Here is a 63,339-nt window from a genome sequence, read left to right on the forward strand (position 1 = left end):
CTGCCAAATTAAGTCATTATTAACTGCTAAACTACATCATTACATAACTGCCAAACCACTGAGAATTATGGCCCAGCCAAGGTGACACATAACCTTAACCATCACAGTTATATCACTTGATATCGTTCTACATATTACTGAAACTGTTCACTTTTTTTCCACAATTTTTTTTTTCTGTTCTTCGTATTGGATTATTTCTTTCAGTGTACCTTCAAGTTCATTGACACTTTTTTCTTCTACCCTTTCCAATTTTCTGTTAATTCCATTATTGTTTTCATTTTGGATATTGTTCTTTTTCTATGTTAGAATACCCATTATGTATATATATATTTTAATACTTCTAGTTGTCTGTGGAGAGTCTTCCTCTTTTCATTCATTATGACTACATTTTAAAGTCTTTGGATGTATTTTCATAGCTATTAATTCCAACATCTATGTCATCTTAAGTTTTTATTTTTCTTTCTACTTATTGTCCTCTGGATCATGGACCACATTTTTTTGTTTCTTTGCATTCTAATTTTTTTTATGTTGCACATTAAGTACAGTATATTATATGGCATCTGCATTATGTTTTCTTCATTTGTTTTAAATAACATTTTTATTTGGGAATAATTTAGATTTACAGAAAAGCTTTAAAGATAGCACAGAGCATTCTGTATATCCTACATTCCATTTTCCCTAATGTTAACACCTTCCATGATCACAGTATGTTTGTCAAAATGAAAAAATTAACATCACTGCATTTTTATTAACTACACTCCAAACTTGATTCAGATTTTACCAATTTTCCAGTAATATTCTTTTTCCCCCCAAAATTCATTCCAGGATACCACATCGCATTTAGTTGCCATGTTTCTTTTATCATCCCTGTTCTCTGATAGTTTCTCCGAGTTTTCTTTTTTCCATGATCTTGATAATTTTGAAGCGTAATAGTCAGATATTTTATAGAATACACTTCAATTTAGAATTTCTCATGTTTAGACTGGGACTATGGGTTTTGTAGGTCCATACGGCTTGCAGATTCATCTGCCTACAAGGAAGGCCAGTTAATATGACAATTGTTAAAATTTATATACCAACCACTAATTCCAAAGAGAAAATTGAAGATTTTTACTAACTTCTGCAGCTTGAAATTGATCAGACGTGCAATCAAGATGCATTGATAATTAATGGTGATTGGAACGCGAAAGTTGGAAACAAAGAAGGATTGGTAGTTGAAAAATAAGGTCTTGGTGATATAAATGATGCTGCAGATCACGTGATAGAGTTTTGCAATACAAACGATCTTTTTTCAACAACATAAATGGTGACTATACATGTGGGCCTCACTAGATGGAAAACAGGGGATCAAATTTACTACATATGTGGAAAGAGATGATGGAAAAGCTCAATACCATCAGTCAGAACAAGACCAGAGGTGAACTGCAGAACAGACCATCAATTGCTCATATGCAACTTTAAGTTGAAAAAAATTTTTTTTTTTTTTAAGTTGAAGCTGAACAAAATTAAAACAAGTCCATGAGAACCAAAATACAACCTTGAGTATACCCCCCTGAATTTGGAGACCATCTCAAGAATAGATTTGATACATTGAGCACTAATGACTGAAGACCAGATAAGTTGTGGGATGACATCAAGGACATCATACATGAAGAAAGCAAAAGATCATTAAAAAGACAGAAAAGAAAGAAAAGACCAAAATGGATGTTAGAAGAGACTCTGAAAGTTGCTCTTGAATGTAGAATAGCTAAAGTGAGTGGAAGAAATGAAATAAAAGAGCTGAACAGCAGATTGCAAAGGAAGGCTCAAGAAGACAAAGTAAAGTATTATAATGACATGTGCAAAGACCTGGAGTTAGAAAACCAAAAGGGAAAACACATGCTTGGCATTTCTTAAGCTGAAAGAACTGAAGAAAAATTCAAGCCTCGAGTTGCCGTATTGAAGGATACTATGGGCAGCATATTGAATGATGCAGGAACCATCAAAAGAAGATGGAAAGGATACACAGAGTCATTGTACCAGAAATAATTGGTTGATATTCAACTGTTTCAGGAGGTAGCACATATTCAAGAACCAATGGTAGTAAAGGAAGAAGTTCAAGCTGCACCGAAAGCGTTGGCAAAAAACAAGGAAATGACGGAATATCAATAGAGATATTTGAACAAATAGTTGCAGCACTGGAGGTGCTCTCTTCTCTATGCCAAGAAATTTGAAGACACCTACTTGGCCAGTTGACTGAAAGAGATTATTTGTGCCTATTCCAAAGAAAGGTTTTTTTATTCCCAAGAAAGGTGATCCAACAGAATGTGGAAATTATTGAACGGTACCATTAATATCACACTCAAATAAAATTTTGCTGAAGATAATTAAAAAATGGTTGTAGCAGTACATCTACAGGGAACTTCCAGAAATTCAAGCCAGATTCAGAAGAGGAGGTGGATTGAGGGATATCATTGTTGATGTCAGACGGATCTTGGCTGAAAGCACAGAATACAAGAAAGGTGTTTACCTGTTTTATTGGCTTTGCAAAGGCATTCAGTTGTATAGATCATAACAAATTATGGATAACATTGTAATGACTTGGAATGGAATTCCAGAACACTTACTTGTGCTCATGAGGAATCTGTACATAGATCAAGAGGCAGTCATTTGAACAGACCCGAGAGGATACCATGTGGTTTAAAACAAGGAAAGGTGTGCATGAGGGTTGTATCCTTTTACCAACAAGTAACATTATGATAAATGGAGAAAAGATTGAAATTGTCAAAGATTTCATTTTCCTTGGATTCACAATCAACGCCCATGGAAGCAGCAGTCAAGAAATCAAACGACGTATTGCATTGGGCAAATCTGCTGCAAAAGACCTCTTTAAAGTGTTCAAAAGCAAAGATGCCACTTTGAGGATTAAGGTGTGCCTGACCCAAACCGTGATATGTTCAATCACCTCATGTTCATGAGAAAGCAGGACAATGCATAAAGGAGACTAAAGAAGAATTGTTGCCTTTGAATTATGGTGTTGGCAAAAAATGTTGAATATACCATGGATTACCATAAGAACGAACAAGTCTGTCTTGAAAAAAGTATAACCAGATTGCTCCTTGCAAGTGAGGACGGTGAAACTTCATCTAATGTAATTTGCACATGTTATCAGGAGGGGCTGGTCCCTGGAGAAGGAAATCATGCTTAGTATAGGGTCGGTGAAAAAGAGGAAGACTCCCGATGAGATGGATTGACACAGTGGCTGAAATAATAGGCTCAAACATAGCAAGGATTGTGAAGATTGATGCAGGACGGGGCAGTGACTCATTCTGTTGTGCATAGGGTTGCTATGAATCCGAACCTACTCAACGGCACCTAACAACAACAATGTGAGTTTTGGGGAAAAATACCTTCACATTGCACCTAACTAATATGGTATTTTCTTCCAAAACCCACAATCCCAGTTTAAACATGAGAAAATTAGGGGGTACATGATATCAAGAATTCTTATCGTTGGTGACATTAGCCTTGTTCACTCGAAGTAGTGTTTGCTAGGTTCCTCCAGTTTCATGTTCCTATTGCCTTCTGCCCATGCTCTTTTCTTTGGAAGTGAGTTGCTAAATCCTGCCTGCACTAAAGGAAAGGGGAATTAATCTCTACGTCCTGTGGGGGGAAACCCTGGTGGCATAGTGGTTAAGTACTACGGCTGCTAACCAAGAGGTCAGCAGTTGAAATCCGCCAGACGCTCCTTGGAAATTCTATGGGGCAGTTCTACTCTGTCCTATAGGGTTGCTATGAGTCGGAATCAACTCGACAGCAGTGGGTTTTTGGGTCCTATGGGGGAAGTATCTACGTCTATTATTTGGAATCATTCATAAGGATACTTGGAAACCCTGGTGGCATAGTGGTTAAGTGCTATGACTGCTAACCAAAAAGGTCAGCAGTTCAAATCCATCAGGCGCTCCTTGGAAACTCTATGGGATGGTTCTATTCTGTCCTATAGGGTCACTAACAGTTGGACCCGATGGCAACAGGTTTAGTTTTTTTTTTTTTTTTTCTTGGTAAGGATAATCTGTCCCTTCTCCCCCAATTACTTATTTAATCATTTATTTATATCAGTATAGACTTGTGGATTTTATTTCAATTCTTTGGGTTATAATTCAATACTGTTGTTACTTACTTTGTTGTTCAAATTGTTCCAGCTTTGAACCCTGGAGGCTCTTTTAGGTTGTTTCCTGTGCCCCTATCCTGTGGTTTCACAATTTGTGTGTGTGTGTGTGTACTTCCTTATTTTCTGGCATTGCAAAATGCTCCAGGGCCATTCTTTATTTTACCTACCCTGGCCTAGTGTTAGGTATTTCTTCAAGGAGCCCTGGTTCCTATGTTGTCTTCCTTATAAGGGTATCAAAATTTGTTCTTATAGACAGCTAAATTACTAATGGATCTGTTTGGTTCTGTCAGGATTTGTTTTGTTCTTCGTTTGGGTAGGTCAGCACTGCACCACCTCTGGTATCACTATTTAGTTCTTAACCCTGTGGGAGGCCATCTCAGCTAAGAGTCATAGAGTCTTATCCTAGCCTGTGCAGCTTAGCCAGTGCAGCTTAGCCAGGGACCTGTGGAAATTCCCATACAGTCTTCTGGGCAGCTCTCTGTGTAGCTCTCTCTTGTCAGTCACCATCTTGCAAATTGCAGCCACTTGCACAGCTCAAAACTCTGATCTCTGCCTCCTGCGCTCTGTGCTACTTGCTGCTGTGCTTGGAATTTATTTTTCTGCTTTGTGCCAGAAAGCGGCCCCAGGTAGAAAGCTAGGGTGATCATAGGACTCACCTTTGTGTGTTTCTCTTCTCTCGAGGATCATGGTGCTGCCTATTGTTATATGTCCCCAAACACTTGCCTTCTGTATTTCTCATGTATAGCTTTTTGCAGGAGGGCAACAGTACTGCCCTGTCATGGCTGAAAGCAGAAATGGGTGTTTTTATCAATATGTGCTCCTTGCTTCTCTCCTCAGTCCTCTCTTCTATCTCTATCTACCTCTATACACTCTGTCTTGGTGACCTTCTCTCTTCTCAGAGTTTCAGTTCCCTCTCTGTTCTCCCTTACTTTAAAGTTCATTAACAATTTTACCTACTAGAAAGAAATTATTAACACTTTACATGTATTTGTCTAATTTGTTCCCCTTTGTGGTTATCCTTGCATGTACAAATAAGACATGAGGAGAGAAAATTTAATAGAAGTTCTGACACCGTGAAGGGTAAAGATCACTGAACAATTGGTAGAATGTTTGGGTTACACAGGGGCATGTCATATTCACACATCTGGGTTATCGTCCACATCTCCAGCGAATCCAGGCACACGCAGCTAACAGCCCATTTCTCTATCCCTTATCGACTCAGAAGGTCCAAGAAACAATGAAATCAGTCCCATTTGTCATGTGTCTGTTTTCTCAGAAGAAAACAAACCAGAGACAAAATCTGCGATGAATTCATAGCTAGAAATGACTCTTCTTTTTATTCCATTTTCCATAATCAAGATTGCTGGACTTAGGAGACATTTTCTTTGCTCAATAGAATTAAACGAGATGGAAAATCAATTCAATATATATTTAATGAACATCTACAGAGTAGTAGGAGTAAAAATATTACAACTTAGAATATGAATTCCTATAGGTAGCCCAGCAGTTGAATCATTTCCTGAAAAATTACTGCTGCTTTTGTCTTGCTGGATTGGAGAGTTGTTGACTTTTTTTTTTTCTAAACAAATCTTCAAGTTTCCTGCTAGCAGTTTAGAGGTTGAGCTGTTTCTTCACTGATGCACGTCTCTCCAGACTTTTATGATTTTTCTCTCTCAACTGGACGTGAAAGATAATCAATGGAGCTAAGTGACAGTGCCCTTTATTCCCTATTAGAGTTGCCTACTATACCCCAAGTTCACAAAGACCACAGACAGCAGCCAAAAGGTGAGTTAACCAAGTGAGTATGGAAAATTGTGCACAGTGGTCATAGGCTAAGGGTGAATGGGGGTGGAATAAGTTCGGGGTAGAGGGTGCAGAAAAATCCAGGATAATTTGATGAAGTTCTCTTCGTTCAGTTTGAAGTTCATTCAGAAGAGTAATATGAAAACTGGTATGTAGTTCAGGATCTGATCTCAGGACTCAGGTAAATTCTTTTCTAACCATTCACTTCTTTGATCCCATCTGTGGAAACAAATCTAGGGCAATGCTCTTATTCTTCATTACTCCCTCCTGAACTAAGGAGCCCTGCTGGTGTGGTGATTAAGAGCTCAGGTTGCAAACCAAAAGGTTGGCAGTTAAAATCCACCAGCTGCTCCTTGGAAACCCTATGCGGCAGTTGTACTCTGTTCTATACGGTTGCTATACTAAAGCAAGAGCTTTGTTGGGAGAAGTTTATCATTTTCGTTATGTTTGGAGTGACCGTGGACCTACTGTTTAAATTTTAGGCATCTGTTTTTCTGACTATGAAACAAGGATAAAGACACCAATATTTTTGCTAATGGGTAATAGTAAGAGTTTGTCAGGAAAGTGAATGACTCACGTATCTATATTCTCCCCTTTCCCTCAGTATTGGTGACAGGGGGAGGAAAAAGGCATCAAGAATACTGCAGAGAAATAAGCCCTGTGACTCTCTGGGGATTTTAGGATGGAAAACAAACTTTCTTACATAGAGCCCTGGGAGAACACTACCTGAGACAGGCAGATAATAGTGTAAATGCCAAAATTAATATCTGATTTTATACCTTAGGCAGTAGACTCCCAGGGGGTATGTTCTTTAGTGTAGCTCCAGGTTCAAATTGACATTTTCTATGTGGAAATTCTATAATTTCCTTTCCTAGAGCCCTTTAAAGAACAGGATTGATTATAGATTATGGAAAAGCAGGAGAGTAGATGAAATATATTAGCAGATCCCTTTCGACCCCAAGATAATTGTATTGTTAGTTGTAAAAATTACCAACAACAACAACAGCAACAAAAAGCCAGCTACTAAAGTAGGACAGCACTGAAGGTTGTGAAATTTGTGGTTGGTTTTCTTTCATTCTTGCCTAGCGGATCTTTCCTTACTTATTGACTGACTTTCCTGAAAGCATTTTTAGGTGCTAGTACAGAAAACTCTATCTTGGGAGGTGGATTGAGGGCCTTCCCAGATGAAATCTCACAATAGGTGTTCATATACTCCTATAAAGTAGATCTTGAGCACAGCAGAGTGTAAGCCAATTGGCTGTGCCAAGGCTACCGCTTAGATCTTTTGACTCTTCAAAATATGTGAAATAGTCAAAGGCTTGCTTTTTTCATATTGCTTGGCTACTACATTGAAACTGAGGACATTGCCTTTTTCAAAGCAAATGAAGATTTTGATAAATATTTCACATTTTAAGAACAATTAAAGAAATGAAAATTACTGCTCAGACTTCTGCCACCAATTGTTAAATTATTTTAATTTTTGCATGTTACCATTTCCTTTGAGTTTATATGCCTACATGATTTTATATAATTATTGTATATAATTTTAAAAATCATATGTACTTTGTGATCTTTTTCATTTGTATAAGCTTTCTTGTTGCTACATAGTCTTAATATTGCAGTTTTTAATGCTGTCCTTTGAAAACTTTACCATAATTTACTAAATCATTTCAGTGTTCTTGGGCATTTAGGTTTATTTCTGTTACTATAAATAGTAAATATTTAAAAAAAAAAACAACATAATGGAGCCCAGGTGGCACAGTGGTTATGAGCTTCGCTGCAAACCGAAAGTTTGGCAGTTCAAATCCACCCGCCTCTCCTTGGAAACCCTGTGGGGCAGTTCGACGGCAATGAGCTTACTATAAATAATATAGCATTGGACATCTTTATTTGTATAATATTTTCCTTTTTGTATTATATCTTAGCTAGTTTATAAAGAGTGGAAATATTAAGTCAAAAGAAATATACATTTTAAAGTGTAAGTTCAAAGTTGCAAAACTGGTGATAAGTTGGAACTTAAACATAATTATTTTGATTTCTAGACCCATGGTTTTTTATTTATACACAGCCTACATTGCACATTTTTTTTTTTTTTTTATTGCCAGAATGTTCACCCCTACCCCAACTTTCCAGGGTGCTCTACTTGGGAATGGGAAAATAGATCAGGAGCTTTAAAAAAGACATTTAAAAAAAATGATTTTTTTTTTAAACGAAGTATTACATGTTCATTGCAGAAAATATGAGAAAGCAAAAATAAGAAAATAAAAATCACTAAAGATTCTATGACATGAAACTTTATCACTTTTTTGATGTATTTTTGCTTTTTTTTCTATGCTGATGGCACTATATGTCCTCTATTAAGAGGGTTTTAATACATATTTTATCAAAATATATTTAAGAAGTATTTTTCATTTTACTAATATTCTTGAATTGGATGATGGTTATTACACAAATGCAATTGTGTTATGTTTTGATTAACATTTTAATTTTATTTAATTAATATTTGTCTATTTCCTTAAATATTCTTCTATGGTGTAAATGGTTTAGTTTTTGCATTCACTAGAAATCTAGGGGTTTTGGATTCATCAGTCTAAATATTTATCATGCTGAATTCACTCTTTTTATTTATTTATTTATTTTACAGGTAAGTGATCAGAGTTTTATAAATGCATCTCCCCCTGTGAATTTCTTTCTTTTAAGAAGTTCAGAATGCTTCATAGATGCACAGACACATTAAATTTTTCTAAAATTTAAATAGGAAAATACGGCCCAAATGTTGTTAGCTGTCATCGAGTTGGCCCCTGACTCGTTGTAACCCCATGTACAATGGAGTGAAATGCTGCCTGGTCCTGTGCTAGCCCCATTTTGATCCAGAGGGTTCTCACTGGCTGATTTTCAGAAGTAGATGACCAGGCCTTTCTTCCTAGTCCATCTTAGTCTGGAAGCTCTGCTCAAACCTGTTCAGCATCGTAGTAACACACGAGCCTCCACTGATAGGTGATGGCTGTGCATAAGGTGCGTTGGCTGGGAATTGAGCCTGGGTCTCCCACACGGAAAGGGAATATTCTACCACTGACCCACCATTGCCCTCATCGAAGCCCAATTAGGGAAACTTAATTTCTTCATTTTCTAATGAAATGTTCCTAAATAGTCAAAACCAGAACTTAAATATCCTACTTTATAGATTTTTGCTCTTCACACGTAACTCCTACACTATCATACTATGAGACACCTATGAATTTGAAGTTAAACTTTGGGAAAATATTTCCATTTTCCAGGTGAAAAAAGTAACATTCCTAGATGTAGGTTATATGCCACACAAGTTAACATGAAGTAGTGTCCCATCCTTAAACATGACGTTAACCTAAAGTCATTGCTTTCCCAATGACAACAGCTTACAAAAGCACTTCTGAGATGTACGTCACTGTTTAAAAAAAAAAAAAAAAGGTATCAAATGTAAAAATGGTGTGGTGGCAGGGTGAGACCTCCTTGTCTAATTTCACAAGTGGGGAGGGGAATCCCTATCAGCATCAAAAGCCCGAGGCTGACAGTTATGAGGTGGAGGTCAAAGATACCCCCATGCTCCAATAGTTTTACCAATTCTGACACCAGCTGTCCCGCCCATGGCACTCTCTACTTCTCTGTTGGGCTTGATAATTTATTGCAATGCCCACACAGAACCCACAGACCATACTCACAGTTATGGGATTTGTTAGGGAAGTAACAGGTTGCAATTTCAGGCTCGGGAACGCTCAGAATACAGTTCTTCAATTAGGGCAGCCTCTTCTCAGCTGTGCCATCAGGCAGGCCTTTGGCCCTCAACCCCTTGGCCCGTCGGTCCAGCCTCTGCCCTGCTCAGGCAAGTGTTACAAAGCTTTTTAGCTGCACTGATAAATGCCCTGGGGCACCTCACTCTGCCAATAAGCCCTGGCCCAAAAGCACTCAGCTCTCTCGCTCTGTGGGTTGGCAAGCCTAGCTCTGCCAACAAGTGCCTGGAGGAACTTCACTTCACCAGCAAGTCTCCAGCCCAGAGGCGTTCAGCTTTTTGTTCCATAGGTCAGCATACCCACTGTAACTGACTTACTCCATGGGCCAGAAAGCCCACTGCACCGTCTGGTGCCGGTCTTCTGGTTCTGCTGCCGCCATTTCTCTGCTGCTGCTTCTCACTGTCTTGGGCCATCTCTGGTGTTACAGCTCTCTCTCTCTGTCTCCTGGGTCTAGGAGGTTCTCAGCACAGAGACCCCAGGTCCAAAAGGGTGTGCTCCACTCCTGTCTCTTCTTGATTATAGTGAGCACCTTCCCTCCCCTTTCCGCCTCTGGGATGGCCTAGTGGGATGGCAAAACTAACCAATCCCTAGTAAAGGTTCCGTACACATTATTTGCATGGTCTCACCATCACAAAGTGTGCCATGCACATTATTTGTGTTATTGGCAAGCTGTCCAATCCCCTTGGTGGGCCGCAAGCACTGTCTTAGTCATCTAGTGCTGCTATAACAGAAATACCACAAGTGGATAGCTTTAACAAAGAGAAATTATTTCTTCACAGTAAAGTAGGCTAAAAGTACAAATTCAGGGTGTCAGCTCCAGGGGAAGGCTGACCTTCTCATCAGTCTTCGCCTGGACTACGAGGTTCTCTGCATAGGGACCCCAGGTTCAAAGGACAAGCTATACTCCTGGTGCTTCTTTCTTGGTGGTATAAGGCCCCCACTCTCTGCTTGCTTCCCTTTCCTTTTTATCTCTTTAGAGATAAAACGTGGTACAGGCCACACCCCAGGAAAACTCCCTTTACATTGGATCAGGGATGTGACCTGGGTAGGGGTGGTGTTACAGTCCCACCCTAATCCTCTTTAACATAAAATTACAATCACAAAATGGAGGACAAACACACAGTACTGGCAATCATGATGCATTTTGGGGGGACATAATTCAATCCATGACGAGCACCTTATTTGCATAGCCCCACCCAATTATTTGTTGGGAGTTATAAGACCATGGCTAGAAAGGCCATCGCACCACGGTCATTTTCTTTTCATTTAAATTTTATTTATTTAAATCTTAAATAGGTAATACATTTATACGGTTCAAAATTCAAAAGGTACAAAAGAAAATAAGGTAAAAATTCCCCCTCTATCTCTGTCACCGGTGAACCAATACTCTCCCCAGAGGCAAACAATGTTATCAGAATCTTGTATTTGCTTCTAGAAATATTAACATATTTTTCTCCGTTAATCAAATAGCTTAAGAAATCATTCCATATTAGTAAAAAAGTACATCTTTATTAGAGAAAACAAAACACCTACCATCAAATAGATTCCAAGTAGAACTGTGCTCCATAGGGTTCTCAAAGGCTGATTTTTCAGACGGAAATCACCAGGCCTTTCTTCTGAGTTGCCGCTGAGTGGACTCAAGCCTCCAACCTTTCAGTTAGCAGCCAGGTATGCTAACCATTTGCACGCCCAGGGACTCCTTCCTTTGTTAGATGCTGCATATTATTCTGCTTTATGGTTGTATCAGAATGTATTTGGTTGTAGGTGGTATTCAGTCTTTTCCTTCTACAAATGTTGCTGCCATGAATAGCCTTTACATATGGTATTTTGCACATGTGTGAGTATCTGCAGGAAAAATTTCTCAAGGAGAAATTTCTGGGGTAAAGGCTTTTACAATTTTGGCAGACTGCCAAATTGTCCTCCAAAGAGATTATACCAATTTATTTTCCCGAAAGCACAGTATGAGGCTGTGTAGCCACGATTACAAAGGGAAAAAAGCATACTTTAACATCATATAAAAGCATGTTCTTTGAGAAAGGTGTAGGTGGTTACACTAGACTTTAGAGCAAGTCCCCGACAGATCCAGGAAAGGACCTAGATCTCATTTCTGGCTAGGTCAGATTGTTCCCAGATCTCAGATTATCCTTCCCTGACCTGCTCTTTTCCCTCCACTTCTCTTCTGACTCAGGATTTTGCTTTGGTTTCTGTTCTTGTAGAGTCTTCTTCCAGGCCCTCTCTTTCTTGTTATGTGGCAACAGCTTTGGGGCTTCTGACCGTAATTCTTGTGAGTTTGCTGCTATATCAGTGGATTCTGTACAAGGGTAAGTGCTAATTTAAACCAAACTTATCTTGTTACTTCCTCCATCTTGTATTACAAAAGCAATGTAACAGAAAATTTGAAAAATGAAAATTAATCCAAAGAAAATAAATCTACCACTAGGGTTGCTATGAGTTGGAATTGATTTGATGGTAATGGGTGGGTTCTTATACAACTATTTCCTGTTTTGGGGTATAGCTTCCTGGTCTTTGACGATTTGCACAAGTGTTTGTTTTCTTAATAGAATTGCAATCCTCTAAAATCCCGCCCTCTACTTTTTTTTCCTTAAGATTAGGTATAATTCTGATCAAAGTATGCTTATAATATTATATATTGCTTTTTAATTTTATATTGTATCATCAATATTTTCTTACTACCATGTTTATCATGATAATAAAATTAAACATTATAATTATAATGTTAATGGTGCTTAACTTTTTACATGATGGATACATCATAATTTAATAAACATATTCTGATTTTTTTTTTCCATTTAGGTAGTTTTCACATTTTCTAAGGCTAACTTTTCTAAGTTTAATTCTTCTGACTTCTTAAACCTGATAATCCAGAGAACCCTCAGTTTATTGTTTCATAATCCAGAGTCCTAACTTGGGTTTGTGTTATCTGGGGATTATTGTTAGGTTACACAGAGTCCTGGTTTAGCCCTTGAACCTCTGCTTCAGACCCCAGTTCTAGCTTTGACAGAAAGACTCTGAGGGATGTGGGAAATTTCTGACACAGGCTGGGTAATGGGTAAGGTAATGATTGTATGGGAAAGGCACAGATCTATAAGGTGCCACTTTATAGTTAAATCCCGGGGACTCTGTATTGGTTCCATGCCAAGCCTTCTCACAGAAAAGTTGTCCAACTTTTACATAAAAAGAACTATTTTTCCCACTTTTGAACTCTCAAATCTATAATAAATACATAATTTATCCTGCAATTCCGTATCTACACATGTGCTTACATTGTACAGTAAAAAAAATTGCAAAAGCTAGAACCTGTGTAAGGTGAAAACTCGTAGGAGAAGGCAAACTCCCTGAGTGTTTATGAGGTAGAAAAGTGGTAAGACTGCACCCTATCAAAGGTAGAAACCTTTCGTGACCCGGAAAAACAAGGCAGTCCCATCGAGCTCCGGCTCTCACACGTTTCCCTGTGTAATGGCTCATACATGTCTGCCAAGAAATTGTGCTTATGGTTGAGTTTATGCAGGTTGGTTTCATGAAAATGGAAAGTCAATAGAATTTGGAGTCTTGGTTGAAATTACCTTGAATGCTTATTCCTTTTCATTTTGACAGAACTGTAATCAAACCATTTTAATGAAATGAGAATCTGTATTTAAAAGAGCTCTGTAAGAATTCTGTCAGAAAGACTTTTTTAAAAAAAATATCTGAAGTAAATTATTTTGGTCAAGTGTTAAGTCTTTTATCCAATCTCCAATGGTAATGGTGCATCTGTGATAATAAAAAGATAAAATCTTTCATTCTACTTAAACTAGTCCTTTCTAGTCTCTTATGCACCTTCGTGTAGTATCATGTTGAGGATGAGCATTCTGGAAGATTTTAATGTATCTTATGCAGTTAAGCAGATTATGCAGTGAGCGTACACAGAAAATACACTAACACGTACCATGCAACCACACAGTTATTTTATCTGATATGCATATATCACATGTACATAAAGATCTCTAGCACAAGTAACGTACTCTTTCCACAACCTCAGCCAAATTCCATTCCCTGTCTCTTTAGTCATAATCCGTCCTTGTTTTGTGCAATTATAGGAGTAGTGATGCAGCTGGACATTGTGAACTGTTCAATTCGAGACTATACATTGCTGCATATTTCTCTAAACTTTAATCCAAGAGGTGGTGGAGCAGGGAAGACACTGGAACTGCCATATTGCATTTTATCTCCCATTTAATTCCCAAGACTGAGTGGTTCAGAAAGATGTGAACCAGCATGAACCAAGTCTTCTTCCTTTCTAGGCTCCAGCTACTCCACCTGTGCCAGTTGTCCTAGCTGCCCAGACCTCTGGATGAGATATGGTGACTATTGTTATTACTTTTCGGTGGAAAAAAATGACTGGAATTCTAGTCTGGAATTCTGCTTAGCCAAAGACTCACATCTTCTTATGCTTACGGATAATCAGGAAATGGTAAGTAAAAATATTTAGAACACGTGGATTGGTTTGTTAGTGAATGATTTGCGAAACATATCATGCATCCTGTTTTGAGGAATGAAAGGAATCTCTGATTTATTGGGGGAGGCTATATATTTGCTTTTCCTTGCCCTTTCTCTCCTCTCTCTTTCCATTCTTTCCTCCTCATGCTACACCTGCCTTCTTCCGTCTCCTCTCTCACTGCTTACCTGTTTCCTATCTGCCCTAACCACTCACCAGGTATAGAAACTCAGATGTTTGAGTAGGTGTGTGTATGTGCGTGTGTTGGAGGTGGGAGGATAGTGAGTATTACAGAGAGGAATCAGACCTGAAATACTGATTTAAAGAAAAGAAACATCAGGCCCAGAAACACACAAGGAAGTCCAACAACAAGGAGGCAGCAAATCTATCCACAAGAACCAGTGGGACTTGGGAGAGCAGAAGAGAGATATGGGACAAAGAAACTATGGCAAGGGCTTAAATGCTTTATTTTAAAAAAGTTTTTGGTTTGTTTTTCCTTCATTGGAATCCAATAAATTCCAGGCTGAGAGACAATGTAGGGGCAGAGAGGTGTGATGACAGGCAGTTATAGAAAACTGGGAAAGAAGAAGGAAGGAAATTGTGTGTATGTTTCTGTGTGTGTGTGTTTATAAGAGAGAGAGAGATTGTAGTCTCCATGCAAAGCTCCACTGGTGGGGCTTCCTACAGACCTCTCAGATCCTTTCTGTCCACCCAGCATTCTCTTGAAGGAGGACTCTCTACTAGTCCTAGAGCATCTCAAAGTAACATAAGACATTGACATCCTGAGGTAACCTGTTACAAAAATCGATCAAAATCTAACTCTACCATAAATCACTTACACAAATAAAATAAGAATTCCTAGTTTGGTTTTTAATGCCATACTGATTTTTGTGATTTGACATTGCTTTTTGTTTTCTGTGTTGGATAGAATCAAGTCATGGAGAACAGTTTATTAGAAATTCAGCAATATTAACATCCCTTGGGGAATTTCAGAAAGATTATACTCCAAAGCAGTTGGGTAGAACATAAAGTCCCTAAATTTTATAACTTCATAATTTAAGAAAAGATGAAAGCATCTAGATTCTTGCTTTATGTCCAAGAAATACTCATTCCTTTGAAATTCTGGATAGAATTTAAACTCCAATTTGGCCCACCTTTGTAACTGACTTTTCCTTTAGGCCTTCCCTAAGCTAGAGGACAAAATGCATTGAGGTCTTTTCCATAGACATGAAAACAGACTTTTATGGCCTCTGATAATAGTAACTTTGCTTTCTGGGCCTTGTTGCAGCAACTCCTGTTCTCACTATGACATAGCTGCTTCTGGGGATTAGAGCTGACTGAAGTCAGTAGCAGAAGTAAGGGCAGAGCTGGAAACATTGTTGTGCAGATACTGATAAACAGTAGCAGTGAGTCAAAACATCACTACAGGAAATTTTGGTGTAGCAGCTACTGTAAATTGCACAGTGTGGTAATGAGAGATATGGTGGTGTAGAAGAGAAAGAACTGAAGCATAGAATACCTTGGAGTTGTTTCTCTAAGGTACCCAGAGGAAGGGATGGGTGTTGGGGGATTTTTGTCCTTCCTTTTTTTTTTGGTTTTTCTTTCTTTCCTTACCTTTTCTGGCTTCTGTCTCTACTGTTGACTAAGCTGAACAGAGTTAGAGTGGCTGCATTTCCACAACTGGTTTTATTTTCTCTTAAAACCCCTTGGCTCAATTCTGTACTGGAGAGGATAGAATATCCCTGTTAGCTTTAATAGCAACCACAGATAACTTTTGTCTCTGATGTTCCTAAGGAACATTGCTTGATTCTCTAGCCTAATTCTTTTTCTTGCCTCAGCTTTTGTCAGGCTCCATAGAACCAGCTTGACTTATATCAGATCTGCTGAGTCTCTTGTGTTAGTGTTGTTATTTGTTTGTTCTCAAGGCAAGATTTATATACTATTTTGAGGTGTGTTTAATATTGTGTATCACAGTTAGGTCTGAACAGCTACTAAAAGAGCATATGGGCCTATTAAAACTGAAGTTTTTCAAACTAGCGTTCCACTGATAGTGAACACTTCTGCTAGAGAATTAGGCTGCTCCATATTAAAGGCTACAAGGTCAAAAGAAGCACCTTTTCATGATATTAGGTAGCCATCTTTCAATATGATACACAAATATAGTCTACCTCCTATCTTAGATTGGTTACAGCAAAGTATACAAAGACAATAGAATTTACCATATATTGAGTGCCTACTATGTGCCAGGTGTTTTATGTATATTATTCTTTTGTGTGTGTGTGTGTGTGTGTGTGTGTGTGTGTGTTATATCCTATAGGGTTGCTATGAGTCAGAATCGGCTTGACGGCAATGGGTTTGGTTTTTGGCTGTTAGAGTCTTTGACCTTTAGGATTGTCTTAATTTTCTCCCTGAACTTTTTGATACTGGCTTTTCTTGTATTTGGGGTTTACATCTAATTATAGCCAAGGTTTCCTTCTTTGGATACTGAACTGTAAATACCATGGTAATATGGTCACTTCTCCCTACATTTTCCAGTAGAATTAGGTAGTGGAAAGAGATTGGTTTCTGTCAGTCGTGAGTCTATTTTTATTACACCACTTACGAGCTATGTGACCTTCAACAATTTTCTTGACGTCTTTGAATCTCATTTTCCTCATATGTAAAGTAGAGGTAAAACTTTTCAGAACTGTTCTGAATATTAAATGAGAAAATCTGTATGAATGCTTCTTTCACATAGTAGGTGTCACTTAATTTTACTTTTCCTTCTTTCCCACTTCAACTAGTTCTTCTTGCTCAAAATAAAGCCCAAAGTCAAAATAACTTGTTTAGCTCTTCTGTCTCCCAAGGGAGGAAATTTCAGTAAATATGTATCTCAGAGTAAATTATGATTTCTTGAGATGAGTGTTCTCCTGCTGAGGAAATCTGAGAGAATGTGCCATAAAATTGAAAGAAATGATTGGAATGCAGTGTAGATAGAATTGCTTTACTCTAGGGGTCTTTATAGGCTGGTAACATGTGTGCCTTTGTTACCTACCCTTCATAATTAGGCCAAGTAGCCGGAGTGAACTTCACACCAAGGCGTGGTAAACTAGAATCTCTCTATCTTTTAAAGAGAGAAGCAAATGGTGGTTTCCTGAGCAAGTGGGTGGTTTTAACAAACAAATCTATTTTCTCACAGGAGGCTAGAAGTCGAATTCGGTATTTTGCACTTACTCAAAACTATAAAGAACATTTTTAACAGTATTAAACTCTAGTAATTTGTAGCCTGCCAAATGTTTCTTTGGAATCTCTTAATGTATCCGCATGTTTTTATGTGATAGTAGGCTTCGGTGGAGTCAATGTGTACATACCACAGGATATCTAACAGTCTGGAAACATAGGCTAAACTTATTTTAGAGCAGTCTATCAGTTACATTTCCAAGTAAAATGCTCAATGGGTTTCTCTTCAACCTCCAGACATCTTTTCAGGAGAAATATCTCTAAATTTAAAGCAATGGATTCAATTATTAATCCAAAAAAGCAAATTTTTAAAAAACTTTAACCCCCAAGTTTTCTCATGACTTCCCCCAAGTTTTTAAGCTTTATGAGTAGCCTATATTGTTCTTTTTTACAGATTAATAATTACACTCATTGTTTTAAATACCTCATCTGAAAAGGAGTCTGGAGAATGAAGATCGACATATTAATGGTATTATTTGGAAACAAAACACATATACTCCTCCCCCCCCCCACATGGATTACTTTATTTATTTACTTTTTGTTGTGCTTTAGGTGAAAGTTTACAGTTCAGGTTAATTTATCACACAAAAATCTATAGACATATTGTTATGTGAGCCTAGTTGCAATTCCTCTAATGTAAAGCACACTCCCCCTTTCCACTCCAGGGGTTTCCCATGTCCGTTCAACTAGCTCCTATCCCTTTCTGCCTTCTCATCCCGCCTCCAGACAGGAGCTGCCCATTTAGTCTTGTGTACCCACCCGAATTTTTTTTTTTTTTATCCACTTGAACTAAGAAGCACACACTTCACGAGTACTATTTTATGTTTTATTGTCCAGTCTAATCTTTGCCTTAAGAGTTGGCTTTGGAAATGGTTTTAGTTCTGGGTTAACAGACAGCTGGAGAGCCATGTCTTCTGGGGTTCCTCTAGTCTCAGTCAGACCAGTAAGTCTAGTCTTTTTAAGCGAATTTGAGTTCTGCATCACACTTTATTCCTGCCCTGTTAGGGTCTTTCTGTTGTGTTCTCTTGTCAGGGCAGTCATTGGTGGTAGCCAGCACCATCTATTTCTTCTGGTCTCAGGCTGATTGAGTCTCTGTATTATGTGACTGGTTTGTCTCTTGGGCTAATATTTTCTTGTGTCTTTGGTGCTCTTCATTCTCCTTTGCTCCACGTGGGTTAGGACCAATAAATGGATCTTAGATGGCTGCTTGCAAGCTTGTAAGACCCCAGATGCCGCTCACCAAAGTGGGATGCAGAACATTTTCTTTAATAAAATTTGTTATGACAGTTGACCTAGATGTCCCCCAAAACCATGGTCCCCAGACTCCTGACCCTGTTACTCTGTCCTTCAAAGCATTTGGTTGTGTTCAGTAAACTTCTCAGCTTTTGGTTTAGTCCAGTTGTGCTGATTTCCCCTGTGTTGTGTGTTGTACTTCCTTTCACCTAAGATAATTCTTCTCTACTATCTAGTTAGTGAATTTCCCTCTCCCTCCCTCCTGATGCTTGTAACCATCAAAGAAGGTTATCTTCTGTGTTTAAACGTTTTCTTGAGTTCTTGTGATAGTGGTCTCATATAATATTTGTCCTTTTGTGACTGGCTAATTTCACTCAGCATAATGCTGTTCAGATTCATCCATGTTGTGAGAAGTTTCATGAATTCATCATTGTTTTATATAGTTGGATAGTCTGTTGATGGGTACCTAGGTTGTTTCCATTTTTTGCTATTGTGAACAGTGCTGCAATGAACATGGGTGTGCATATATCTATTCATGTGACAGCTCTTATTTCTCTAAGATATATTCCAAGGAGTGAGATTTCTAGATTGTATGGTACTTCTATTTCTAGCTTTTCAAGGAAATGGCAAATTGATTTCCAAAGTGGTGGTACCATTTTACATTCCTATCAGCAGTGTATAAGTGTTCCAGTCTCTCCACAACCTCTCCAACATTTATTATTTTGTGTTTTTTGGACTAATGCTAGCTTTATTGGTGTGAGATAGAATCTCATTTCAGTTTTGATTTGCATTTCTCTAATGCCTAATGATGCTGAGCATCTCCTCATGTATCTGTTAGCCACCTGAATGTCTTCTTTGGTGAAGTGCCTGTTCGTTTCCCTTGCCCATTTTTTTACTGCGTTATTTGTCTTTTTGTTGTTGAGGTTTTGCAATACCTGTAGATTTTAGAGATTTGATCCTTATCGGATATGTTGTAGCCAAATTTTTTTTCCCAGTCTGTAGTTTGTCTTCCTACTCTTTTGGTGAAGTCTTTTGATGAGCATAAGTGTTTGATTTCTAGGAGCTCCCAGTTATCTAGTTTCTCTTCTGGGCGTCTGTGCATTTTTAGTTATGCTTTGTATTCTGTTTATGCCATGTATTAGGGTTCCTAGTGTTGTCCCTATTTTTTCTTCCATGATCTTTATCATTTTAGATTTTATATTTAGGTCTTTAATCCTTTTTAAGTTAGTTTTTTTGTTTTTTTTTGTACACGGTGTGAGGTATGGGTCTTTTTTCATTTTTTGCAAATGGATATCCAGTTAGGCCAGCACCATTTGTTAAAAAGACTGTCTTTTCCCCAATTAATGAACTTTGGGCCTTTGTCAAATATCAGCTATTCATAGGTGGATAAATTTACGTCTGGGTTCTCAATTCTGTTCCATTGGTCTATGTATCTGTTGTTGCACCGGTACCAGGCTGTTTTGACTACTGTGGCAGTGTAATAGGTTCTAAAATCAGGTAGTGTGAGGCCTCCCACCTTGTTCTTCTTCAATAATGCTTTACTTCTCTGGGGCCTCTTCTCTTTCCATATGAAGTTGGTGATTTGTTTCTCCATCTCATTAAAAATGTTATTGGAATTTGGATCAGGATTACATTGTATCTGTAGATACAATGCTTTGGGTAGAAATGACATTTTCACAATGTTGAGTTTTCCCATCCGTGAGCAAGGTATGCTTTTCTACTTATGTAGGTCTCTTTCGGTTTCTTGCAGTAGTGTCTTGTAGTTTTCTTTGTATAGGTCTTTTATGTCTCTGGTTAGATTTATTCCTAAATCTAACCAGAGATTAGATTTCTTGGGAGCTATTGTAAATAGTATTTGTTTGGTGATTTCCTCTTCAAAGTTCGTTTTGTTGGCGTAGAGGAATCCAACTGATTTTTGTACGTTTATCTTGTATCCTGCCTGGTACTTTGCTGAAGTCTTCTATTAGTTCCAGCAGTTTTCTTGTGGATTCTTTGGAATTTTCTGTGTATGAGATCATATTATCTGCAAATAGGGGTACTTTCACTTCTTCCTTACCAATTTGGTTGCCCTGTATTTCTTTTTCTTGCCTTATTGCTCTGGCTAGGACCTCCAGCACAATGTTGAATAAGAGCGATGATAAAGGTCATCTTATCTGGTTCCCACTCTCAAGGGGAATGGTTTCAGACTCTCTCCATTTAGGATGATGTTGGCTGTTGGCTTTGTATAAATGCTCTTTTTTGATGTTGAGGAATTTTTCTTCTATTCCTATTTTGCTGAGAGTTTCTAATCGTGAATGGGATATTGAACTTTGTCAAATGCCTTTCTGCATCAGTTGATAAGATCATATGGTTCTTGTCTTTTATTTGTGTGATGGATTACATCGATTGTTTTTCCAGTGTATCATCCCTGCATACCTGGTATGAATCCTACTAGTCATGGAGAATTATTTTTTTGTTATGTTGTCGAATTCTATTGGCTGGAATTATGTTGAGGATTTTTGTGTCCATGTTCATGAGGGATATTAGTCTGTAATTTTCCTTTTTTGTTGCATCTTTACCTGGTTTTGGTATCAAGGTTATGCTGGCTTCTTAGAATGAGTTCAGGAGTGTACTGTCCTTTTCTATACTCTGAAATACCTTTAGTAGTAGTGGTGTTAACTCTTCTCTGAAAGTTTGGTAGAATTCTCCAGTGATGCTGTCAGGGCCAGGGCTTTTTTGTTGTTGTTGTTGTCGGAAGTTTTTAATTACCTCTTCAATCTCTTCTTTTGTTATAGGTTTTTTTAGTTGTTCTACCTCTGTTAATTTAGGTAGGTATTGTATTTCTAGGAATTTATCCATTTCCTCTAGGTTTTCAAATTTGTTGGAGTACACTTTTTCATAGTATTCTGATACAATTCTTTTAATTTCATTTGGGTCTGTTGTGATACACCCATCTCATTTCTTATTTGGTTTATTTGCTTCCTATCCTGTTTTTCTTTTGTCGGTTTGGCCAGTGGTTTATCGATTTTGTTGATCTTTTCAAAGAACCAGCTTTTGATCTTGTTTATCAAGTGCTTTTCTATTTCATTTAATTATGGTGAAATTTTTATTATTTCCTTTCTTTTGGTGTCTGTGGGCTTCTTTTGTTGCTCTCTTTCTATTTGTTTGAGCTGTAGGGTTAATGTTTTGATTTTGGCTCTTTCTTCTTTTTGGATGTGTGTATTTATGGCTGTAAATTGACCTCCAAGTACTGCTTTTGCTGTGTCCCAGAGGTTCTGGTAGGATGGGTTTTCATTCTCATTTGATTCTGTGAATTTCTTTACTCTGTCCTTGATTTCTTCTATTACCCAGTAGTTTTTGAGCACAGTATTGTTCAGTTTCCATGTGTTTGATTTTTTTTCCTTGCTTTTTCTGTTACTGATTTCTACTTTTATGGCTTTATGCTCTGAAAAGATGGGCTGAAATATTTTGATGTTTTGGATTCAATTGAAGCTTGCTTTATGGCCTAATATGTGGTCTATTCTGGAGAATGTTCCATGTATGTTGGAAAAAAAAAAGTATACTTGGCTGCTGTTTGGTGGAGTGTTCTATATACATCTATGAGATCAAGTTGATTGTGGCACTTAGATCTTCTGTGTCTTTTTTGAGCTTCTTTCTGGATATCTTGTCCACTGAAAGCAGTGTGCTGAAGTCTCCTACAATTATTGTGGAGTTGTCTGTTTCTCTTTTCAGTGCTATTAGAGTTTGTTTTATGTGTTTTGGAGCCCTGTCATTCGGTAAGTAAATATTTATTATGGTTATATCCTGGTGTATTGATCAAAAATCATTATAGAAAGTCCTTCCTTATCTTTTGTGGTGGATTTTGCTGTTATGTCAGAGATTAATATCGCCATTCTGCTGTTTTTTGATTGTTATTTGCTCAATATATATGTTTTTCATCCTTTGAGTTTTAGTTTGTGTCTCTTGTAGACAGCATGTAGCTGGATTGTGTTTTTTTATTCATCTGCCACTCTGTCTTTACTGGAGCATTTAGTCCATTTACATTTGGTGTAATTATTGGTAGGCATGAGTTCAGTGCTGTCATTTTGGTATTTTTTTTGTATGTGTGTGTATTATTGACAGTTTCTTTGTTCCACTTAATTTTCTGTGCTGAGTCATTTTCTTTTCATCTTTTTCATTTTTGTTGATTTTGTATTTGCTGAGTCTATGTTTTTCCTCTTTTTATTTTGACATGTAGGATTGTTAGTTTCCTTTGTTGTTACCTAGTAGGTTATTTACCTCTATTTTTCTAAGTTTAAATCAATCTTGTATTTCTTGGTATTGCCTTGACTTCCTCTCCATATGAAAGTTCTATGACTACATTATTTAATCCCTCTTTTTTGTTTTAATGTTATCACCTTTTACATATTGATGTCTCTGTTTCCCTATTTTCAGTGTTTTCTCTGTTTCCCTATTTTCAATGTTTTAGCTTTGATTTATTTTTGTGACTTCCCTATCTGGGTTGATATCTGGTTGTTCTGTCCTGTGTTCTAGTCTTGGGTTGTTATCTGATGTTACTGATTTTCTAACTGGAGTACTCCCCTTAGTATTTCTTGTAATTTTGGTTTGGCTTTTACAAATTCCCTTAACTTTTGTTTATCTGGAGATGCCCTAATTTCGCCATCATATTTGAGAGACAGTTTTGCTGGATATATAGTTCTTGGCTGGCAAATTTTTTCCTTGAAGGCTTTATATATGTCATGCTATTGCTGTCTTGCCTGCATGGTTTTTGCTGAGTAGTCCGAGCTTAGTCTTATTGGCTCTCCTTTGTAGATGACTTTTTGTTTATACCTAGTCACCCTTAAAATTCTCTCTTTATCTTTGATTTTGGCAAGTTAGATTTTAATATGTCTTGGTGACTTTCTTTTGGGATCTTGGATAGATATCTTCTCATCATTCATGATATCAGGGAACTTTTCTGCCAACAAATCTTCAACAATCCTCCTTGTATTTTCTGTTATCCCTTCTGTTCTGGTACTCCAATCACTCGTAGGCTATTGCTCTTGACAGAGTCCCACATAATTATTAGGGTCTCTTCATTTTTTAAAAATTCTTCATCTGATTTGTCCTCAGATAAGTTGGTGTCAAGTCCTTTAACTTCAATCTCACTAATTCTGACTTCCATTGCCTCAATTCTGCTCCTATGACTTTCTATTGAGTTGTCTAATTCTGAAATTTTATTGTTAGTCTTTTGGATTTCTGTTTGCTGTCTCTCTGTGAATTCTCACAGCCTGTTAAATTTGTCTTTATGTTCTTGAATAACCTTCTTAAATTCCTCTGCTGCTTTGTCTGTGTGTTCCTTCGCTTGGTGTGCATTTTGCCTGATCTCCTTCCTGATGATCCTGAAGAGTTCTGTATATTAATCTTTTGAATTCTACCTCCAGTAACTCCAAGTCTTTCTTTTCCTCTGGGAGGTTTCTTGGTTGTTTGATTTGGCTGCTTGCTGAAGCCATCATGGTCTGCCTGTTTATGTGATTTGATATTGACTGTTGTCTCCAAGCTATCAGTAAGTTATTATATTTATTCATTTATGTTTGCTTACTGTGTCCTAGCTTCTTGTTTTGTTTCGATATGTCCAAATATGCTGGTCATGTGAGCTACTTAGATTATTGGTGTCTTTGAAGCTCTCACATCCTGTCACCAGGTGGTTACAGCTGTTATTAGGTATGTGAGCCCAGGAGTCTATTTACTTTTCTTGTTTGGATTCAGCTCAGATGTCCACATAGTAGGTCACTGAGTATGTGGTGCAGACTCTCACCTACAATCCTAGATGGGCAGGTCTATGTAGAGGTGATTGGAGTAGGCACAGGTATCTGGCTGTTGTAGGGGCTTATCTGCTGAGCAAGGTAGGGGGCTGACTCCTGCCTCAAGTGCCTAGGTGGAAGGCATGTCCCTGTTCCCTAGAGCACATAGATAGGTGAGTTTTGCTGTCAGACTTTAAGCACCCAATGCTGTTGGCTGTAAAGACTGGGAGGCACCGCTTATTCTTGGACTCCTGTAGCGGGTAGCTAGGTGTGGTGGGTGGAACCACCAGTCCTCAGGCCTCTGATGTTTGTAGGTGAGGACCCTGCTTAATGGGCAGAGTGGTGTCAAATGTCACAAATCTGCCACTCCCTCTGATAGCTGATGCAGTTGAAAATAGGCTTCAGGTATATACATGTTGTACTGTGCTAATAAGGGCATACATTGTTGAAACGGACTCACAGAGGTCTAGGTGTGGGTGAATGGCATTCAAAGTCTGTGGGCCACTTATACCTGTGCCTAGGCAAAGGAGCTGTGCCTGCCCTCAGTTCCTGGGTTATGGGAGCTGGTAGATTATTTTTTCCTGTTTGTTAATTTGTTCCATCTCCAAAGCTGGGAGAATGGTTTGGGGGCATACTATGTGTCCCATTTCTGGCCCAGGGGGTGTGGCAATTGCTGAATCTGGCCCGGGACTGGAGCAGAGCAGGGGAGAAGCGAGTGAATGGAAGAGAGGTACTTTCCAAAGTGGGGAGGGGTTTTTCCATCCCATGTGGTAGGTTAGATGCTCACACTTAACTTTCACAGATTCGCTGTCACTTCTTCATGGTTCTGGAGGCTTGCACAGACTCTCCACCGCTAAGTTTTCCCGGTGTGAAAAACACATTCCAAGTGCTACTGCTTGCCTCAGCCCACGGACGCTGACTGATCCAGCCTGCTGGGTGCTGGCCAGGTCAGGCCTGGCAAATCCTTGCTGCTTCTGAACTGTCTCTCCCTCTCCCTGTCACTCACTTCAGCTCCTCAACTTTGTCTTTGATGTCCAGGGCTCCTAGATTGTTATATATAATCGATTCAATTTTTGGGGGGTCTTTTTTTTTTTATCATAAGAGGGACCACAGGAAGCATCTGACTACTCTGCTATCTTGGCCGCACATTCCAACACACATACTTCTAAAAAATATGTTTATTCTATGCTTCCTAACTTTTTGGATACCCCATATTGGTGTTCTGCCTTTACCATGTAGCATTATTTTATTCCTGTTTTTTCCATTTCAACTCTTTATTTTTAAAAATTATGTATTATTTTGTTACTGCTAAACTATTTTCATATTCTTAGAAAAATTGTTGCTTATTTCTAATTTTTGTGCAGCTGTGGTTGTATTTATATGAATTATTTTGGTGGGCCATCATTTTTTAGTATATAGTCCCTAAAATCAAGTCAGCCAATCAAAACATATGACCAGTTAAATAGCTGTGATGTATTATTAGTTTTTCTCTGTATGGATTGAAATAACTTAGGTATATCCCATAAGCGAGGCTAATTTTGGAAGCTTAAGGAGTGTGTTCTGTGTCTTAATAATATTTTAATTATAATTAAAAAAAAATACTTGCAAAAGCATGTGTGTGCAGTATAAATATTGACCTAAAAAAGAAAGAAAAAAAAAAGAAAAAATGTACCTAATTTCATTTGTTTGGATTCTGTCTTTATCTTGCTTTTAGATCTTGTTTTTTTTTCCAAAAAATGCAGTCAAACATTACAAGATCTAAAGTTTGATAACACCTCAAGTGCTCTAGTGCACATCCTTTTTGGTGGATGGTAGTTCTGAGATAGCACCTTAACTTATACTTTTATTGCTATGTCTACAGTTATTTATAAATATATTACAAATATGTATGTGTATCATCTATATAGACACACACATACACAACATGGGTAATGGCAGTCTGGTTTTGAAGGCCTCTTCCATGTGGAAGGAGGAAGTCTTTAGCCAGCTCTCTTTCCCTCTTACCCAAGGAGTTAACCAAGTAAATGTGCCAAATACTCTTTTATGTGTTAGGTACGCACCAGAACAAAAAGAAGTGCATAAACACGGCAAAAGGTTTTAAGTGAAATTGATAGAGTAAAAAATTTTAATACCCAGCCTCACCAGTGAGAAGTAGTAAATTGGACTGATTAAGTGACTAAGAATAGCCTGGATCTTGAGTAAGGGCAGGATTTGGGCTTATAAGTGATCTTATCTAATACTGGGTCTTCGGACTCTAATTGAAGTTTTTGAGCAAATCTTTATCCATTTCTAAACGTTGAGCTGCCATTTTTTTCCCCTTGAAATAAAGGGAAAAAGGAAATGGAATGCTCTGCTTATAATTCCAGTGGAGAAAGGAGGAAACACTCATTTTTTCTTAATTCGAGTAATCCTTTTAAGCAAGTTAGTTAAGAAATACATGAAAAGTTTCAAGCTATCCTGAAACATTACAATGTCATTTCATGTTTTATCCTCCTTTACTCTTCAGTCTACCTCCCCACCCCCAACAAACACACTTAAGTACTCAGTGAGGGTAAAGGCAAAAATGCAGAAAGTTTCGTTTACAAAGGCAATTCCCTTAAGGTATAAGCTCCTTCGTTTGAAGCTTAGACCGTGCAAAGCAAAGTGTCTTTTATCTCTGTTCTGGTTTGTAGCATGAGACATATAAAAGGTGTGTTCAACTTAACTTAGTCTTACACTTGTCCTCTTAAGAACAATTTTTTTTTCTTGTCATATATAAAATTTCTTAGGAATTGGAAAATGGGAGTTTAGTGAAAAAAAAAAAGCAAAGTATATTGCCACAGACTCAATCATAATTTATGTATTCAGTGACGATGAGAAAATGACTTTTCCTCAGCAGTATTTAACACCTTTCTTTTGAAATTATTTGAATACCTAGCAGGTATTCCATCTAATCATGGAGGAAGTTGGGATGGAAGGTAGAGACGTAATAATATTATCTGTCAAGTTAAAAGAATGCAATAATAGACCCCAAATTCAATTCTAGGAAGCAGGTCCACTCAGCATTCAACAAACCTCTAGAATTAGAAGTTAAGAAGGGTTAGTTATTTGGAGTGGGTGGTGAAGAGGGAGGGTGTAAGGAATAGTTTTTTGACCATGACACTAGGTTTCTTCTTTGTTTTCCTTCATCATTTTTACCTTATTTTCATCATCTTCAATCTCTCCTTCAGAGCCTCCTCAAAAATTTCCTCCATAATGACTTTCACTGGGTTGGTCTGAGGAACAATTTTGGTTGGAGGTGGGAAGACGGATCAGCCCTAAACTTTTCAAGGTAAGGGTCTTCAAAAGAGTGCAAAAAAAGTGAAGAAAAGGGGAAGAAAAATCATGTGTCTAGGGAAATAGATCAAGGATAGCAGATGGGCAGAAGGGGAAAGGATGAGAAGGGTAGGGAATAGGGAGCAAGGAAGGGAATGAACAGTGGATTAGGGCAAAAAAAAAAAAAAAAAAAAGAATGACATTTTAAAGAGAGGCTAAAGAGCCATTCTTATTCTTCAGCTGTTTTGGTTACTGAGAGAAGTGTGGGAAGTGTGGGCCTGAATAGGGAGACAGAATTTGCTCATTTTTTTTTTTTTCCCTTCATGCCTTTCAGCTCCTTTACTCTGTATTTCACTTTAATTTTTCTGATTTCTTACAGGGTTTATTCCAACAGCTTTGTACAGACGTGTGGGACCATCAGCAAAGCTGGTCTCCAAGCCTCTAGCTGTGAAGTTCTTTTACAGTGGGTCTGTAAGAAGGTCAGACTTTGATGGATGGTCACTCTGTCTGGACCCTCAGATCTGTCTTACAACTCCTGAAAAAGGGGGAGCTGGCCACTTGGTATTGGGACAACCATGAGTATATATTTAGTGAATGCTGAATCTTCTAGTATATGGTATTAGAGGTAAGATTAATGTAGCCTCCCAAGGATTGAGGCTTTACTGCTGACTATCTTTGAGACTATTTTGATATTATATTAGTGATGAAGGGAAATTTGTGAAATAGATAGAGTTTGTTCTTAGTATTTCTCTAGCAACTAATGCTGACTCTCTCATGCCTACCCCTACCATCTCTGTCATGCCTACCCCTATCTTTTCTATACTGTAATTTCAGATTATCTGATAAAATTTGTGCAAATATACTATTGCTAAAGTTCTAGAGGATTTTTATGTGTTCTAAAGGGTTAACATGTTACTTCTCCCAGATAATAAATTTTTACTGTTAATAGTGGCCCTTTGCAGATAGAGCTTAACTCTAAAAATTAATGTTAATGATGAGAATATAAATTGTGGGAAGTAGGTGAGGACTGGGTGGCACTTTACAGTTCTCAGCTCTTCACACTTTCATAAACACCTTGCCTTGATTTATGAATATGTGTATATGTGCCGTGTGACCAACAGAACCAATGTGCGACTGTACCTTTTCCACACTTCGAATGTGTGATTTGCATGTTATGCAATTTCACTACATTCATCCGTATGATGAGGCATTTTCATAGAGGAAAGTTTAAAGAGGCAGTTTATATGATTGAGTCCCTAGATTATTATTTTTTTTGTATGAATCATTTTCTTTTCATAAACACAGTAAAATAGTTTTTATTGGGTTTACAGGATTGGTCTGGATACAATTACAGTGAGTCTTGGTAACATTTATTACAATGCCATTTCCTTACATACAGTAGTTTGTAAATACTTGAGTTTTATATTTTGTTAGGGGCTGGGCCCACATAGGTTTTTTTTTTTTTTAATTGTCTTTAGGTGAAAGTTTACAGCTTAAGTTAATCTCTCATACAAAAATTTATAAACTTATTGCTATGTAACATTAGTTGCAATCACTATAATGTAATAGTACACTCCCCCTTTCCACCTTGGGTTGCCTGTGTCCATTCAACCAGCTCCTGTCCCTTCCTGTGTTCTCATTCTGCCTCAGGACAGGAGCCACCCCTTTGGTCTCCTGTATCTACTTGAACTAAGAAAAACACTCTTCACGAGTATTATTTTATGTTTTATAGTCCAGTCTAATCTTTGAAGAGTGGGCTTCGGGAATGGTTTTAGTTCTGGGTTAATAGAATGTCCGGGGGCCATGGCTTTGAGGGTTCCTCCTGTCTCAGTTAGATCATTAAGCCTGGTCTTTTTCCATGAATTTGAGTTCTGCTCTGTACTTTTTTTTCTCCTGCTCCACCAAGGACTCTCTGTTGTGTTCCCTATCAGGGAGGTCATTAGTGGTAGCTGGGCCCCATCTAGTTCTTCTGGTCTCAGGCTGATGGAGTCTCTGATTTATGTGGCCCTTTTGTCTCTTGGGTTAATATTTTCCTGGTGTCTTTGGTGTTCTTCATTCTCCTTTGTTTCAACTGGGTTGGGACCAAATGATACATCTTAGATGGTGGCTCACAAGCTTTTAAGACCCCAGATGCCACTCACCAAAGTGGGATGCAGAACATTTTCTTAAACTTTGTTATACTAATTGACCGAGATGCCCCCAAGCCCTCACCCCTGCTACTCTGTCCCTTGAAGTGTTTAGGTTGTGTTCAGGAGCCCAGATTAGTTTAGGCACTATGCTTCAAAAATGAGAAGGGCTTTATTGTTTCTTCTAAATTGGGTTTGGACATAGATAAGGAAGGAAGATGATGTTTACATTCCTGGAAGGCAGTAATGGAGGGGACCATAATACTGTAGTATTGATGACACTGGATTGTGATCTTCTTATTTGTCTTTCTCTTCTGTAGTTCTTTTAGAGTGTGGACTATATCTTATTTACCACTGTATCTCAAGCATCTAAGGTAGTAAATATTAGATCAATGAATGGATGAATAAAAATATAAGAATATTTTATTTTTATTTTAGTTTTTTCAGTTAGTCCAAGTTGGTTACAGGGATTAAGGGCAAGAAAGAGTATATCCTAATCCTTTCTTATCTACCCATCCTGTTGCTGTTGAGTTGATTTTGTGACCCTATAGTACAGAGTAGAACTGCCCCATAGGGTTTCCAAGGCTGTTATCTTTATGGAGGCAGATTGCCACATCTTTCTCCCAAAGAGTGGCTGGTGAGTTAGCAGCTGAGCATTTAACCAGTCTGTCACCAGAGATATGAGCAGTCAATAGCTGATTTTGAAAAAGCGAAGAGCCAGTTAATATGAATGTAATGTTCATAGAAGGAAGTGGTGGAAACAAGCTCCCATACCCTATCATCTCTTATGTTTGGTTCTGGAGTAAAATGTTCTTGGGATTAGGGCAGGTACCTATTGGTTATGGATGTGATAGCAACTCCCACTTGGTTAAAGATGTAATGATAGTGATTCCACTAGAGCCATGGCTTGGCTGCTACAGGATATACAATCCCATTTAGTTATTTAAAGAGAAACCCAGGAGTACAGTAGGCTCTTAAATTTTCTCCTGGACAGGCAGGATGTGTGCAGTTGCGCTCTGTGAATAGGTTTGTCTTCTTGTAAGGATTTTTGCTCCTTCTCATCAGAATTGGGTCTAGCGCTTACTGCTTTGTTTCCCCTATGAGTATTACATTGGAAGCAGTAGCTTATTTCGTTGTCATTTATTTGGTCCTTTAACTTATTTGTTAGGGTCCAGGGCCAGTTATACTTCCTGGGTGGTGCAAATGGTTAAGTGCTCAACTATTAACTGAAACGTTGACAGTTTGAACCTACCCAGAAGTACCTCAGAAGAAAGGCCTGGTGATCTATTTCTAAAAAACTAGCCGTTGAAACCTTATGGAGCACAGTTCTACCCTGACATACATGGGGTCACCACAAACTGCTCCACAGGGTTTTCAAGGCTGTCTTGGTTATCGAGTGCTGTTATAACAGAAATACCACAAGTGGATGGCTTTAACAAGGAGAAATTTATTTTCTCACAGTCTAGGAGGCTGGAAGTCTGAATTCAGGGTGCCAGCTCCAGGAGAAGGCTTTCTCTCTCTTTCGCCTCTGGGGAAGGTCCTTGTCATCAATCTTCCCTGGTTGAGGAGCTTCTCAGTGCAGGGACTGGGGATCCAAAGGACACACTATTCTCCTGGCTCTTGTTTTCTGGTAGTGTGAGGTCCCCCTGTCTCTCTCTACTTGTTTCTCTCTTTTATATCTCAAAAAAGATTCACTTAAGAAACAACCTAATCTTATAGATTGAGTTCTGCCTCAATAACATAACTACCTATAATCCTGCCTCATTAACTTCATAGAGGCAGAATTTACAACACATAGGAAAATCACATCAGATGACAAAATGGTGGGCAATCACACAATCCTGGGAGTCATAGCCTAGCCAAGTTGACACACATTTTTGGGGGACACAGTTCAATCCATGACAAAGGTATGACCTTTTGAAAGCAGATCACCAGACCTGTCTTCTGAGGTGCCTCTGGGTACCTTTAATCTGTTAACTTTTTGGCCATTTGCACCACCCAGGGACTATTTGAGTTGGACTCCAGACTTCAAGCTCTCCTTTCCATCCCTAACTTGGAAAGAAATGTTCAGCACCTCTTTGTGGTGAACAGGGAAGGGGGTGATGATCTTTTTTTAAAAAAATATTTTATTGTGATTTGGAGAAAATTTACATAGCAAATTAGGTTCTCATTTAGTAATTTCTATGCATACTATTCAGTGACATTGGTTATACTTTTCACAATGTATCAGCATTCTCATTATTTTTGTTCTGGTTGTTCTGTTTCCATTAATCTAGCTTCTTTGTCCCCCCCTTAATATCTCATCTTTGGTCTGGGGTTAATGTTGACCATTAAGTCTCATTTAGATGATTGTTTAGAGGAGCACAGTACTCACAGGTGATGTCATGGATTGAATTGTGTCCCGCCAAAATATCTATCAACTTGGCTAAGTCATGATTCCCAGGATTGTGTGATTGCCCACCATTTTGTCATCTGATGTGATTTCCCTATGTGTTGTAAACCCTATCACTATGATGTAATGAGATGGATTAGTGGCAGTTATATTGATGAGATATACAAGATTAGATCGTGTCTTAAGCCAATGTTTTTTGAGATATAAAAGAGAGAAGTGAGCAGAGAGACATGCGGACCTCATACTACCAAGAAAGCAGTGCTGGGAGCAGAGTGTGTCCTTTGGAACTGAGGTTCCTACGCAGAGAAGCTACTAGACTAAGGGAAGATTAATGACACTGACTTCCTCCAGAGCCAACAGAGAAAGCCTTCACCTGAACTGATGCCCTGAATTTGGACTTGTAACCTACTAGATTGTGAGAGAATAAAATTCTCTTTGTTAAAGCCATCTACTTGTGGTATTTCTGTTACAGCAGCACTAGATGACTAAGACAGGTGATATTATTTATTTTATGAGCCACTCTGTCTTTTGGCTAATAGGTGACCTCTAGAAGTGGCTTGAGTTCCAAGTTTAAAGGGTATCCCAGGGCAGTAGTTCTGAAGGTTCTTCTAGCCTCTACTGGCCCAGTAAGTCTGGCCTTTTTTAGGAATTTGAGTTTTGTTCTACATTTTTTTCCCCACTCTATCCAGGATCATCTATTGTGTCTCTGGTCAGAAAGGTTGGTTGTAGTAGCAGGGCACCATCTAGTTCTTCTGGTCTCAAAGTAGGTGAGGCTATGGTTTGTGTAGATCGTTAGTCCTATAGATTAGTTTCTTCTTTGAGTCTTTGGTTTTCTTCTTTCTGTTTTGTTCCAGATGTGTAGAGACCAATAGTTGAAACTTAGATGGCTGCTTTCAAGCTTTTAAGACCCCAGACGCTACTCACCAAACTAGGATGTAGAACATTATCTTTATGAGCTATGTAATGCCAATTGACTGAGTTGCCGCTCGAGACTAAGGGTTCTAAACTCTCAAACCCAAGAACCCAATCCCATAAGGCGTTTGGTTATGTCTAGAAGGCATCCATAACTGTGTCCTCTATGTGCTTTATTTTATATATGAATATATATGCAGCACATGTGAACCTGTATATACATTTGCCTATAGAAATACCTATACATGTGAACCCGTATATTCATATGTATTTACCTGTATGTATACATCTACCAAACCCTGGTGGCATAGTGGTTAAGAGCTACAGCTGCTAACCAAAAGGTTGGCAGTTGGAATCCACCAGGCGCTCCTTGGAAACTCTATGGGGGCAGTTCTACTCTGTCCTATAGGGTCGTTATGCGTCGGAATCAACTCTACGGCAGTGGGCTTTGTTTTTTTTTTTGGTATGTAACCAAACACGTATTTTTTGGTTATTACGATTGTTGCAATGTCATGTGTCTTTTGACATATTTTTTTATTCAGTCAAATTTAATCTATCCTTTCATTTATGACTTTGGATCTGTGATATATTTAGAAAAACCTCCCCCCTTTAAGATTATATGAAACAGCTGTCTCTTCTTTCAGTGCTTTTATTGTTTCATTATTCATATTACTGGGAAAAAAAAAGATATTTTAGTTTTGATTTATTTTGCTGCAAGATAGAAATAAGGATCTCACTTTATTTTCTCCCACAGGCTGCTCAGTTTTCACAAATTCGGTTAATGCATAAGCTATTTTTACCCCATTGTTTTGATATTTCACCTTTAACATAAACTAAATTCCTATATGCATTTAGGAATACTTCTAGACTTTCTGTTCTGTCTTACTACTATGACTGTGTCTTTATCAGCTGGGTACCATGCTTTATATTTCCTATCTTATGAAGCCAAGCCTCCTTACTGCTCTTCTTTTTCAGAATTTTCTCAGATATTCTTATTTATTTTTTCACGTGAATTTCAGAATCAGGTTATCTAATTTCAAAAGAAAATACTGCTATTTTTGTTAGGACATCATTAAACCTCTGGGTGACTTTACAGATTAAACTCATAGATTAACTATATAATGCTGAATCTTCATACTCAAGGACAGGGTAGGTCTTTTTGTGTGTTCACGTCTTCTTTTGTGTTTTTCAGGAGCACATTAAAATTTTCTTCATGTGAATAGTTCATATTTCTTGTTAAGTTTATTTCAAATTATTTTAATTAATTTTTTTCTGTGATCACAAATGCTGTATTTCCTTTGTTATATCTTTTTACTGATTGTTTTTACATAAATGAATATTATTTGTTTCTGTACATTAATTTTGTTACCACCTTACTGAATTCTTGTGTTGTTTCTAACGGTTTTTCAGTTGATTCTAGTGCATTTTTTAGGCAAGCAATCATATAATCTGTAAAGAATTATAACTTTATATTCATAGATCTTCTTTCTCTTGGTTCATTGCATTGCTTAAAATCTTCAGAACAATGTTAAATAATAAAGATGTTAATATACACACTTGCTTACTTCCTGACTTAAGTGCGAATGCATTAAATATTATGCTCATAACTATTTATTCACATGCAACTTCTGTCAGCTTTTTTACATTTTACAAATGATCATTTCATCCCAAGAACAGTACTACTTTAATAAGTAAGGGCTACTGAATTTTTTTTTTTTATAGCAACTGAATTAATATATAAATGATGTATTTATATAAAGCAAAGGCCATGATATGTCCAAATGAAACCTAGTATACAAATGAAGATTTTTTGTATGTGTTTTGAATGGAGAAAATTTTGGGCAGTATTGAATTACCACATAGCACACAGAAGTATTATCAGGCCAACCCCCAAATATGGCTTCCTTTTTAGCTAGTGCCATATTCACTTTGTGAGTGGTGATTTAAATGCAGCAAAACCATATCATATAAAACATTATATTTAAGTTTTAATTAGAATTTTACCAGTTTTATGGTTTTGATTGATTTTAATTTAAAATTTGATTTGAATTCACTGTTAATTTTAAAGATACAAGCATATGGGATTTTATACTTAATTTTATGTTTGTACTCAGTTAAATATTTTAATACAATATTGGTGATCTGAAAATTATGAAATTATTTACCGTATTTTATGTTTTTTTGCCAACTGTGCCCTCCCCCTTCGAAGTGTTCTCACAAGTGCTACTACCATTTTTTTTAACAAGTTGCTGTAAAAAAAAAAAAATATATATATATATATGTATATACGCACATACATATATTGCAGTATTGGTGATGCCGTGGTTAGGTGTTTGGCTGCTAACCAAAAGGCCAGCAGTTCGATTCTACCAGCTGCTCCTTGGAAACCCTATGGGGTAGTTCTATTCTGCATTCTAGAGTCGCTATGAGCTGGAATCGCCTTGACAGCAATAGGACTATATATATTGGTGAGAAGTCGTGGTGGTACAGTGGTTAAGAGCTACAGCTGCTAACCAAAAAGATCAGCAGTTGGAAGCCACCAGCCACTCCTTGGAAACCCTATGGGACAGTTCTACTCTGTCCTAGAGGTTCACTGTGTGTCAGAATCGACTCGATGGACAAAGTTTTTGGTTTTTTGGTTTATATATTAATGTGGTGACACTGATGGATGGGGGGACGAACATTCTAAAATACAGAAGGCTAGTTTTATGAGACAGCCTGAAACAAATATTAAGAAAGGAATACTCATATTTACTAGAGAACTCATAAAATGATTCCTTGATGTAGACTGAAGTCAGGCTGATTAACTTCTCCTTGCCTTAGGTCTCAGAATGTTTAGAAAAAAAAAAAAAAAACTTTTTGTAAAAATGATGTTAAACATGGAGAGAATGAAGCTGGCTTGTTATAATCATCTTTTTTTTTTTTTTCTTTTTGCTCCATACTGCCACAGAGAATTTTTAACACATCATCAGAGTTAGAAAAAAAAAATTTTTTTTTTTTTAGAACTTAAACTTACAAGATTTCTTATTTGTAAATTCCACTGTGGTTTGACTGCAATTTGTTCTGTTTTTGTGCAACTGAGTTTTGAACCCGAGTTTATGATTTCACTTTATTATTATTATGTTTTATCTTATTTCCCTTTAAAGTCTAAACTATAATCTCAATTTCAGCATTTGGTACACTAGTTATTCCTTCTATACCATATTATAAGTATCTCAGCCGGGTACTTAGTCACTGATAAAATTTTGAACAAGTTACGGAGGACTAAGCACTCAGTCCGAAATACTCCACTAACACTAAAGAACTCTTTTAGTCTACCTTCGGGTGCAGTATCTCCACCAGCTTCAGATTTTCTAATTTTTCAGGCATACAACTCAACAGTCTTTATCTTGTCTATAAGGGATAATAAGAATTTGCTATTCTTTGGTGGAAACATGACACATTATTTATAGCAAACCTAAGATCTATTAACTATTCATTTTTTGTTTAATGCACTTAAATATCTACTGAGTTTGCCTCTACTAAACTGATTGTGGTTTAAGACCTTTGCATCCCCAATAAAGTACCACCCTTAGCGACATGATTCTTAGATAGCACAACATGTCAGGGAGCCAGTTTTATAGCAGACACTGGGAGAGCTCTGAGAGTTGTGTCCGGATTTTTCTTGTTCATGGTTGAATTATTTCACTCATTAATTTATTTATTCTATCGATATTTGTTGTACCTTTACTACATGCAGCACTATGTTAGGCACTGGGAGTATAAGGGTGAGCCAAATAGACACTGTGATGGAGTTTATAGTGTGGTGTGAGAGAAGTTAACAAATAACCAAACAAAATTTTGTATACTACATTTCATCAAATTTAAGAATGCTGCCAGTAGTAATATGCATCTTCATTTCATAGATGTGAAAATGTGATCAAATACATGTCTTAGAAAGGATGAAATATGGTAATTGCAAACAGTGGTAAGTGGCATGAAAGAAAAATATTGGATACAATGAAAAGTTTTGATCTAGCCTACATAGTTTCTTGGAAGAAAAATAATTTCAATTGCTATTTGAAGGATAAATAGAATAAACTAGTTAAGTAAGTGAGGGCAGTAGTGGGCAAAGTAACATGTTCAAAAGGCACCAAGGCAGAGAGAAATATGGCGTACTTAAAAAACTGAGACAGGGATGGAGGAGGATACAGGGGCCATATGATATAGGGCTATGTAAGTTATATTAAGGATTTTTTCTTTATCTTTGTTGTTGTTGTTGGTAGATGCTGTCGAGTCAGTTTCAACTCATAGCAACCCTATGTACAACAGAACAAAACACTGCCTGATCCTGTACCATCCTCATGATCGTTGTTATGCTTGAGCCCATTGTTGCAGCCACTGTGTCAGTCCATCTCTTTGAGGGTCTTCCTCTTTTTCACTGACTCTCTACTTTACCAAGCATGATGTCCTTTTCCAGGGACTGATCCCTCCTGATAATATGTCCAAAGTATGTGAGATGAAGTCTTGCCATCCTTGTTTCTAAGGAGCTTTCTGGCTGTACTTTTTCCAAGACAGATTTGTTCTTTTGGCAGTCCATGGTATATTCAATATTCTTAATCAACACCGTAATCCAAAGGCATCAATTCTTCTTCTGTTTTCCTGATTCATTGTCCAGCTTTCACACGAATATGAGGCAATTGAAAACGCTATGGCTTGGGGTCAGGCAAACCTTATTCTTTTTTTTGAATACTTTTTATTCTGCTTTAAGTGCAAGTTTACAAATCAAGTCAGTCTCTCACACAAAAACCCATATACACCTTGCTACACACTCCCAATTACTCTCCCCCTAATGAGACAGCCTGCTCTCTCCCTCCACTCTCTGTTCGTGTCCTTTTCACCAGCTTCTAACCCCCTCCACCCTCTCATCTCCCCTCCAGGCAGGAGATGCCAACATAGTCTCAAGTGTCCACCTGATCCAAGAAGCTCACTCCTCACCAGCATCCCTCTCCAACCCATTGTCCAGTCCAATCCATGTCTGAAGAGTTGGCTTCGGGAATGGTTCCTGTCCTGGGCCAACAGAAGGTCTGGGGGCCATGACCACTGGGGTCCTTCCAGTCTCAGTCAGAACATTAAGCCTGGTCTTATGAGAATTTGGGGTCTGCATCCCACTACTCTCCTGCTTCCTCAGGGGTTCTCTGTTGAGTTCCCCGTCAGGGCAGTCATTGATTGTAGCCAGGCACCATCTAGTTCTTCTGCAAACCTTATTCTTCAAGGTGACATCTTTGCTTTTTAACACTTTAAAGAGGTCTTTTCCAGCAGATTTGCCAATGCAATGTGTTGTTTGATTTCCTGGCTGCTGCTTCCATGGACGTTGGTTGTGGATCCAAGTAAAATGAAATCCTTGACAACTTCAGTCTTTTCTTGTTTGTCATGATGTTGCTTATTGGTTCAGTTGTGAGGATTTTTGTTTTCTTTATGTTGAGGTGTAACCCATAGTGAAGGCTGTACTCTTTGATCTTCATCAGTAAGTGCTTCAAGTTCAAGTTCAGTTTCAGCAAGCAAGGTTGTGTCATCTGCATAACGTAGGTTGTTAATGTGTTCATCCAATCCTGATGCCTCATTCTTCTTCATATAATCCAGCTTCTCAGATTATTTGCTCAGCATACAGATTGAATAAGTATGATGAAAGGATACCGCCCTGAGACACACCTTTCCTGATTTTAAGCCATACAGTCTTCTCTTGTTCTGTTCAAATGGCTGCCTCTTGATCTTTATCTTAGTGTAACAACAAATTGCTGGAGGGTTTTAAGCACAGAAATGACATGACCATTTCATCTTTGAAGTAAGCCACAAGTTTCTCAGGATGATGATGACTGTTTACCCTTGGTTCCATCCTTGAAGAGTAATGATACATTTTTACTTAGGAGGAGGTCTTTCAGATTCTACAGATTGGAACATCTGTAAGACAAATCTTTCTCTTGCTAGTAATGATCTTTCATTATAGCAGAGCTTTGATGACTGTGAAGTCTTTATTTCCATATTAAAACTGAGATGAAGAGAGGAAAAAGGAGGTGGTATAGGGGAGGAAACTCTTGTTCTGGTGCAAAAAAGAGAGTATGAAAGTGATATGATTAAAAGCTAAAGAGGAGTGATTTTCAAGGTGGAGGAAGCACTCATTAGGATCAAATGCTAAAAAGATGTAAAATAAAATGAGAGTATTCTATGAGATTGATAATGTGGAGGTCACTCTTCATCATGGTTCATTGGTGTGCTGGTGACAAATGTGAAATTTCAGTTAGCTGACAAATAAGAGGTAAGGAAGTGGAAACAATGCATTTAGAAGGTTCTTTTTTTTTAAGTAGTTATGACAGGAAGGAAAGAGATAATATCTAAATAGATGGTTATATGCAGGGTCAATGCATTTATAAATATAGATAGGAGAAAGCTTGCAACTTGAGGTGAAAAATTCAGTTGAAAGAGAAAGGATATTTAATAGACCAAGATTCTGGAGGCAGTGAAAGAATATGAGACCAATGCGCAACTGGAGGAAATAACCTTGGATGGGAGGAGTGTCCCCTCTGATGGAAAGGAGGATGGTTGAGGATTCTGAGAAGTTTGTGAGTGGTAGGAAAGAAAATATAGACAGTTCTTGATTGATAGACTCTATTTTATCAGTGAAATAAAAGACAAGGTCATGTGCTAAGAATGAGGGAAGAAGTGATGGGTTTGGGGGACCATGGAAGGTAGAATTTTAGAACATTGCAAAGGGAAAAGAGAGACACCTGCCTATAGACACAACATCACTGGGCAGCACTGAGAGCTCAGATGAAGCAGAAGGCTGTACGTTTTTAGTTTCAGTCTGCACCACTGCCTGATTTTTGGCAGCAGCCCTTGTCCCACTAGCGGTAATAACAGAGAAGTTAAATGATAGGAATGATGAAGGGTGAGGATTTTTCAGGGTGGCTTTAGGGGAAGGAAAGAGGCAGAAGGAAATCAAAGTAGCCAGCCAAACAGTGAGGATGCTGAAGTGAGGACTGTGTTGGGGAGAGAAAGATTTCAGAGTAACAGTGTAAAAGATAAAATAACAGACACAGAGTCTTATTTGCTGGCTCTCTACTTGCTCAGCTATGGAAATTTGTAGACTTGAGGCTAAGTGGGGCATAAGAGAGTGCTGGGAAGAACCTGATCTGAGTCTCCTATTATGGAGGGTGTCATGGATTGAATTATGTCCCTCCAAAAATGTGTGTATCAACTTGGTTAGGCCATGATTCCCAGTATTCTGTGGTTGTCCTCCATTTTGTGATTGTAATTTTATGTTAAAAGGGTTAGGGTGTGATTGTAACAGCACCCTTACCCACGTCAGATCCATGATCCAATATAAAGGGAGTTTCCCTGGGGTGTGGCCTGTACCACCTTTTATCTCTCAAGAGATAAAAAGGAAAGAGAAGCAAGCAGACAGTTGGGGACCTTATACTACCAAGAAAGCAGCACCAGGAGCAGAGCACGTCCTTTGGACACAGGGTCCCTGCACCTGAGAAGCTCCTCAACCATGGGAAGATTGAGGACAAGGACCTTCTTCCAGAGCTGACAGAGAGAGAAAGCCTTCCCCTGGAGCCAATGCCCTGAATTTGGACTTGTAATCTACTATACTGTGAGAAAATAAATTTCTCTTTGTTAAAGCCATCCACTTGTGGTATTTCTGTTATGGCAGTACTAGATGACTAAGACAGAGGACATAGAAACTTTTATCTGTCTATCGATAAGAAACTGGCAGAGAATGACAGGGCAAGGAGGGGGGTAGCCTCAATAGGTGTAATGTGTACCCTTACAGATTTTTGGTGAGTGGGTATATGAGCTCCCCTGGGCCCAGAGGAAGCAGAAGTAGGTAGCGGCATTTGAGTTATCTACAAAGAGCTTTACCCAAAAGCACTGTCTACAAAACAACAGACCTTCCAAGAAAGAAGTCATGTGGGACATTTCACTAGAAGTTGAGAGGTAAGGTAGTCCTAAGAGGCCTCTCAGACAGCCTATCACCCATGTCAGGGAATGATGCATTATAGAAATTCCCCAGGGATCTCTGTGTGGAGTCTTCTAAAATCCACAAAAGTGCCCCATGAGAGATAACTGATATTTGGGTGTCGTATATGTTAAAAAAAACCCGTTGCTGTTGAGTCGACTCCAGCTCATAGCGACCCTATAGAGCAGAATAGAACTGCCCCATAGAGTTTCCAAGGAGCACCTGGTGGAACTGAGCTGCTGACCTTTTGGTTAACAGCCATAACTCTCAACCACTACACCACCAGGGTTTCCAGGGTGTTGTATGGGTAAATGGAAATCCTGGTGGTGTAGTAGTTAAGAGCTGTGGCTGCTAACCAAAAGGCCAGCAGTTCGAATCCACTAGGTGCTCCTTGGAAACTCTATGGGGCAGCTCTACTCTGTCCTATTGGGTTGCTATGAGTTGGAATCAACTCAATAGCAATGGGTTTGGGTTTTTTTTTTTTGGTATAGATAAAGGTTCAACCAGAGAAGTAGAACCAGTAGGTGTTATATATTAAGTAATTTCTTGAAAGGAATTGGCTATGTGATTGTGGGGTCTGCAAATTCAAAATCCCTATGGTAGGCTGTCAGAAGGGCAGGCTAGAATTCTCTGGCAGGGGTTGAAGCTGCAGTCAACTGGTGGAATTTCATCTTCATCATAGAGGCCTCAGCTGTGTTCTGAAGGCTTTCCAGTGAATTTAATCAGCCACATCTAGATTATCTAGGATGATCTTCCTTACATAAATCAACTGATTATGGACTTCAATCATATCTACAAAATATCTTTACAGCTACACCTAGATTAATGTTTGATTGAATAAGGGGAATGCTGTCTAGCCAAGTTGTCATAGCAAAAGACCATCACAGATATCTTCTACATGTAATGATGGCCAGATAATATCCTCCTCCTTCTTTTTTTCTCAGGATTCCCTGATCTTTTGATACCTGAAGGCTGTCTTACTTCCCCATTGCTAGTCATGGGAAACAAGAATCAGAACTGAGAGGAGTGCCCAGAAAAAAGGATTTGGTTTTAATATTGACATTTTGATTTAGATTGGATTAAACTTTTCCTGGTAGTCAAATGAGATTGTTCTAGTGGGCAGAATTTATTAGACGAGCTTAAGGATTTACCTGATATATTGTCCAGGAATAGAAAGGGTGGTCTTTCAGAGTGTGTTTGAAGGTCATGGGGGGAGAATAAAGCTCTTTCCTGATTGTAATGTATGAGTCCAGATCATTCAATAAGTTGGTCACATATAAAGATGATTGCTGAATACAATATTAGTTATAACAGTCAAAGCATATCTCTTCAACTCCATGACATTCTTTGCATTCTCTCTCTTTTTTAGTACCTATTATTTGCTTTTAATAAGGGCAGAGGAAAGTGAAAACCAGCTTAAATTGCATATGTGAAATAAAGGAAAGTGAGTAACTGTGTATTTTCCTTCTCTGGTAACTTTAAAAATAGAATAATTAAAAACTTTTTCTGAAATAGTTTCTGTACACAGAAACTGGGATTTGATAAAATGGTCTTATTTAGTGTCTGCACATGTATGGCTTTATGTTTTTCTAAATTAAAAAAAAATTTTCCTATCAAACTTCCTTCTCCTCTATTTCCCCAAGTAATCACTTTAAAAATTGATGTGTATTTCTGGAAGTCCTAGCTAGAGCAATAAGACAAGAAAAAGAAATAAAGCACATCCAAATTGGTAAGGAAGCAGTAAAACTGTCCTATTTTTGGATGATATAATACTATACATAGAAAATCCAAAAGACTACATGAGAAAACTACTGGAACCAATAGATTCAGCAGAGTGGCAGGATATAAGATAAACATACAAAAATTGGTTCATTTCCTATACACAAATAAAGAGAATGATGAAAAGGAAATCAGGAAAACAATACCATTTATAATAGCCCCTAAAAAAATAAAATAAAATAAATAAAAATTTTATTTGTTTTAAACAAATCTAACCAGGGAAGTAAAAGACCTATACAAAGAAAACTATAAAACACTATCTCAAGAAACCAAGAGATCTATGTAAACGGAAAAACATACCTTATGCTTATGGATAGGTAGACACAACATTGTGAAAATGTCAGTTCTACCCAAAGCAACCTACAAATACAAAGCAATCCTGATCCAAATACCAACAGCATTCTTTAAAGAGATAGAAAAACTAATCATTAACTTTATATGGGAAGGGAAGAGGCCCCAGATAACTAAAGCACTATTGAAGCAGAAGAAGAATGAAGTAGGAGGACTCACACTACCTGACCTCAGAAACTACTATATAGCTGCAGTAGTCTAAACAGCCTAGTATTTCTACAATGACAGATACATTGACTAATGGAACAGAATTGAGAACCCAGATGTAAATCTATTCACCTATAGTCACTCGGTCTTTGACAAAGACCCAAAGTCCATCAGATGGGGGAAAAGATAGTTTTTTTAACAAAGATGCTGGCAAAACTGGATGTCTATGAACAAAAAATGAAATAGGACCCGTACATCACACCATACACAAAAACTAACTCAAAATGGATCAAAGACCTAAATATAAAACCAAAAACTTTAAAGATCACAAAAGAAAAAATAGGGCCAATGCTAGAGGCCCTAATACACAGCAGTAACAGGATACAAACCATAACTAACAATACACAAATACCAGAGGATAAGCTAACTGGGATCTTCTAAAAATTAAACAGTTATGCTCATCAAAAAACTTCACCAAAACAGTAAAAAGAGAAACTACAGACTGGGAAAAAATTTTTTGGCTCTGACAAATCCAACAAAGATCTAATCTCTAAAATCTACAGGAAAATCCAACAAAAAGACAATCTAATTAAAAAATGGGCAAAGGATATGAGCAGATACTTCATCAAAGAAGACATTCAAGTGGCTAACAGACACATGAGGAAATGCTGGTGATCACCAGCCACTAGAGAAATGCAAATCAAAACCAAAAAGAGATGCCATCTCACACCAGCATTACCGGCATGAATTAAAAAAAAAAAAAAAAACGAAAACAAATGTTGGAGAGGCTGTGGGGAGGTTGGAACTCTTGTGCACTGCTGGTGGGAATGCGAAATGGTACAACCATTTTGGAAAACCATATGGAACTTCCTTAAAAAACTAGAAACAGAAATACTATGTGATCCAGCAATCCCACTCATGGGAATATATCCTAGAGAAATAAGAGCCATCACATGAATAGACATATGCATACCCATATTCATTGCAGCATTGTTCACAATAGCAAAATGATGGAAACAACCTAGATGCCCTTCAACGGATGAATATATAAGCAAACTATGGCGCATACACACAATGGAATACTATGCAATGATAAAGAACAATGATGCACCTGGAGGGCATTATGCTGAGTGAAAAAAGTCAATCACTAAAGGACAAACACTGTATGAGACCACTGCTATAAAAACTCATAGGGTTTACACACAAAAATACAATCTTTGATGGTTACCAGGGAGGGGAGGGGTGGGAGGAAAAACACTAAATAGACAATACGTAAGTGCTAACTTTGGTGAAGGGCAAGCCATTACAAGATACTGGGGAAGCCAGCACGACTTGTCCAAAGCAAGGTCATAGAAGCTCCATAGACACATTCGAACTCTCTGAGGGACCAAATTACTGGGCTGAGAGCTGTGGGAACCATGGTCTTAGAGAACATCTAGCTTAATTGGCATAATACAGTTTTTAGAAAGAAAATGTTCCATATTCTACTTTGGTGAGTAGCATCTGGGGTCTTAAAATCTTGTGAGTGGCCATCTAAGATACTCCACTGGTCTCACCCTATCAGGAGCAAGGAAGAACGAAGAAAACCAAAGACAAAAGGGAAAGATTAGTCCAAAGGACTAACAGACCATAACTACCACAGCCTCCACCAGACTGAGTCCAGTACAACTAGATGGTGCCCGGCTACCACCACTGACTGCTCTGACAAAATAGAGGAATCCAAATAGGGGGATCAAAATAGAGGGTTTTGGACAGGGCTGGAGAAAAATGTAGAACAAAATTCTAACTCACAAAAACAAAACAAAACGAAACAAAACCCCCCAGACTTACTGGTCTGACGGAGACAGGAGAAATCCTGTGAGTGTGGCCCCCGGATACCCTTTTAGCTCAGTAATGAAGTCATTTCTGAGGACCACCCTTCAGTCAAAGATTAGAGAGGCCCATAAAACAAAAGGAGACTAAATGGACACACCAGCCAGGTACAAGGACTAGAAGGCAGGAGGGGACAGGAAAGCTGATAATGGGGATCCTAAGGTCAATAAGGGGAAAGTGTTGACATGTCGTGGGGTTGGCATCTGATGTCACAAAACAGTATGTGTATTAATTGTTTAATGAGAAGCTAGTTTGCTCTGTAAACCTTCATCTAAAGTACAGTGAAAAAGACAAAAAACTATTTGAAAAAGAATTGATGTGTAATAATCTCATTACTGGATTTAATTGCCCTCTTGTGGTCAATTGTGCTAGTGACAGTTGATAAAGCAGTCAGCCCAAGGTCATTTCAGGGGGTGTAACTATTACAGATACCATTTCAGAGTTTTTTTTTTTTTTTTTAAAGCCAATCAAAGGAAAAAATTGTTTTATTCAATCACTGGACGAATGAACATCCTCCTATTACTTTGATTCTAGAAACATTTGTGCATTATTTTTGTTCTACTCAGGTATGAATAGGTTATTTGTGTCCATTCAATCATTCGGTTCTTCACCGTACACTTTCATGATAGAGGTCTAGGGTCATTTGATTAACAAGATTGCCTGTACTTTATATTCAGGTCACTGTCACTTATGGACATTCATCCTAGAATGACGGTGAATGAGTAAGAAAGAAAAAAACGGTAACTTTCAGTAGCAAAGACAGTGGAAATATCAGTGGCAGTAGGCTCATTAGGGAAGAAAAGGACAAAAGAGGATAAAACCGAGACATGTTTATATTCTCAATAAAAAGGCAACATCTAATTATAGGAAAGTAAATTTTCTTAAAAGTAAGAAAGGAGAAGGGTAGAATCAAGGCTAATCTTCCTATCGTTTTGGAATGGTCCATAATCACATATGCATAATTTCATTATATGGCACAGAATCATAGGCAGATACAGTGGGTTCTGAGGATTATTTGTGTGCGTGTATATATATATATATATTTTTTTTTTTTTTCCTTTAAGCAATACCACTCCTCTCACCTCATCTTGGCAGACAAATACCATGCTGTTCATTTTTCTATTTAACTGCGTTTTTGTTGGTTTATCCAAGTTAGGAAATCTTTCCTCAGTTTTCTGTAGAAGACATTAGGCTGGAAATCGTGAGATTTTTTATTATTTTACTTTTTTTGATCTACAAAAATGACACTTTCATTTGGTTCAGCCTAAATATGGTTTTGTAATAAAATAGCGATGATAAATTCAGAACGCCAGCTAGCTTTTTGTACTGTACCTTCCACCCAGTTCCACTCTCTGCCCTTCCAAAAAATGGGGATACATGCGAATTGTTCTACACGAAAGTGCAAAGAACTAAACGTATTCATATAAAGTGTTGCAAAAAGTATTCCAATAAAGTGAAGACAGTAGTTTTCACTCCTAAGTCTTCAGTGAGGAGAGAGAGATGGAAACTTGGACTTTGATGGAGAACAAGAATGTTTTTCACCTTTGGCCTTGTTTGCTTTTTTAATGTCCCATGCTTTCATCATCTTGAGGGAGAAATCGCCTTTATTTCTTGTAAGATCGTTTGTTACAAACCACAAAGATCCTCTAACAGGATAGCTTCTTAATTCAGAGTTGTGAAGAACTACTCCTTTAATCCAGGCCTACAAAAAAATCAACATGGAAATTCAGAAAGAATTCTCTGAGGCCTCTCTGGAGTTGTGGGTTCTTCAGATAAAAGAAGACACAATATGTGAAGGTGATAGAAATGTCTAATGAACATGCAAATATGACGTGGCATTAGTAGCAGCAGGATTTGCTGGAAGGACCAAAACTCAAAAACAGGAGAGATGATATGTACACATACAAATAGAAAATAGAGATAAATAACTCCATGAAATAAAATGATAACCAAAGTCCTCTCTCCACCCTACCTTCTCCCCCAAAGTAAACCCCTGTATTTGGGTAGTTTTATATATGAGTTCTTAGAAATTTTCAAGGAATAGGTAATCTCTATATTATTATTTAAGAAGTCCCTGGGTAGTGAGAATGGTTAATGTACTCGGATGCTAACTGAAAGGTTGGAGGTTTGAGTCCATCCAGAGGTGCCTTGGAAGAAAGACCTGGCGATCTATTTCTGAAAAAATCAGTCATTGAAAATCCTATGGAGCACAGTTCTACTCTGACACTCATGGGGTCAACATGAGTCAGAATCGATTTGATAGCAACTGGTTGTATTATGAAAGTTGTTCCAGAAATAGAAAAAGAGAAACTCTTCCCAACTCATTTTATGGGACTAATCCTGTATTCCAAAAATGGATATGGTTATAAGAAAAATTTCACTCATTAACATAGATGAAAAACCCTAGAAAAATATTTGCGGAGTTCAAAAGTTTACTACTCATTGGTACATAATAGGCAAACAGGTTCTAAGTTAGGAATGTAACAATAGGTTGAAATCAGAAAATCTGCTAATGTAATTAAACATATTAATGTATTAAAGGATAAAAATTGATTATGATTATCTTAGTAGATGTATTACTACAAGTTGGTTGTTAACATATATTTATGATTTTTAAAAAAACCTTAAAAAATTAAGAATCTAAAGAACCACCTTTAACTTAATAAAGAGTATATTCCAAAAACCTGTGGGAAATATCATGCTTAATGAAGAAACCGTAAATACATTTTTTTGAAGATTCAGAATAAGGCCAGAATGCTTATTATCACAGTTCACTGTAATACTGGAACTCTTGATCAATGCAATTAAATAAAAAGAAATAGGGGAAAAGATTGGAAGGCAAGAGGTAAAAGCCATCATTTTCAGATTGTCTATGTAGAAAACTCATCCGAATTAATGTAAAAATGAGTGAAACTAATAATAGTTCAATAAAATGGCCAGATATAACGGTAAATTATAAAAATAAGAGCTTTCCTCTGTATCAACAAGAATCAACCAGAATATGTAATGTAAAATAATATACCATTCACAGTGATTAAAAAAAAAAAAAACAAGCCTATAAAGTTATCTAGGAATTAACTTTAGAAAGAATGCATGGGAACCTTATGGAGAAAAGCTTAAAACCTTACTAAAGAACTATAATAATGAAAGAGAAATAAATGGAGAAATAGTCCACATTCATTGCTGAGATGACTTAGGATGTTAATGAGAAATATTTCCCCAAATTAATCTGTAATTTCAATGTCTTTCCAGTAAAAATTCCAAGCAGATAATTTGAGAATCTTAACAGCATATTCTAAAATGTATGTGGAAAAATGCAGTTCACAAAAGGTTAAGAACAAAGAGGGGATATTTAAAAAGAAGAAAAAAGAAAAGACATACCCTACCAGATTTAAACATACACAATGAACAAATTGACCCAGGTAACAGGAGAGCTCAGAAACAAACTGCTATAAATTAGAACTTGATATATATTTAAGGTGGCTCCCCAAATCAAGGTAGAAAAAGTATTGTTTGAGTGAAAATGGAAAAACTCACCAAATGTAGAATAACAAAACTGGATTTCTTCCTCTTACCAAATACGAAGCTAAATGAGAGACTTAAAAAAGATCTTTTTGACATTAGGGTGAGGGAAGACTTTTTAAACAACATGTTTAAAGCACAAATAATAATGTGGTAAATTGATTAATTTGAGTAAATCAAAATGAACAGTTGTTACTCAATGAAGGTTACCAAACACAGTATTAATATATTGATAATGGAGTGGGAGAATATATTTACAATGCCTAATAATAAGGGGTTAATATTTAGACAGTATGGGAGCTCTTATGAATCAAACTGAAAATAAAAAAAGATACAAAATTCCTTGCGTTTCATAAAACATAAGATACCATAGTTCCTAAGATGTGCCATTATGTTATCACTAAAAAAGGAAACAAACGAACAAAAACTACTACCAATTAAATGATGACACATTTTCTTCCAACTTAGAATTTTTATTTCGTACATATTGAAAGAGGTACCTGAGATTTAACTATTGATTTTTATCACATGTTACTTGTGTGTGCTCACAAAAAAACCTGGTCGATGTATTCTTAAAACTTATTTTCATCTTAAGTGCTATTCTTCCGAATCACTTTCAGATTTCATTTTTATGGTCTGTGACATCACATGGCTGTTGATGATGTAGTGTTTCCTAAGAGTGCCTCACTGTCACTTCTGGGATTGTTTTCCAAACTTCTGACAACCATTCTGCACGTCTTCATTCTAATATATATATTTTTTATCTTGCCAGAAGTTATCAACAGAAGATTTCAAACAAAAGCTAGAATTCCAATTCCTTTTCAAATTGTTGTTAAATGATTCACTGACTGAACCATTGAGAGACTGCACTTGTTCAATGGAATGTCAATGGGAAAACAACCAAGTTCATGCATGAAGAGGAGTGACAACTATATCATGACCACTGCCCACCAAGATGGCAACTGTAAAATGCTGTGTCAGATTGTGTTTCCAAAGATGGCTGCGTATCTCCCTTCAAATATGCTCTTTAAGAACAAAGAAAGAAACAAATTTATTGAAGTATAACTGATGTACCATAAACTGCACCTATTTAAAGTGCACAATTTGATGAGCCACATGCTGTTTTGTGTTAGTTTAGGTGGGTAGTGTATTTCTAGAAATTTGTCCATTTCCTCTAGGTTTTCAAATTTATTGGAGTACCATTTTTCATAGTAACCTGATATGGTTCTTTTAATTTCAGTTGTGTTTGTTGTGATATCAGCCATCTCATTTCTTATTTGGGTTATTTGCTTCCTTTTGTTTTTCTTTGTCAGATTGGCTAGTGGTTTATTGATTTTGTTGGTCTTTTCAAAGAAACAGCTTTTGGTCTTGTTCACTGTTTCAATTGTTTTTTCCACTCTCTATTTCATTTAATTCTTCTCTAATTTTTATTATTTGCTTCCTTGTGGTGCCCGAGGGTTTCTTTTGTTGTTCTCTATTTGTTCAAGTTGTAGGGATAATTCTTTGATTTTGGCCTTTTCTTCTTTTTGATGTGTGCATTTATTGCTATAAATTGACCCCTGAGCACTGCTTTAGCTGTGTCCCAAAGGTTCTGAAAGGAAGTGTTTTCATTCTCATTGGAGTCTATGAATTTCTTTATTTTGTCCTTAATTTCTTCTATAACCCAGTAGTTTTTGAGCAAGGTGTTGTTCAATTTCCATGTGTTTGATTTCTTTTCCCTGCATTTTCTGTTATTGATTTCTACTTTTGTGGCTTTATAGTCAGAGAAGATGCTTTGTAATATTTCTATGTCTTGGGTTCTGCTTTATGACCTAATAGACACATGCTCTTTTTCAAAGTGATCTTGACACTCCCCATCCAGAAGTTGAGTCTACTTTCCCTCCGTTTAAATCTGAACTGGAGATCTTAAAATTTTGTGAGTGGCCATCTAAGATACTACACTCTTCTCACTCCATCAGGAGTAACGGAGAATGAAGAAAACAAAAGACACAAGGGAAAGAAAGATTAGTCCAAAGGACTGTGGACCACAACTACCACAGCCTTCACCAGACTGAGTCCAGCACAACTAACTGGTGCCTGGCTACCACCACTGTCTACTGTGACAGGGATCAAAATAGAGGGTCCCAGACAGAGCTGGAGAAAAATGTAGAACAAACTTCTAACTCACAAAAATAGACGAGATTTACTGGCCTGACAGAGACTGGAGAAACCCTGAGAGTATGGCCCCCAGACATCCTTTTAGCTCAGTAACGAAGTCACTCCTGAGGTTCACCCTTCAGCCAAAGATTAGACAGGCCCATAAAACAAAACGATACTAAAGGGGCACATCAGCCCAGAGGCAAGGACGAGAAAGCAGGAAAGCTGGTAACAGGGAACTTAAGATCATGAAGGGAGAGTGTTGACATGTCATTGGATTGGTAAGTAATGTCACAAAAATATGTGTACTAATTGTTTTATGAGAAGCTAGATTGTTCGGTAAACCTTCATCTAAAGTACAATAAAAAAAAAAAAAATCCGAACTGGCCCTATGACTCACTTGACCAATAGAATACTATGAAACTGACACTATTTTCTGAAGCTAGGTCATAAGAACCCTTGTAGTTTCCACTTTTGTCTCTTGGAATATTGACCTGTCGTGTAACAAGTTCACTACCTTGCTGGAGAGGCTCTGAGACCATATAAAGAGGGAGGAAGGCCAAGTTGTCCCAGTATCCTAGTCAAGCCTTCAGATGATTTTAGTTTCAGCTGTCATCTAACTGCTTGAGGTACTCCATGTGAGACCACTCACTTCAGCTCAGTCAACCCACAGAGCCATGAGAGATAACAAAATGGTAATTATTTTAAACTGCAAGTTTTGGAGTGGTTTGTACACAGCAATTTGTCACAAAACACAGAGATTAGTACTATAAATTGAGTACTGATTTAACACAAACCTAAAATATTGGCTTTGGGACTAGGTAGTGGGAAGAACTTGGAAAGACCTCTAAGAGACTCAGTAAGAGCTAGAGGACAGGGAGGAACTTTTTATTGGGAGCTGGAAAAACGACAACTTGCATTTGGCAATGCTTTAGCTTGTACCAAGGCAGCTACAGTAGCTAAGGTAGCTAAAAAGATGGAAAGTTGAATGTCCTAGCTGATTTCTTTTAGGTGAGTATGAGAAACTACAGATGAACTAAAGAAGGAACTGCTCCGTTTTCAAATAGGAACTGTTAAGATTTCTGAGCCACATTTTGTGGATTTGAAGGTAAAACTTCCAGCAAAAGTCTCTGAAATTAATAAATAGCCTCAGGGCAAAGATCAGATAAATTCAGGACACTGTCACTAAAAACATGGTTTCAGGGTCAAGATTTTTAGGGTGCAGCTGTAAGACCTTTGTTAAGACCATAGAAAGACATCTTGTAGGCCCATTGACTTAGCCAAAAAGTCTTCTAAAAATCCTAAGGGCATGTATCTTAGATTTTTTCTGTTATATTAGAGGGATTCCAAGAAAATTAAGGGCATTTTTACCCAGCATCTTTTTTCTCAGTTCCAGGTGGCGGTTGTTGTTGTTAGGTGCCATTGAGTTGGCCCCGGATTTGTGGCAGCCCATTGCACAGTAGAACAAAACGCTGCCTGGTCCTGTGCTATCCCCACGGTCAGATGGATAATTGGACTGTTGTGATTCCTGCTGTTTTTATTGGCTGCCTTTCTGAAGTAGATGGCTAGGTCTTTCTTCCTAGACTGTCTTAGCCTGGAAGCTTGGCTGAACCTTCTTTAGCATCATAGCAACACACAAGCTTCCACTGAGGGATGGTGCTTGCCCATTAGTTACGTTGGCTGGGGATTGAAACTTGCACATTAGTTACGTTGGCTGGGAATCGAACCTGGGTCTCCGGCATGGAAGGTAAGAACTCTACCACTGAACCATCACTGGCCACACCAGCCCAGGGTAGACAGGGCCTGTCTTGAAGGGTTTGACAGTATGGCTTTTGTCTAATGGAATGTATTTTAAATTGATATACAGGAAGTCTACACAGTTTTAGAAATAGTTATACTACCTTGGGCTGAAAGAAACAGGGAGAGAGCTCAAAGCGAAAAGAGGCCTTTGGGCCTTCAATCTTTTAAAGGCATGAAGCAGGCTGAGAAAGCTACTCATCTGCAAATATGGGCCATTTCTCACAGAAAAGGGAGGATGATGCATCTTTAGAGCTTAGATCCCAGAGGATAGAGAGGAGGCATGAAGGACCACTCTCAGGGGGGCAGGGCTGGACCCTAATTGAGGAATGGTGACGTGTGCCTGGCTGGATTTCAGAACTGCTATGTAACTGCTAGAACCTCCTATTCTCCCAGCTTTTTGACTGGGAATATTTACTGCCCTTATCCTACCTTTGTCTCACCATTGCTTATTGGGTTTGTGTGCAGGGCAGGTATCTTTTTAGTTCAAATGTCTTTGGTTTGAGAGCTATACCTAAGGGGTTGCACCTAAAGAATTTCACCCAAGGAGCCTCATTCACAGCTGATTTAGATGACGACATCTTGAACTCAATTATAATGGGATGAGACTTTTGGGGGAGAAGCTAAGTGTAGTTTCATGTGTGAGAGATGTGAATTTTGTGGCCATACGGCAGATAGCAGCAAATTGTGTTTCCAAAAACGACCACAGTAGCTCCAACTGCATGCTCTTCTGTAATGTGACCTTGCCACTCCCTGCTCGAGGGGTGAAGCCTGTTTCACTTCACTGCATCTGAGCTGAACCTGTGACGCACTTCACCAAACAAATGTGGTGCAAGCGATACTGCGTGACTTCTGGGGCTAGTGCATAAGAAGCCTTGCAGCTTCTCCATTTCTTGGAATGCTTGCTCTTAGGGGCTCTGAAATGCCATGTAACAAGCCCAGCTATCCTATTGGATAGTTCACAAGGAGAAGCTTTGCACCACTTGGAGACTACATTGAGAAGCTACGCTGCCCCGACCTCCGACAGAGCCTTCAGATGATTCCAGTTCCAGCTGCCACCTTAGCTGCAATTGCATGAGACCCCAGGCAATCAAGGAAAGGACCACAAGATGGCAGTGTTGCAAAGCAAACTATTTATTGGGGCTGCTCTTGTACTGGCTTGCTTGAGGAGGAAGTCCCTCCCAGCAGGAGACCTTCCAGAGACAGCTGTGCAGGGGACTATCACCCAGAAGGGGAAGAGGGCAAGTGAATTCCTAGGGGAGAGAAGAGTTGAAGAGAGGGCTTGTGTATCTAGATGATGTCACTCAACAGCAAGGTGGAGTATCTCTGGGTCAGAAACCACTGAAGGGCAGCAGTAGTTTGGGGTCTGTTGTAAGACAGAGTTTGTTTTATCTACAGGTTGTACAAACAGTTTAGTACTCTCACCTGAAAGTTAGTGAGTTCAAATCCACTCAGGAGCACCTGAGAATAAAGGCCTGGTGATTTGCTTCTGAAGGGTCAGAGCTTTGAAAACCCTGTAAATCACACCTCTATCCTGCAACACATGGGGTCACCATGAGTTGGAATTGACTCAAAGGCAACTGGTTTGGTTTTGGTTTTACTTGTGACAATTGGATGGGTGCAGTTACATGGGGGCATGCAAAGCAGGTAGGTTCTAAATGGCTAAATATATGCTCCTTTGGGCTATTTTGAAAGCAGTTGTGTGAAAATTTGAGTTTGGTACCTGAAGGCTTTGGACTAAAGGTCCTAGGCTGGTGTGAACAAATAAATAGCCTTTTTTTTTTTTTTTAGAGATAAATACACAAGGGACCATCTTTGCCTCATTTGTGTAAAAGTACCTAAGACCAGCTTCTTGGCACTCTGAGTGGGAATCAGGACTTCAGAGGGAAGGTTTGCATGGTGTATCTGGAAGGCTAGACTCCAGGCCCAGGCACTTGTGCTTTACCGAAGATTCTTGCCCTCAAGAACGACAAGGAGGTGGATCTAAAACAGCCTTGTGAGCTACAGACGGTTGACTGTGGTGAGGCTGTGTGCAACTCCTGTTCCTGCATTAGATTTCCGGGTGGAAAGAACCCTAAGAATGTCTGAAATAAAATTTCCTGTCAACAGAGCTGGAATTTAGAGTCACATTTCATTTACGGAAAACAAAGAAATGCAATATTTCTTGCACGTTGAAAGTGTACACTGATTCTAAGAAAACAAAATTAAAAAAAAAATCAGCTAATAATTCCCAGGGTTTTGGATATAATTCTGCCCACAGGTAAGAGTGAAGTACCTTATTTTGTTATCTTCTAATTTTAAGTTGCTGTGATTATTTTACTCCTCTTTTTCCTTTGCTCAACTTTATTTTTCACAAAATTTGTAACTAAGTAGCAGTTCTCATATTGTTTAACCTTTGGTGCCATTACTCCCCTTGGAGCTTCTGCTAAGCCGTCACAACAGGGGCAAATGCAAGGAAAACACATTGTTTAAAACTTTTGCAGAATGTCCAAGATGGTCACTCACAATAATTCTCAGGATCTGAGGCACGAAGCTAGTATATGCTACATGTGTCTTGTCTTTTATGTATGGGTACTTGTCCCTTAAAGTCTTAGTCTGTGTCTAACCTTGTTTTAGTAATGCTCCCTTCCTCATCTCATTTCAGACCAGGAGGCGTAATTACGCTGGGAACACATTAATTGTTGAGCCTGGGCTGCCACTTAGTGTAAATTATGGCCTTTAATGGACTTTGGGGAAAAAACTTCTTATTGGTGCAAAGCATTTTGGCTTTCCCCAAGTGGTAAGAATTAAAGAATACAGTTTTTTTTTTTTTAAATAATTGTGCTTTAGGTGAAAGTCCTTTTCTTACCACAGATGAAAGTCCAGAGCTCAAGTTAATTTCTCATACAAAAATGTATATACATATTTTTAGGTGACACTAGTTGCAATCCCCATAAGGTGACAGCACACTCCCCCTTTGTACCCCAGGTTTCCCGTGACTATCCAACCAGCTCTTGTCCCTTCCTTCCTTCTCATGCTGCCTCCAGACAGGAACCGACCATTGGTCTTGTGTATCTGCTTGAACTAAGAAGCACACTTCATGTGTATTATTTTATGTTTTATAGTCCAGTCTAATCTTTGTCTGAAGAGTGGGCTTCGGGAATGGTTTTAGTTTTGGGTTAACAGAGTGTCCGGGGGCCGTGGCTTCGAGGGTTCCTCCAGTCTTAGTCAGACCATTAAGTCTGGTCTTTTTTTGTGAATTTGAGTTCTGCTCCACACTTTTCTCCTGTTTCGTCAGGGACTGTCTGTTGTGTTCCCTGTCAGGGCAGTCATTGGTAGTAGCTGGGCACCATCTAGTTCTGGTCTCAGACTGATGGAGTCTCTGGTTTCTGTGGCCCTTTTGTCTCTTGGGCTATTTGTGTCTTTGGTGTTCTTCATTCTCCTTTGCTCCAAGTGGGTTGGGACCAACTGATGCATCTTACTCTTGCAAGCTTTTAAGTCCCAGACACCACTCACTAAAACAGGATGAAAAACACTTTCTTAATAGACTTTGTTATGCCAGTTGACCAAGATGTACCCCAAAACCATGGCCCCCGCAATCCCTTGTTACTCTGTCCCTCGAAGTGTTTGGTTGTGTTCAGGAAAGTTTTTAGCTTTTTAGTTTAGTCCAGTTGTGCTGACTTTCCGTGTGTTGTGTGTTGTCCTTGCCTTCACCTAAAATAATTTGTGTCTGCTATCTAGTTAGTGAATACCCCTCTTTCTCCCTCCCCACCCTTTTAACCATCAAAGAATGTTATCTTCTGTGTTTAAACGTTTTATCGAGTTCTTATAATAGTGTCTCATACAATACTTGTCCTTTTGCGACTGACTAATTTCACTCAGCATATTGCCTTCCAGATTCATCCATGCTGTGAAATGTTTCACAGATTTATCATTATTCTTTATCGTTATGTAATATTCCATAGTGTGTATGTACTGTAATTTGTTTATCCATTCATCTGTTGGTGGGCACCTAAGAATACAGTTTTACGAAGTAGAATATATTTAAAGCCCATTTTCTGGGCACATTTTTTTTCATGTTAAATAAGGACAATTGCAACAATCTAGCTACCTATCTCTTGACACTCTAGCTCACTTCTGCCACTTGTTACCATCCTGAATCAAACCTGATCACGCCACTATCCTGTTTTTAAAAGGTTCCATTGGCTTCCTATTACCTCTAGGATAAAATGCCCACTTCTTTTAAGACCCCCGATAAATCAATCTCAACTGATCTCTCTAGTCTCACTTTTTATCCCTCCCCTGTACACTGTTCATGTCTTTTCAGCGTTCAACTTAGTCTTACTCTCTTGGCACTGGGCAAAATTGGGGTCTGCTTCCACTTTTTGTCCTAGGCCTCACCTATATTTTTTCATGGCAATGAGACAAAAATATTAGAGTATAAAGAATCAGAAACCAACAACATATTTCCTGCTCGTGTCTTCCCCATCAAACCCAATGCTAGTGGTATTTGGTTATTGCACTGCTTCTGGGTCATTGCCTGAAGGTGGGCTTCTCCATTTGTCCAAACAGACCCGGGCTCCAAGTTGGTATAGTGCTCTTGTCACTGGGTGTACAGTAGAGAGATAACAGGTGCCTTGTATAAGAGTGCCTGTGGACATGGCTGGCTCCAGTTCTAAGGGTGGAGTTTCTCTGATTTTTTTTTCTAAATCATGTTCCTCATTTATTTTTTGTCATGATATAAGATATGAAATACAAGATACTAAGTTCAGTTTACAATTCCACCACAAACGCTGATTGCTTTGCTAAAGTCAATAGGCCGATTGGGGAAGCAGTGAAATGTTACAATGAAATATATAAAGAAAAAAGAAAAGGACTATACAGAAAACTCTCGTGGATCTTCTGACTAAAAATGCCATTCCCATTTCCAGGGATAACCCAGATGATCCAAAACCTTCCACAAGTGGAGTTACTACCGCAGTTGACAGAATGCCAACATTGTCTAACTCTTCTTCATCGTTGGGGAAAATTTTTATGATTTATGTCTTTTTTATGTATGTATTAAAATATATCTATAAGTTTATATGTAATGTATCCAACCCCCAACACAAATAAAGATTGGATTTATAAACATACTGATACTAAAAGGCAATAATAATGAAAACTAAAAAAAAAAATGGGGTATTCGATTTACGTCAGAACCACTTATGACAGAGGCGTCGGAATGAAACCCCGTGGTAAATCGGGGACTACCTTTATGAGAAGTAGAAAACAGCTAACACTGCTTTTGTCAGCTCTGGTCAACAGAGTCAACAGAGAAGTCAAAGAAAACAATCAGTGAAAGGAATCTGTTGGATTTTAGCAGGAACAAAGCGCTGGTGACCCAGCCCTTTCATTGCAGCCAAGCTGTCATAACCCAGATTTCAGTGGGTTGAGGAGTCAAAAAGGGATGTGCGGAAGTGAATGCAGCTTGTGGAGATAATGGTTTCAAAGATTTGTTGGTAGTTTGAGTGAGATGTGGGATTGAAGGTAGTTTTATTTTGTTTTAATTCGGAACTAAAGATGTTTTTTAAATACTGATGGAAAGGAGCTAATAGAGAAGAGAGGCTGACAATATAGGAAAGAGAGATCATCCTGACAGTGAGATGTGAGGGAGTAGGAGAGTACTCAATTAACACAGAGTTGTAGGACTCCACTTGTATTGTATTCAGAATAAAGACTCCCTGCCTAAAATGTCTCCCTTCTAAGTAGGCGCCTTCTTTTCTTTAGGGTAGTGGTTAAAATGAGCTAGACCAAGCTCAGGCTAGAGTGAGAAGAACTGAGCTCTGGCTGTATTTATTTTTCATGGGATTTCAGGCAAATCATTTAACCTCCTTGAAATCCAGTTTCCTAATCTGTAAAATGTCAATAACAATATCTCTACTGCCTGGCTCCCAATATTGCTTCACATAAGATGGTTTATTTCCAAGCATTTTAAAGAAATTGTATAGATTCTTAATAAAATGTGGTTTCCCATTACAATGGTTAAAACATGGACCTTCAAAACATAACCACATAGTGAAGAAAAAAATTAGAGTAAGGGTGATTTATGTATAGCATGGATGTTTCTCACGTTCTCCTGACATGAGCAATGTTAAAGGTTTCTGCTCTAGTGAAATTGAATGGTTGCTATTTTAAAGCAAATCTTTCTAAAATACAAATAGCTCAAAGATACTAAATCACTGAAGGGGGGAAGCACTTTTAAGAGCAGCTTTATTATTAAGAGCGAGGGATCTTGAGTCAGAGAGTTATAAGCTTTATAGGGCAAAAACTATTGTTTTTTTTTTGAGGAATATTTCAGTAGCCATCAGTAATTGGAGGTTCAATCACACAGCCAAGAATGAAAGCAGGAGTCAGGCCAGCTATCACCTCACAGATCCTCATCAGTGAGCAGGCACTAAAAAGGCATGCAACATGCCCAGCTCTCTGGGCTTTTTTGGTGTTCTGGAAACATCTCTTGCGAAAGGTTTATCTGAAGCAAATGCAATGCTTTGTTGTGACAAAATTTCGCTAATCATTCTTTGGAATCAGGTAACTAAAAATCCCACTGAATCAGTGGCATGGGGTATGAAACCCTAAGTCCCAGACCTCTCTAGATTTCTGTACTTTGTTGCTGCAAGGATGTGGGAGTCTCCACAGTATGCTAGCCAGTCCATACTTTCCGAATGCCACTAATTTCACCAAGAAAAACCCATTACTACCATCTGTTATACTAAATAATAAGTCTCTAATTCCAACATAAGGAGTCCCTGGGTGGCTCAAATGGTTGAGCACTCAACTACTAGCTGGAAGGTTGGCAGTTTGAACCCACTCAGAAGTGCCTTGGAAGACAGGCCTAGAGACTTGCTTCTGAAAGGTCACAGCATTGAAGACTCTATGGAGCACCGTTCTGCTCTGCACACATGGGGTCACCATGAGTCGGAATTGACTCAACAGCATCTGACAACAAGAATTTCAACTTTAAAAATAAAAACACAATTCCCTGTGCTAATTAGCAAAGAAACTGGGGTGAATGGGTAATAAAGATAGCTGAAACATTTGTATTGTGCCTCTGCAGTGTGATGACTTTTTCAAGAAAATGAGGGAGGACCCCTGGAGGGTGGCTTCTTGATTAGGGCAGCTGACTGATCCTAATATTGCACTACCCATGGTCAAGGATCTTAAAATAATAACACATTGTATCATTCCATACGTAAATATGCTTCTTAAGAAAACAAAACAAAAAAAAAATTGACCAAAATAACATTAGCACACCTAATAAACTAACCATAGTTTCTTAATATGATCAATTTCCGTCCATATTTCTCCATTTGTTAAAAAAAGTCCTTCGTCTCTGGCCTATTCAAACTTAGTTGCAATCTAAGACCACGTGTCACATCTGGTTGTCATGTTCCTTAAGCCCCTTTTGACCTTCAACTCTCCCTTTTGTGATGATCTGTGAACAACCTGAAGGGCCTCTGATAGTTATTGACTTTATAGATTTGCCGAATTTTTTTTTCCCTGGAGTCGTTTGGCTTATTCCACTACCCCCCAATTCCTCTAAACTGGAAATTTATAGTCTAGTCTAAATTTTGATTAGAAGAATTTATAGGTGATGATGCATAACATTTCATTTGTCTTTCTGGGGACAGTAGGTCATCCTACAATGAGGAGTGTCCCAAGATATGATGTGGACAGCCTGATTTCTTCATTGTAAAGTTATATTCTTTTCTTCCTGGGATCATATTGTTTTCAGTGATTACTGAACAAGTGACACCCATTACCACCTCCAGAGGAGGAGTCCCATCACATGGAGTATAGAAACTCATTCCATAGCTTGCAAGTATCAGGATTGTCAAGAGATACACAACTCACACAGGTATTGGATGGAACAACATTTTGCTCACATAGAGAAGAGACACAGAAAACCAGCTTTAATAGTGGGCATTAGTCACCCATGGCCAGTGAGTCTTGTTCCACAGAAGACACAGAGAGATGGTCTGCATGCACCTTTCCCTGATCCCTCTTGCTGGGAACAGGTATAGCAATGCGATTGGCCGGGTGCCGAATTATGCACATGCTTAGCTTTTTTTTTTTTAGCTAAGCAGTTTCTGGGAAGGTTGACTTGTGTTCAGGACAAGAGGGGAAGTACGTGTTGATAGGCCACTATCTACTATGGGATGTGTTTTGGGTTAAGATGCCCCAGAAAAGGAGTCAGGTCACCTTCACATTCTGTCCAAGAAACTAGGCCAATATCTGGTCCTAAACACAAGTTTCATTCATGGGTCATATTGCCCTCTTCCATGGTGTTACTTTGACACTAGTATAGGAGTTCTTCTACATTTATTAGTTACATGGTTTTTTCTTGTACAGTTCTAAGTGGAAAGGTAAGATAAATTCATAAACCTATACTTTCATTTATTTCTACAATTGTTATTCCATATTCATGATTTTCTTAGCATTTGTACCCGGTTCTCCATCCTGGCCCATTTCAGTTGCTCTAATATGCCTATGAAAAGATTCCAATTCTTTTGATGATTGATTTGACATGCCACCTAGGAACTTTTTGATGACTTTAAATTATGGTGTTGGAGGAGAATATTGAATATACTGTGGAGTGCCAGAAAAACAAACAAATCTGTCTCGGAAGAAGTACAACCAGAATGCTCCTTAGAAGCAAAGATGACGACTTTGTCTCACGTACTTTGAATATGTTATCGGGAGGGACCAGTCCCTGGAGAAGGACATCATGCTTGGTAAAGTAGAGGGTCAGTGAAAAAGTAGAAGACCCACACTGAGATGGATTGACACAGTGGCTGCAACAATGGGCTCAAGCATGGCAGTGGTTGTGAGGATGGCACAGGACCTGGCAGTGTTTCGTTCGGTTGTACATAAGGTCAGTCTCTATGAGTCAGAATTGCCTGCATGGCACCTAACAACAACAACAATTTCACCAATGAAAACTCATCAGACATTTATTCTGATAATTAGTAAAGTCTCTATTATTGATGTGAGATAAAGATACTTGAAGTGCTGCTAGTAGCTGATTCCAAACTCCCCAGGTCACCAGGCTGATAGTAAATCCATTTCAGTTATAATTAGGCCCCCTCTCCAGGGTCACTTCAGAATTTGGGTGTATCACCTTGAAACTTGAGAAAGTCATTATATTTCCAGTCCATCATGGCAATGAGTTATTCGTATTATTTATTACATAGCATTATAATGATCTAAATATGCATTTTTTCTTACTCTGCCATGAGTTTCTCTAACAGAGGAATCCCATTTTATTCAATTTTGTATGATAGCATGAAATCTAGTGCCTGTCACATAAAAAAAAAAAAAATAGTAGGTACTTTGTTAAATGCTTGCTGAATGAATCTTCTTGGTCCGGGCGATAAACTAACTAATGATTTGAAAAAAGCATACCCACCCTTAAAATACCTTTTCCATCATGATTTCCCGATGAATAAGAAAACAGAACGAGAGCTAAGTGGCAGAATATATTATAATTCTGTTGACTTTTTTCTTTTAGCCACATGCCTGATTTCTTCTTTGTTCCATGCCCTGGCTTGATGCTTATTTTAATGGTTATTAAACTCTGAAAATGGTTTTCCCTTAACTTTTTTTTTTTGTAGTATCAGGACAGGCCCTCTTGTCTGAAGTGAGTTGGAGAGGCAACATGGTTTGAGCTTAAACCACTGCCGTCAAGTGGATTCCGACTCATAGTGACCCTATTTACGGTTTGAGCTTACGACTGTGGATTTAGAAGCCAGACTTCTTGGTACTGAATTCTTCATCTGCCACTTACTAGCTGACAACCTAGGCAAATTCTATCTCTCTGTGCCTCGGTTTCCTCATTAGTTATAACTCTATAATCCTTTTCCATAGGGTTAATATCCGTTAGGCATGTAGAGCAGAACATGGCACAAAAGTGGTGGCTTTTATCATTTTTATTGGCCAGCCTGGACACAGAGCTAAACGTTGCATCAACTTCGAGGCCCTTCCAAGTTCTTAGCTTTTAATATCCATGCTCACTTTCTATCAAGATAAATTGATATTGCAATTTTAGTGCCAAATTAAGAGTAAGACTCCTTGGACTTTCCCAGAGGATCTCTTGGCTCTGAATCCTTATGTTTTAAGTTCTTTCCTACTACTTTACAAACTCCTCCTGAAGCTTCTGCCTCCTCCTTCATATTATAGATGATTTCAGTACTTACCACAAAGAAAATATAAACTAAATATTATTAGAGCTCTTATTTCTTCATCTGAATATCTTTATACCTAGCCTTTGATCCTCACTCAAAGTTCCAGAAGAAAGATCTCCAATATATAGGGCCCTGAGCCCTATATATTCTTTCTTCTGAGAAAATTTACTCCCCTTCAACATATTCAGTCTCTCATCTGTTATTGTACCTAAGACCCAAGATTAACTGATCACTTTTTAAGAATTTATTTATTATTGTACTTTAGATGGTTTATAGAACTAGCTTCTTATTAAACAATACACATATTGTTTTGTGACATTTGTTAACAACCCCATGACATGTCAACACTCTCCCTTCTTGACCTTGGGTTCCCTATTACCA

The 63,339-nt window shown here is 38.2% G+C and overlaps 1 protein-coding gene across 2 annotated transcripts; it reads left to right on the forward strand.

Moving 5' to 3' along the window:
* Positions 1-5,760: 5,760 nt before the first annotated feature.
* KLRG1 (killer cell lectin like receptor G1) lies at positions 5,761-57,694 on the forward strand. 2 transcript variants are annotated; one of them, XR_007517124.1, is made up of 6 exons: positions 5,761-5,935; positions 11,937-12,041; positions 14,022-14,191; positions 27,639-27,739; positions 28,103-28,348; positions 57,667-57,694. XR_007517124.1 is itself a non-coding variant. In XM_049882397.1 (5 exons), the coding sequence occupies exons 1-5, from the start codon at positions 5,848-5,850 to the stop codon at positions 28,212-28,214; spliced, it is 576 nt and encodes a 191-aa protein (XP_049738354.1). In that variant the 5' UTR covers positions 5,761-5,847; the 3' UTR covers positions 28,215-34,380. The 2 variants fall into 2 exon arrangements, 1 of the variants encoding a protein (XP_049738354.1); XM_049882397.1 differs by lacking the exon at positions 57,667-57,694 and having other exon boundaries at positions 28,103-34,380.
* Positions 57,695-63,339: the final 5,645 nt, after the last annotated feature.

The sequence above is a fragment of the Elephas maximus genome, chromosome 4, assembly GCF_024166365.1.
Source record: "Elephas maximus indicus isolate mEleMax1 chromosome 4, mEleMax1 primary haplotype, whole genome shotgun sequence".
In the NCBI taxonomy this organism is placed as follows: Eukaryota; Metazoa; Chordata; class Mammalia; order Proboscidea; family Elephantidae; genus Elephas; species Elephas maximus.

Excerpts from the sequence above, each read along its gene's own strand:
- KLRG1 (XM_049882397.1), top strand. The coding sequence starts at position 5,848 with ATGGAGCTAAGTGACAGTGCCCTTTATTCCCTATTAGAGTTGCCTACT. Across the intron at positions 5,936-11,936 it reads CCACAGACAGCAGCCAAAAG|AGTCTTCTTCCAGGCCCTCT; the intron begins GTGAGTTAACCA and ends CTGTTCTTGTAG. Across the intron at positions 14,192-27,638 it reads TTACGGATAATCAGGAAATG|AGCCTCCTCAAAAATTTCCT; the intron begins GTAAGTAAAAAT and ends TCTCTCCTTCAG.